The 72089-nt window shown below is 37.5% G+C and overlaps 1 protein-coding gene and 2 long non-coding RNA genes across 4 annotated transcripts; 1 reads left to right on the forward strand and 2 right to left on the reverse strand.

Annotated features, from left to right (window-relative positions):
* The first annotated feature begins 26130 nt into the window (after positions 1-26130).
* On the forward strand, positions 26131-26902 carry LOC145794649 (uncharacterized). The gene is made up of 3 exons (XR_014334581.1): positions 26131-26268; positions 26602-26664; positions 26828-26902. It is a non-coding gene; the product is annotated as an uncharacterized LOC145794649 (long non-coding RNA).
* Positions 26903-31581: 4679 nt separating this feature from the next.
* Positions 31582-35793, reverse strand: LOC114274499 (uncharacterized). The gene is made up of 4 exons (XM_082880707.1): positions 33420-35793; positions 32656-33215; positions 32470-32556; positions 31582-32349 (listed from the first exon to the last, which is right to left on the reverse strand). Exons 1-4 carry the CDS (start codon positions 35791-35793, stop codon positions 31582-31584), a joined length of 3789 nt encoding a protein of 1262 aa, XP_082736833.1.
* Positions 35794-52637: 16844 nt separating this feature from the next.
* On the reverse strand, positions 52638-59888 carry LOC145794650 (uncharacterized). 2 transcript variants are annotated; one of them, XR_014334582.1, is made up of 7 exons: positions 59682-59888; positions 58127-58197; positions 55924-55943; positions 54342-54376; positions 52956-53024; positions 52799-52822; positions 52638-52716 (listed from the first exon to the last, which is right to left on the reverse strand). It is a non-coding gene; the product is annotated as an uncharacterized LOC145794650 (long non-coding RNA). The 2 variants fall into 2 exon arrangements; XR_014334583.1 differs by lacking the exon at positions 52638-52716 and having other exon boundaries at positions 52729-52822.
* Positions 59889-72089: the final 12201 nt, after the last annotated feature.

The raw sequence follows: 72089 nt of genomic DNA on the forward strand, positions 1-72089 counted from the left end.
CCGGTGGTCTGGTGTAGCCACCTGCCTGTGTTTGCAGTGAGTTCCTAGGAGATCAACTGAAATGGTGGAAACTAGAGTTCGAATGGCCGATGCCTAGAACACAAAGGTTCGGGATTTTCGAGACGAAAGTCTGGTTTAAATACCCAGCGGTGTATCCTCGGCTTGAAATCTGTCTGGCAACCCCATAGGTTGAGGCAACGGGTATGCGCCTCAATTTTGGATACTGAACCAACCTAGTCTGTTACCTTGTTGAAGAATAGGAAAAGCTGCGGCCATAGCCAGGGAGAAAAATAGTACCTATGCGTCGCAAATGCCAGATGCAGAAGAGGAAGATCCCTTGCAGCATGAGGTAAGGCATTGCCAATTGCCCCTGTAAGGTACTTTCACTTCCCAGCTACATCGTATTTCATCATCTATTACGTCTATTGCATTGCATGTAGCATTTATTGCATGCATTTACTGCATTGTTTTATCACCTGCATCCTTTCCATGTTAAGCTTAGTCTGGCATGTGCCCATACTTTCCTTCGTTGAAACATGGTTATGTGATAATGTGTACGCGCCTATTCCACTAAGAGAATTGTGGTCTGAGGGTGTCGGCACCATTTCTGTATTAGATGTAGTCTGTTTTGTGTCTATGCCTTTTCTAGGCAAGATGTGATTTGGCCGCGCGCCTTGTTCACTGCATCTATTGCATCCTACTTTGTTTTGTTGCATTCAGCATTTAGGATCACGATCTTTCCCGAGCAGATCACTCCTCACTTATATCATCCCACCCAATTACTTGTATCTTGTATTTTTTTTTTGCGAAACACATAGTTTTGCATGTTCTCGCACCCTTTCCGCGTTGAAACACACTTCTGTTATGTGTAAGCATCCATGCTGGACTGAGGCCAGTACTGAGGATGTAGGCACTTAGCCTGTGTTAGGCGTCGTTCGGCTCGTGCCCACGTCTTTTCTGTGGTAAACGTAGTTTGATTTTGCATCTCCATCTCTTTATGATATTTGTGTAGTTTTGCACTGCTTGTGGTTCGATTATATTATTGTATTGAACTGCATATCCTTTACATTGTGTTGTTGCATCGTGCATGTCATTTGCATTTTGTCCCTGAACTACGCTGGTTTGATTCCTTGCAAAAGGATATGTAGGCAACCCTCGGGTTCAACCAACTGCATTTGTATTTTGTTTATTTGTTCAAGTCTTTGGCCTTGTCAAAAATGGGTCGTCTCTAGGCTTTGACATTCACTCACGTCATTTCATGACTCTGAGCTCTGTCAAAGAAAGGCAACTGTAGATACCCCATTTTTGACCGCCCTTAAGACTTGGGCGCTACTGATGGTTTACTTGGTGATGAAAGATGTGCAGGGCAAAGGTTCGATTTCTTCGGCAAGGAGAGAGAAAAATCCCAACCTCACACCCCTTTTTGGACCAAAACTATTTTAACTAAATGATTTTGAGACCTTAAAACCCTCTCTTTCAAAATAGCTTTTGAAAAAGTTCCTACGATGTTCTGACGCTCACATTTTGTTAAATGTTGCGCTTTTCGGTAAACTGAGCAAGGACAAAGTTAAAATGAATGAAAGAGAGATGAACTCTTTGAAAAATATTTCAAAACACCTTGTTTAGGGGTTTGGATTTGAAGAAAAGAGGAGAGGGGAGAAGAAAACAAGTTGGAGAAGAAGTTCGGCATGAATCCGGGTAGGATCGAAACTGAGTAGTCTTTACTAAAAGAGGCATAACTTTTTGCACACTTGGAATTTTGAAGTGAGGTTGCACCATTGGAAATAAGACTTCTAGGGATTCAATTTAGGCTCAAGAATGACCTGCAAATGAGTCCAGATGAAGGAGTATGTCCAGTTCAAGTTGGGCCCAAAAAGCAGATTTTTTTGTCTAACCAGAGGTGGAAGTTTCTAACCATGAATTGGATTTTTTGGCCATGTGCCAGCCATGAATGGCCAATGCCGGCCCCCTTCCATCCAAGAGTGTCCCATGCGGGCCAACAATGATCAAGTACCGACCATCAGTGAAGAAGTGCCGGCCATTGATGCAAAAAAGCAGATTTTTGTAGATATTTTTGTTCCAGCTGTTCCAACTGTCTCTCTTGAGATATTTTTGACCTGGAGCCTCATTCTTCTATATATAGAGAGCCTACTTATTGTTTTAAAGGTTAGAATAATTTAGGAAGAAGTTTGGGAGCCTCTCTCTCTACAATCCTCTCTTTAGATTTCTCTCTCTCTAAAGCTTTTGTGCTTAGAAGCTTGCATACATTAATCTTTAACTTATCAACCCTTAACAAGAGTGGTTCATCTTTGGGCTGAGGTTGCTTGAAGCTCTTTTGGAGCCTTCTTGGAGCTCCTTAAGGTGGTTTTGCATGGCTTTGTTTCCTAAAAGTGTCCTCGGCCTCAAGAGGTATAACTCTCTCCTTTTAAGCTTGTTTTTCATACTTGCTTTGCCATCTTTTTCCACCATTTCAAGGCTAGTTTTGGCATGTAAAAAACTCTGTTTTTTAGTCCTAAAAATGGTGGTTTGAGCCTTTGTGAGTTAGGGGGTTATCTCCCATTTTAGCTCTTTGGCTTGTGAAGCTTTTTGTGCCATCTTTCATCACCTTTCAAACCAACTCTTTTGGCCTTTTAACCACTGAAACTCAGAGATTTTTTAGTGGAAAAAACCATTTTTTGAGGTCCAAAATAGGAGAGAGTGGCCTCCCCTCCTTGTGCTTTGTTTGCATGTGTTGATGGCCTAACATGTGAGCATGTTTTTCTACCATCTCATGGCTTGATCTCAACATGTTTTCGTGACTTTTTTGACCTGCTTTAGCTCTGTTTTTGGCTGGTTAAGTCACTTGTTGCTTGCTTCTTACACTTGTAATGTAATCATGATTACTAGCTTAACATGCTTAATGAGTTAGGCTATCATTCTAGCTTGTGTTAGCTCCATCTCAACATTTTTTTGCTCATATTTTAGCATGCTTTAAATCTATGTTGAGTGGTCTTGGTCATATATGCTTTACTTTATATAGCTATAGTGTAGTTAGCTTCACTAGCTTTGTGTTTCAAGGCCTCTAGCATGCTTTACTTGATATGCTTGCATGCCATGACATCATTTTATATGTAATTTCAATGCATAAACCACTATCACACTCTCTCATATTCCACTCTTTCATTGTTTTTGAGAGTTATGCTTTATGTCTTGTTTGTGAGCCAACATGCGAGCATGTTTTTCTTGCCTTTTGTGCCTAAGTTTCAGCATGATTAGGTCACTATTTTGGCATGATGTAGCTCTGTTTTGAGCTGGTTTGGTCATTTGAGCATTGTATTGCATACCTCTAGTGTTGTGTCCTTCACTAGCTCTAATGCTTTTGTCTCTTAACATGTTGTACATGAGTTGTTTGCATGTTAGAGTCTTGTGTGTCATGCCATTTCAACACTGTCCTTTCAGGTTTTCAACCTTGCGAGCTATGTTTTTCTTTTCTTTTCATTTCTCATTTGTTCTTCTTTTTTTCTTTTCTTCTTCTTTTTTTCTTTTTTCATTTTTCTTCATTTTTTCATTTTTGTTCTTTTCTTTTCTTTTTTTGCTCTAACTTTTGCCTGGGTCGCCCTTCTGGATTTTTGGGCAAACAAGCCTCTCAAGGATAGAAAATTTTAACTTGTCCATGTTGATCATTTTTGAGATCTCGAAGCCATCTGAATCTAGGAGAATGGCTGCTGTTTGCTGATAATGTAGGAGCCCATCCAATCGGGTTTGAATTTGCCCCTAGTGTTGTGGATAGGAACTCAATTGTCCTTCAGCAAAAACTTTCTTCTTTCCAATTCTAGAATTTGGCTTTTGTTGCCAGTCTTCATTGGTTTGCGAAATGACTCATCTTTTGAATCTTTGAGCACATCTGACATTTTTTGTTGCCCTTGGTTCAAGGGATGCCTCTCATCCAGCTTTGCAAGCTTCCTTTGATGACATCTAACCTTCTTGCCTCCAGTTCAAGAGTTGCTTCAAATCTGGCTATGCAAGCCTCCTTTGATGACATAAAATCTTATTGCCCCTAGTTCAAGGATTGCTTCAAATCTGGCTATGCAAGCCCCATATTGTGGTTGATTGTTGAACATTCTGAGTCAAAGTTCAAGGTTTGAAAGCAAGGGGGGTTGAGTCTCGAGACCGAGAGTGATCCTATATTGCACAATCTCAAAATCAATTCCATGCATGTCTTCGCAGGACCACGCAAAACATTTTTTTGAAATCTTTTAATAAAGTGACTTGTTGCGCGCATTGAAGACAATGCAGAACCAATCTGGATCAAGCTAGGATCTTTCCTAGTATAACAAACATGATCTCATTCATTAAGGGCTCAGCATGCCTATCTTTCTCTCAGTTGATCAAATTTTTGCAATCCTGAGGAATTCCTTCCTCTTTGTTTTCATCATAATGTTAGAAAAGTTTTTGAAAAACTTAGGTCAACGCAATGATTTCAAGGCACAAAAAAGTAGGTGAAAATCTCTGCCATTTCATTCAGATCTTCTGGCGTAACTGGCTCAATGGCAAAAACAAACGCAAAAAGAAAGAGTGTAAAAGACAAACACAGAAGAAGATAGTGACGTCTGAGGTAACATTCCTAAAATCATCCTACTCTAACACAATACGATTGACTTGATACAACAAGACATACTCAAAACAACACGATAAGACTGACTCAATACCCAAGTCAGAAAGTAAAGTAACCAACATTCACAAATTGCTCAAAATAGTGCGTGTTATCCACTACATCTGGAGTAAAATGAGCGCCATCAGCAGGTGGTTCATCCCCCGATCACATAATCACATTATCCCCCAAGTTTATTGATCCAGTGCTGATAGACTTTGTAGGACCTGGTGCGGCGATGACTTGTTTATTAATCAGATCTTGTATTTCATGGTGAAGACGAAAACAACTGTCAGTGTCATGGCCGATTTGTTAATGGAAGGCACAGTACTTGGTAGCATTATGCATAATTAGAAGGGGATTTGGAAGAGATCGAAGCTCAAAGGGTTTGAGATGGCCTTGCTCTATAAGGATTCGAAGAGCTTTGGACAAGGTCATGTAAAGCGGGGCGAAGACCCTTTGGCCTCGGGGCTGGTGCTTCGAGGTTTGTGAGGTTGTGTTGGATGTACCGATAAAGGGGCTGGCAGGTGCTGCCAGCTGAAAGGGTTTGATGATCTCTTCCAAGTGTAGGATTGGAGCTGAAAGGGGCGTTTCTAGTATGACATCCCTTTGCCCGGCTTTCCCCTTGATTCAGAATGCTCTCATCCTGAGTGGTAAAAGTGTCATCCACAATCTTTGCAACAACTGCGAGCACTTGTTGTTTGTTCAGTCCTTCAACCTTTAAGGCCTCAACAGCCCACTGAAGATGTTCATAGGAACCAATGCATGCCCCTACCTTGTTCTTATCACTTGCCTCCACTTTGCCAAGGGATTGGATCGCTATATCAAAGCGGAGCCTAGTTGTTGTCGACATGTCATTGTCCAGACCTGAGATAGCTTTAGGTTGGCCACTTTCAACCACAACTCACCCCAAGATTGGGGAGCCTTTTGGCGTGAAATTCTGGCATGTGATATGGGCAATGACGGAGCCAATATCCCAAAGGCCAGATCTTTCACAGTTCTCTAAAGATCTTCAATCATTCTCATCAGCTCAGAAGTAGTGGGTTCAGGGGTTTAATATGATTAGGGTTCGAGTGCATCCATCATGCACAAGTCCTCGCTTTCTAGAATGAACACCTCAGGCTTGGGTAAATGGGCTGGGGTGATGTATATGCTGGGGTTGTAGGTGGATGGCAGTATATAGATGAGGTTGAGATGTGAATGAGGTACTTGGTCATTAGGGTCTTGAGGTGGAGCTATCGTCTGGTTGTCGATGAGATTCTGAACCTCATGACAAAAGCGATAGAAACGATCGGTGCCATGACCGCACTGCTGATGATACACATAGTATTTGGTGGGGTTATGTCTGGTAGGGAGTGGGTCAGGCAGAGGTTGAGGATCAAGGGGTTTAAGATACCCTCTTTCCATCAGGATTTTTAGTACACTAGTTAGGCTCATATATAGGGGGTGAAAGTTCTGCCTTGAACTTGGGTTAGGCTGGCTGTTTGTAGGCTTGATTTGGCAAAAAGGTCGGCTATGGCAACTATGTTGATTTCAGTGGGTTTGGGAATAGTGCTACCGCCAGCATTGGTACTCCCGGAAATCACCCTCTTTATCGATTCACTTGTTCTGGGAATAATTCCTCTATTAAACGCACTCTAGATCTGAACCCCAATTCATGCAAACTTTTGAAAACTATCAACTTCCGCACTTGGTCCCTCTCAAAAGGCCGATCTGTCATCTGTGCTGCCTTTGCTCTCCACCTTGCAACAAATTCCACAACAGGTTTTGTAGGGTTCTGGTGGGTTGCTTCAAGCTCTTGCATGGTCATTTCAATTTGGGTATTGTAAGAGTACTGATTGACAAAGGCCTCAGCCAACTCTTCCCAGTTCTGCTTCACTTTATCCTCCAACTTAGTATACAAAATGGCTACTATGCCCGACAGGATTCTTCCATACAAAGAGAGTTTCTGCGGCTTAGTCAGACCTATCAATTTCAGAATATCCAAGAAGAGCCGGATATGTACCATAAGATCTCCAGACCCGTCGAAACGGTTAATAAGTGGCATTTTGAATCTGTCTGGGAGTCGTACAACAGCCTTGGTATACCCATCCTCAATGTTGGGAATGGAGCTAAGGCCCTGTGCCTTTTTGAATTGCTTCTCAAGGTTAGTAATTTTTAATGAGGTCGGGTCGAGCTCATTAATATCAAGGGAATAAAGCCTCTCATTAGGCTGCACCAGAGGTGTGAAAACTCGAGCTTGAGCCCACCCTTCTCGGGGATCTGGACCATGTGAATCTTCAGCTGGCGGAAGTGGGTCAAAGTTTGGCTGGGGTCCTGAGATTGGATGTGTGGTAGGTGCCCCAGATGGGCGTTGCATTTCAACACTGGTCTCATCCTGCATGGCGATTCCCTAGTTTAATGCCGCTATCATGGCCACAACTTTTTTCGGACTCTGTGCCATCACAAGCTACTGGGTTTGAACAAAGGTGATCTAACTAGTGACTATCGGAACAGTGGAACCGGTGAGCCCTGACTGGCCTTTCTTTGCCTTGCCTCTAGCGAAGAAAACACTGGTTTCCCTTGAACTAAATCTCTAACCTGACAAAGTCTATCAACACAAGTCCAGCGTACCCGGGGGATATTAGAGCCTTCTGAACCTATAGTTCCAGGACTACCTAGCAAAAGAGAAAACAGACAGCATCTCAGCCTGATTTCACTAGAACAGATATGAGCATAGCTGAATGATTGTATTCTTTACTGAATTCTAGCCCAAAATTGATACCAACTTGGCAACTGATATGCACATCCCTGTACAGTTTCACTATAAAGCACATACCAAGCAAGTGAGAACCAAAACACCCCTATGATGGGATAGGGTTACCCCGTTCTAGTTTCGTCAGGAGCTAGGGTTTTCACAATGCACAACAAGTGGTTTCACACAATCCTGCATTCGAGTAAGCAACCTGTCCTAATTTGGAACAGTCTCTATGGCTTCCAATATGCAGCTAGGTCGATTGGTCAAAAAAGGGTACCTCAGCAAGACTACCTAATATACCTCTCACACCTAACACCGAGAAGTGAAAGGAGGATCAAACAGTACAGCGATAGTCCAGATCTAAGGGTTATGTTCCCATCGTGGCAGAGCCCGCAACCGGTCAGCCTTTTGGCAAGCTTTTCCAAGCAAGCCTTCGGTAAACCGCTCAGGAATAACAGATGGCAAACACTGTGACTTAGGCGTACCGATACAAATGCAAATGCAAAGAAACACATAAAAATAACATATCATGAGTTCGAGTTAAGTTCTCTAAATCCCCAGCAGAGTTGTCAGAAACTGTGGGCTCGCCTTTTTCTGCTCCCCCGCCTTTCGGAAAGGGTTTGAAAAGAAGGCCTCGCAGTTCGAACTCTACCTGTGGTTCTGAATCTAGTCTCACAAGTACAATGTGAAACTGATAAACACCAAAGAGTCCAATCCAGCAAATCTTTTTGAAAAATCAATTTTAAATCAAACAATGCCAAAATTGGATTGCTTTGCCAGATTACAAAGTCGCCACCTATATATTTTATTTTTGGGAAATTTAGAAAACCTTGACTCGTGCCAAAAGGCCACATGTCCGTTGTAGAGGTCCCCAAACGTCCCGAGAGGGAATCCCGTTCTGTTCATTGGGGCTCACTACAGTTCGGACTCAAATTGTCACAGTTCTTAATCTGATCTCACAATGTGCAATGTGAGCTTGATAAATCACCAAAGAGTCCAAATTCGACAAATCGTTTTTTGGAAAACAGATTTTTAGAAAGAAGTACCAAGCATGGACTGCTTTGCCAGATACAGAGTCACCACCTAAATATTTTGTTTTTGGAGAATTTAGGAAACCCTGACTCGTTGCCTAAGGCCACGTGTCCGTCATCACCAAAGTTGCCTCGGCTTGGGAACTTGGGTACGATTGGGGAAGGTCAGCTATGAGCACCCCCGCTCGCCCGATCAAAGATCGGCCTCTATTAACTATGATATCGAGTTTTGAAAATATTATGTGCTCTTATTCCGATTATTAGCCTAGAATTACTATGTGATGCACACAGCATACAAATATAGACTAGATTGCCTAAGTTGGAACAAAGCATCGTACATCCGTTTGTTTTGAAAATGGATTGAATTTTGCTACTCGCAAGTAGGCTAAAACACGGGTTTCGATGAATTATTCTAACTCAAGTAACCCAACCTTCACCCACAGGCATTCAGGCAGTTATATCACATAAGCAGTTAGCCTCATAGTAAGCATGCTATCATGGCAGTCACTCACACACATGCAAGGATGCTAAAGCATAAACACTCACCGAGTACTCCGAGCCAAAACAGAAACTAGTTAGTAATAAATACATGATCCTAGTTCATGTTAAGATGGCTAATGCAACACATGCAAGATGCAACTAAGATAGGCTCGGCTCTTCTAAGATGGCATGTGAGATGCACAGATAACATGTATTCAACTCGGAATTGAAATACAATGCAGTTAGTATGATGCGCCGAGCCCGGTGCATGCAAGACAAATGAGTGAATGCAAACATGCGAGCATAAGTATACTAATTGAAACGTGCCCTAATCTAACCATCATAAGCTGGTAAATAAAAGGGAGAAAGATGTGGGGTTGGAAGACATACATCACACACACACACACTTATTACAACATTGCCCTCACTCGGAGGGTCCGAAATAATAATACAGGCCGAATAATGAATTAACTATCCTAGCTAATTAATTATTACAAAACTTCTAATTAATTAACAAATTAATTACAAAAAAAAAAGCCTAAATATGAAACTAAAGAGACCGCCGCAGCTCTCCCTCGGAATACGTGGATGATGCATGCTTGACTCGCCTTGCTCAGAAACCCGGTACCATGCCACTGTTGCCTCTGTTTACACTGCCTTACTCCTCTGAAAATTATGAAAGTTTCTAGGACCCTTCTGAATAACTCCCTGAGTGTTGTGGGATGCTACCGGCCATTATAGAGCATTACCGGCCATGAGAATGTGGCCATCGGCCAAAAATTGAACCACCGGCTGGACTTTGGTAGCCGGTCGGCACTGTAAGTGGCCGGCCGGCCATTCCTTCCTACAGAACCCTGTTTTGACAGCAGCAGAGGACAGACAGTCCATGGCAAGGAAATTTCAAAGCAATGTATGCATGGCCACACTCCCTATCATGTTATGGACTCAAGGGAGTATGGCCCTTGGTCCTCGGGCCACCAATCACGCATCTCGATGCATGATGGCCAAAGGCATCAAGTTTGCCAATCAATGTAAATGAATGCAACAAAACGAATGAATGCTTCATGCCCTATCATGTTGAGATCAAGGGCATCGGCGACCGAGGACTGAGACGTGTTTCGTCACTTTGAGTACGAACACACCTCACTCCTCGTGTTTGGTTTGACACCCCAAACCAAACACAATGCTATGTATGTATGCTATATGCAATGTGAAGTAATGCAACTAATGCAATGCAATATAAGCATGCTAAGCTAATGCAACATGACACAACCTAACCATGCAAGCCAAACTAATGCAATATGAACATGTCAAGCATACAACGAGACTATGTAATGCAACTAGCTAAACAACATGCAAACATGCAAACATGATACAATGTAGCATGCAACCAATGTAATGTAACATGTCAATCATGCAATTTATATACAAGGATGGACTTAAACTGAAATGGGAGGCCTCAGCCATGCCCCAAAACAATGGCCAAACATACTAAAAATGATGGACAAATGCTCATGCAAACACGCACACCAATGGGCCTAAAACTAAGGCATAAAAGGGAGCATTCCATTACAACTATCATGACCACACATGGCATGGATTATGTAACCAAAAACAGAGTTTTAGTGCGTCAAAATACACCCCAAAATCCACATGAATGGCATCCCAAATGACTTAAACAAAAGGCATGCACTATGACCTATTTCAAGGCACAAAAGGACGACTCTTCAAAGCATGAAAGGGATGATGAATGCAAGCATGCAAGCATGGATTATGGACTAAAATAGCATGGGAAATGACTCCAAATCACTGAAATAGCCTAAATAAAGCATGATAATGACTCACACACCCGAAGCTAACAAGCTAGAATGCAAATAAGCTATACAAATCATGGCAAGCATGGCCAAATCAGTACCCAACAGACCTTAAGCATGGCAAAATAATGCTAAAACCTTCTTGGAACCAAACCAAAATCATGCTAGAATGTCATCTCATAACATAATACATATTAGACCAAAACATGAGATTACAAGGAAAGCATATAATGCATGAAATGGACCATTAATCCGACCAAAAACAGTGATATAATATGACCAAATAATATCCAAAAACCTCTGAAATGGAGCAAAAAACAACTAAGCATGCATGCTACCCTTGTGAGCCAAAAAAATGAACAAATGAGAGACCAAGGGAGAGGGGTGTCCCTCCCCTATGCAAGACTTCAAGACCCCTTCACCACCACTGAAAATCCACTGGATTTCAGTGGTGAGAAGGCCAATACGCAAAAGGTTCCAAAGCTCAACAAAAGAAGGCACAAAAGGGGGCCAAACAAGGCCTAAGAGGGGGAGGTCGACCCCAAACACAAAAGAGACCTTAATGAAAGATCTTAAGCATGCAAATACAAGACTTTTTTTAGTTATACACAAAGCTTAAATCAGTATGCAAGATGATTTAAAAACTAGTGCAAGAATGGGGAATATAAAGCAACTATACTCACCCTTAAAGAACACCTGAAGAACAGCAAGTCCAGCCCCTTTTTCTGATCAAAACCAACCCAAAACCTCCAAGAACAATCTCTCAACACCTCAAGAACTGAAGTATGGTGTAATACTATGTGTCCTAGTGCAAAACTAAGAACAAAACACACTTTTGAACTCTCAAACACACACAAATGAAGAGAGAGAGTGGTTTATACATCAGATATATATGTATTATCTCTGGTTTTGCTGAACCTCTTCAAAGGAAGAGGAAGATCCTCTTATATAGAGCAAGATAAAGGCTTGAAGCTTCTAAGGGAAGCTAAACAAAAGGGTCAAGGGGGTCAAGCTTCTCAAGGAAGCTAACCCAAAGGTCCAACCTTCTTGAGGAAGCTAAGACAAAGGGTCAAGCTTCCTCAAGAAGCTTGAGCAAAGGGTCCAAGCTTCTTGAGGAAGCTAGGACCAAAAGGGTGCAAAGGGTGCAAAGGGTGCAATTCCTCCATACAAATGGAGGACAAATCCGTGCACTTCAGCTGGCACAGCTGGCATGCATAATACCTGAAAAAGGCAAAAAGGTGGTACCAGCCAGAAAAGGAGTCCATCGGCCAAATAAATGGTCGGCCGACCACACAAAGTGCCGACCGGCCATCACCAATGGCCGGTGGCAAGAAGACACGGCCGGTGGCCTCAAGCCATGGCCGGTGAGGCGTAGGGATGGCCAACAAGCCATTCTCTACCTTCCAAAGCAAAAACCAACAAGTGTTTGGTCCAACCAAGCACAAGACAACCGAGTTGAAAGATCCTGAGGCAAGGCGCGTAGCCGAGACCTCCGAGAACTCAAAACGAACACGAACATGGATGATCACCGAGTATTCAAACGGTGACGTCCAAGTCTTGAGGACGGTCAAAAATGGGGTGTCTACATCCGTCATCACCAAAGTTGCCTCGGCTCGGGAACTTAGGTACGAGAGGGGAAGGTCTTGAAATGAGCACCCCCGCTCGCCCGATCAAAGATCGACCTCTACTAATCATGATATGATGTTTTATAAACCTCATGTGTTCTTATTCCGGTTATTAGCTAACTTTACTATGTGACGCACACAAGCAAGTATAGACTAGTCGCAAGACTTTGAACAATTCAACTCATGTTTGTTTTTGAAAATGGTTTGAATTTGCCACCCCCAAGTGGGCTTAAAAATGCAGATTTGCCACCAAATATAGTGGGCTTAAAACATGATTTGCCACTTCGCAAAGTGGACTTAAAACTCACACTCATTAAATTGTTCTATTTCAAACAAAAAAGCTTTCATCCATAGGCATTCATGCAGTTAAGAATTTAAGCACATAGCCTCATGACAATCATGCAAACACATGGCAACATGACAATCACACTCATGCAAATATGCTAAAGCGTAAAAGCTTACCGAGTATTCCAAGCCAAAACAAAAAACTAGTTAAAAAAATGCATGATCCTAACTATACAAGATGCCTAATGCAACACATGCAATAATGCAATAAAATAGGCTTGGCTACCTAATCATGGTATTTGCAACACTTTGATAGCATGCCTTGAAATACGTATTCAAAGAAGTATTGAAATTACAATGCAGTTTGAATGACACGCCAAGCCTCGATGCATGCAAGACAAATGAATGGATGCAAACATGCAAGCATAAGGTATGCTAATCGAAATATGTCCCTAATCTAACCATCGAAAGCGGTTAAATAAAAGGAAGAAAGACGCAGGGTTGGAAGATATGCACACACCCACACACACTCATTACAACATTACGCCCTCGCGGAGGAGGGTCCGAATAAATAAGAGCTAAGCCACTCTAAGCTAAGCTAGGCTAACTAATCTAATTAAACTAATTAGACTAATTATTACAAATCAAATGAATAACTAGCAAACTAATTACTAATTATTACAGCACTTTAACTAATTAGCAACTAATTAATTAAATTACAACACAAATGTATATAAACTAATCATGCAAAATATTTCAATTACACTGCCTTAGCTCTGCCTCGGGAAATGGAGGATGCATGCACTCGATTTTCGCCTCGAAAAGCCACCGTTTTGCTCTTGAGAGGCTTTGTTTGCAGGGTTGACCACACTCTAGAATCTTTCTACTCCACCTTACCAAAAACTTGCTGAGGATTGCACCAACGGCCTGCCGGCCATGAATGGTTGTTGCTGGCCCTCTGCCGGCCAAAAGAATGCCTTGCCGACCAGAAATGGGGCATTACCGGCCATGGAAGACGCACGGTCGGCCACTGATGCTCCGGGTCACCACACTGTAACAAAGCACAAAAAGAGCAAAAGAAAGGTTTTTCCAAGGGTATGTTTATACTGTACCCCTCCTTATCATCTCAAAACCTCAAAGGAGTGGCACTCTTGAATCCAAAACCACCAATCAAGCAATTTCATTGCATGATGGCCAAAGATCCAAGTTGTACAATTTCAATAAATGCACAAATATGACTCAAAGGACCACCACCCTATCATGCATGATCAAGGGCAATGGAGACCAAGGAGATTGACTTATTTCATCACTTTGAGTATGAAATGCTCCAATCTTCCTTGTATTCAATATAACATCCGATTGAACACATGCAATGCAACACAGGATGCTTATCTTGCTCAAGTTTGACTTATCACTTTTGTTTACTCATTTTACATTACCAATTAATTCTTTAATCGATTAAGTCCAAGGTGAGTGTCCTCTAATGAGAGAGGTGTCAACCACAAGATGACTTAAGGCAAGAGAGAGGTCATGTTGTTGGTTAGTAGAAACCCTCAAAAGAGGATTGAAACTATTAAGCACGAACCTCAATCTTAAGCTTAAACACAACCCTAAGGCTAACCAACCCTCAAAGCAAATGAAAAAGTGAAGACATGGGGGAGGTTGCAGGCTATTAACTCAAAAGAAAGATGATCAAAGCATTGAAACAACTAACTAGTGAAGGAAATCGTACTACAGTTGTGCAATACAAGCCTCAACTGAATTAACCAGCCCAAAATAGAGCCTAAATAGGTCAAAATAGTGGCAAAAACATGCTGAGATTAAGCTACAAAATACTAGAAAAATAGGCTAACACATGAAGCTAACTAGGCATGAAAGTTAGACACAAGGAGGGGAGGGTAACTTCTCCAATTTTGGAACTCAAAACAAAGTTTTTACCACTGAAAAACCTCTGAATTTCAGTGGTTAAAATGCCAAAAGAGTTGGTTTGAAAGTGAGGAAAAGATGGCACAAAAGCTTAACAAGCAAAGAGACAAGAAGGTGGACCACCCCCAAACTCGAAATAGCCTCAAACCACCATTTTTAAGCCTCAAAAATAGAGGTTTTTGTAGTTGAAAACCAGGCCAAAAACAATACAAAAAGACAGCAAAAACAAGTATGAAAAACAAACTTAAAGGGTAAACGTTATACCTCTCGAAGCCAAGCACGTTTTAGGCACAAATGAGGCACCAAATCAAGCTAAAATCACCTTCTCAAGCTCAAAGAAGGTCCCAAGGAATCTCAGCCCAAAGATTAGCAACTTTGGTTAAGGGTTGATAGGCAAACTTGAAGTGTATCTCTACTTGTATGCACAAAAGGGCAAGAGAGAAAGAATTCTAGAGAGAGAGAGGATTGTAGAGAGAGACGCTCCCAAATCTTTTCAACCTTAAAATGTTCTAACCTTTAAAACAATAGATAATGGCCTCTATATATAGACAAACAAGAGCTCGGGTCGAAAATATCCCAAAATGGACAGCTGGAAGAGCTGGAAGACAAATATCTGCAGAAATCTGACTTTTTGCACCAAAGGCCGGCAAGCCATCATTGATGGCCGGCAAAGGTCCATTTCTGGCCGAAAAGGCACACTCTTGGACGGCACATGGCTGGAAAAGGCCATTCATGGCCAGCACATGGCCAGAAAAGCCCATCCATGGCCAGCAACCTCCACATCTGGTTGGCCAGAAAAATCTGCTTTTTGGGCTCAACTTCAAATGGGCATATCTCCTTCATATGGACTCATTTTTAGGTCATTATTGAGCCTAAATTGTAGCCCCAAAAGTCTTATTTCCAATGGTGGAAGCCTCACATCAACATTACAAGGGAAAAAAAAGATATGCCTCTTTTAGTGAAGACTGCTCAGTTTCGGTCCTACCTGAATTCATGCCGAACTTCTCCTCAACTAGTTTTCTTCTCTCCTCTCCCATTTTCTTCAACTCCAAACCCATAAATAAGGTGTTTTGAAGATTTTTTCAAAGAGTTCACCTCTCTTCCATTTATTTTCACGTTGTCCTTGCTCAGTTTACTGAAAAGCACAACATTTAACGAAATGTGAGCCTCGGAACGTAGAATCATTTTTCAAAAATATTTTGAAAAAGAGGGTTCTAAGGTCTAAAACAAATTTGAGTCAAAAGGCTTTGGTCCAAAAAGGGGTGTGAGGTTGGGATTTGAAGCTCTTCTTGCTAAAGAAATCGAACCTTTGCACTGTACAACTTTCATCACCAAGTAAACAATCAGTAGTGCCCAAGTCTTAAGGGCGGTCATAAATGGGGTGTCTACAGCAGTTCATTATAAAACCAAGCAAAACAATCCTTGTATTGTTTCAGGACAATTAGCAACTGGTTCCTGTCATTAGGATTTAACCAAGCACTAATATAGATAGGTTGTTATGCTGAAAATTCACCTAGGTTGACTTCTTCCAAGTGGTCTTGCACTTGGGCACTCACTGATGCTTCCCCCTTGACTTCTTTTATCTTCGAAGCACTCCTCTCATCTAGTTCTATCTTTATCCTTGCTAGTTCAACATCCTTACTTTCTTCTTCGTAGACAAAATCTGTCCACAAAGCCTCTTCTTCCTATATTTCCTGGACTTTTATTTCAATGTCCAATGCACAGTACTTTCCAAGAGTCAAAAGTTTGGCCTTTTGTTGCTCCAGATTACAACCAATCATCATGGCCTTTCTTTCTTTTTCCTACACTTTCTAGACTATTGACTCTACGTAAAATGCCAAAGTTGATTAAAGCCAATGGTCTGGCTTCTTAGTCTTGATCTTTTTGCCTACAACCAAGCATCATTGTCATTTTTGGTGATGAACTCTTCATCAGTACTCTCTTGTACTAGATTCTTCAGGTGTGCTACTTTCTCATCAGCTGTTACTTTGGCTGTTCCATCAGACTTCCTCAGCACACTAAGTGAGACCACCCTTTTAATATATAGCTTGGCTTCTGTAAAATCAGTATAAGCAATAAAGGGTTGTTGATCTGCATTGATCTCCTCTGTCTCCCCATTGTATAGTGCTATCATCATTTTCTGATGTAAAGAGGAAGGCACACATTTGTTGGTGTGGATCCAATCTCTGCCAAGCAAAACATTATACTTGGCATTGTTTTCTATAACAAAGAATGTCGTCATGCAATTTCTGGTTCCCACACTTAGGTGGATGGGGAGAATGCCCTGAGCCATTTGCTTATCCCTAGCAAAACCAGTAATGGTTGTTCTTGTTACGATCAACCTAGGGTTTCTTTTCCCCAAGTTCTTCAAAGAGGACCTCGGAAGCATGTTCACTGCTGCCCCATTGTCCACTAACACCCTATTCATTTGTATCCCATCGAAGTAAGTCTTGATATAAGGGGCTTAACGTGCTGGGTCATAGATATTGTATGGTACTCGAAGGGGTATGAAAAGTTAATGCTCACCTCCTCACTTTCTTCATCAGTTTCCATTGGCCTCGCCACTTCTGACTCATCTTGAACCATGTTTGCCTGTGAATCTTCACTAGAAACTGGAATGGGGTCATCTTTCTGACCTTCTTGGTTTCCCTCCTCTGCTTGGAATTCTTGCGGTAGGACATAAACCATATTTATTGGCACTCGAGGGAATGAGCCAAACTGTACCACTGGCTGCGATTGCTCTCCTTCCATATATGTCTGCTTTAAAGCTTGGGAAGCATCCTTCATACTGCACTCTGGTACCTCAGTGCTGGTGGGTTCCTTCGAAGCAATTCGTTTGTGATCTGCTCCTGTTGGCTTTTCAATAGGAAGGTTTGTTCAGCCATAAAGGCTTCGAACATTTCATCTTTAGTCAATTCCTTCTCTTGGCCTGGTTCAACTTCTCCTTCTATCTCATTATCACTTTCCATTAATGCCTTTTCAAGACTTGCTGGGCTAGAGCTTTCTTTGGCCTTCAATTCAACATGAACTTTGGCCAACTATTCTCTATTGGCACCCTCTTTGATTTTAGGAGCAGGCCTTGAACCTTCTCCTTCTTGTCTTTCACCTTTTGACTGTGTCGAAGAGGTACTTTCTCCACTTTCTTTTAGGTCCCTCTGATACTGGGTGTACCTTCGCTGGATCTTCTTCCTTTAGGACTTGGAAATTACGGGAACCATTCTGGTTCTCTTGCTTTTCGGTTTTTGAGCAGAACCCAATTACTTAGAGCCACCAAAAGAGGTTTATTATCCTTCATTTGTCTCCGAAAGTCTTGCTTTGTGTAGGTATTACTTTAGGTTTTCTCTCCATGACAAACCAATCTAGAACCTGAGGAACCCATGAACCCACTGCTCTAGCTACTGGGCCTACTACCCTGTCTTTGAAACTGGCTTCAAAGCAATTCTTGGAGGCCAATCACCAACCCTGGTTCTTTGTCTTGAGCCAAATTCAGGTTTTCCTTCATGCTAATTGCCTACCCTGTAATAATTAGGTGGCCTGGTTTCATATAAGGGTCTCTTTCCCTTTGATTGCATCCTGGTGTCTGGTGGGCCAACCACAGATGAATGCTGTGTAGGACCAGTTGGATATGGCCTTCTGCTGTAGGTGCTAGCTGGTTTTCAATCTTTTTGCATATCCTTGTAATACTGCTTCCCATCAATTGGGAGCCCTTTCAATCATTTGCAACTCATCCTGCACCTAGGGCACATCCTCTGCACTACAGCTGTTTTAAGGAAGTCATCATCTAATGTTTCCTCCCTAGAGCCACCCCTTTGGCTTGCAGAGCTTTGCCCACTAGCTAGTGAGCTTCTTATGTCCTTCTTGAAGGTAGCCTGGCTAGCCGCATGCATCTACACAGTGATTTCCTCTAATTCCTTCAATGAGAGATTTTGGAAATCTAGGATGCCAACATTGGCTGCAGCCTCCCTAATCTCTGGAAACAGGTTGGCGTTAATTCCCATGGCTTTCTCGGTGGTCTTGGTTGGAAACTTTAGCCTTCCCTTCCGAATTTGTTCTTGGATCCTGTCTCGAAAAATAATGCAGTTTTTAGTTGAGTGGGACTAAGAATTGTGCCACTTGCAGTACATTTTCCCTTTAAGTTCTTCAAGATTGGGGGATCTTTACTCCCTTTGGTAATTTTAGGAAATGGGCTGCAAGCAAATAATCAAAAATGTCGTCTGGTTTTATTATGACAAAAAAGTACTTTCTATGAAGGTCTTTCTTTTTAAACTACTGGTCTATTGTAGTGTCTTGCTGAATCAATGCTTCACATGTCATAAGTTCTTTTCCTATGATCTTTGTTGTATCGATTTCATAGTTAGGATCCCTATAATAGGTTTTATAGAATGCATTGTTTCAATCTTGTTCTTTTCTAGCAAGGTTTCATAACTGGAAACTTTACAGGTTAATTCTACTAAGTCTCAAAATTCAGTTGTATCAAACTTCTTTCAAAGTCTAAATTCCAACCCATTTTGAGCCAATCTTACAAATTCAGGCTCAGGTAGCATGACCCTACATTTGTTTCGTGCCTTTCTAAATCTGGTAATAAATTGAGCAGCCTTCTCATCAGACCTTTGGCTCAATCTTGCCAAGTCTGCCATAGAAACCTCAGGCTCTGTTTGAAAAAATTGGGCATAAAATACTTCCTCCATTTGTTGCTAGGTTTAGATAGAGCCAGGTGTAAAGTTTATATACCATACAAAAGCTGCCCCAATTAGAGAGTTTGGAAAAAGTCTCAGTTTTATATAATCATTATTAGTGAACTCACTACACTAGCCTGTAAACCTAGCAATGTGTTCCACTATTGACTGGTTTCCATTTTCATAAAAAGGACAAAGTCTGGTATTCTAAACCCCCTTGGATATTCATGTACCCTATCTGCCCATTCTGGGTAAGATTTTCTGTACACTGGAGTCTGAACCCCCGCAGCCACAGGTCCATACATTTCTTTAACAATATCAGCAATTTGGTCCCTAGGAACCGTATTTTGTGCTAGTTGGACCACTACTGGACGAACAAACACAAGGTTTAGAGGAATTCCATGTGCCTGAGGGCCTCTTGGTGCATATATAGGTACATTCAAGACTGGCTATCCTTGTTGTATTGGTTGCTGTTGAAGGTATGGCTGACCTCTCGAAATCTGTAATAAGAAAGGCCCTACGAAAGGTGCTATAGGAAGAGGAACATATGTTGCTTCTCTTCCAACTGCAGGAAATCCTTCCAACCCCCGGGTGCAAATTCGAACACAAGATTAGTGAAACCCTATGTGCTAGATATGGCTTCAAACATAGGATTTGAAAACATACTCATGTCATTCCTTTGTGCTAGCCTAGATCCACCAATTTGTATGGTTTTGCTGGTGGGCAATGGTATATTTTGATTTGCTAGTGGTCTCGAAGGAGCTTCATACCATGACTGAGTCACATGTGATGACCTCTCATGATTTTGATTACTAGTTTATCCATTATTTTGCATAAGTTGTTTATCTCAAGCCAATCTATGCTGAAGGGAATTCACGTTTTCTTCAACCTGTTTTACAACAGTTGGTTGATGAGAGTTCATTCGATCCAAAAAGGATGTTGCCCATCTTTCTATTGTATACATTAGTTGATATCCTATAGCATCTACTAAACCTCCCCATGGATTCATTGGTTGGGTAGAAGGGACAATTGAAGGTCCAATTTCATGGCCCTGTCCAGGATGTTGGACATGTGTTGGGAAGTGCTAGTTTGTTCGACCATTTGTGGAGGATCTGATGAGATAGTTCCATCCATAAGATGTGACATTACAGTATCCTCTGGGTTAGGTACTTCTACCTCTCCTTCCACACCCTCTTCCAGGTGTTTATTTTCTTCTCTTGCTCTACGTCTAGCCATTTTTAATAGTCCTACTAGGCTTGCCAAAAATATATGTTGACTTTTTTTGGCTTTCAAAGGTTAATTGTGTAAATTAGAGGGTGCCAACAAGGATCAATAAGTCCTTACAGAATTTTAATTTCCAACCAATTATTAAACGATTGTATTGAAGTTCTTTCAACATCAATGAAGAGGACTTGTACTGGTGGCTTTTTAGGAGAAAATTATAAATGATCACAGATGCAATATAGTTCAGAAACTGAATTTCATTGAGTAAATAGGAACTTACAATGAAATGACCCAGCCTTGAAAAGGTTTACAGCAGCGACTATTTGAAACTACTCCTAGAAAATGAAGTGCAGTACAGGAATTGAAAAACTGGAAATGTAAAACTAGAAAGAAAATATAAAGTAAACAACTGGTTTCTAGATCTGAGTCAGGGTTCTCTTCTGTTGGCATTCTTTTCTATTTATAATCTCCAATGGTAACCGTCGAAGTGGACTTTTAACCATTGAAATGTCCTTCCATGATCATTGGTTATGTCCCTAAACAATCTGCTTCCACGATGCCTTCTTTGCAGTTGGGCTTCCCTCTTGAATTTGAATTTGAATTTGAATTGTGAATAACCGTTAGGCCACATCACCTCGCGCCTTCTAACTACTTCTATGCGACACAGACCCACCATTACCAATATGAACTGCCACGTGTCTGTCGCTGATTGGAGACTTGCATTAACTCCCTAAATTACCCTTTACGAGCCACGTGTTAAGCTGCGATTGGCCTGTACAAAATATATAGCCAACAAATATATTACCTGTAATAAATTTATGAATAGTGAAAGTAAAAATATGTATAAAGATAAATAAAGTGGTGAAAATGAATATTAAGTATAACCGCAATTAAATTATAAATGTATTTTATAATTATAATTAGAATAAATAGGGATAGAATGGCACAGGAGAACAAAATCCGTCTCGCCTCATTTGCTCATTCAGAACGGGAAAAAAAATTATATGAAGCTGGATGATAGGCACAAAAGCAGAGTGTAACGTGAAAAATAATCATCAAAATTTTTCCCGCCTCACTTGGAACGGAAAAAGTTTGTAGGAAGCAAGATCATAAATATAAAGGCAGAGAACAAAGGAAAAAATTATCAATTCACCTGACAATATTATTGTCAAGGAAAATGTTACAAATCTTAAAAATTCATCAAAATTTCTACAATAAGCCTAAGAACACAAACATCAAATACAGAATGGAACACATATATCTTATTGGGATGCGTCTCACATGTAGGTCCCACATCATATAGGACCCACCTCATATGAAACATATATGTCTTATTCTGTTTAGTGTCTATGTTTTTAGTATTACTCAAATTTCTATTAAATATCTCACATTGAATATTAAGTGTTCAGTATTATTATATTAAAATAATTAAATTATAAATATATTTATAATTATAATGAGAACAAATACGGGATAGAATGCGACAAGAGAACAAAATCCGTCTTGCCTCACTTGATCATTGAAAACGGAAAAAATTCGTATCAAGTGCGATGATAAATACAAAGGCAGAGTGGAACAAGAAAAATTGTCATCAAAATTCGTCCCACCTCACTTGCTCATCAGGAATAGGAAAAATTCGTACAAAGAGGGATGATAAATACAAAGCGATGTGGAAAGAAAAAAATTGTCAATCCACCTACACTACAAGAAAAGTGGCCTTATGAGACGGAACTTTTTGCGACGGCACATTTGCCGTCGCAAAAAATGACTTTTTGCGACGGCACAACTTGCCGTCTCAAAAAATGTGACTTTTTGAGACGGCACAACTTGCCGTTGCAAAAAATGTGACTTTTGGAGACGGCACAACTTCTCGTCTCAAAAAATGTGACTTTTTGAGACGGCACAACTTGCCGTTGCAAAAAATGTGACTTTTGGAGACGGCACAACTTCTCGTCTCAAAAAATGTGACTTTTTGAGACGGCACAACTTCCCGTCGCAAAAAATAGAGTATTTGCAACGGTAGAAATTGCTATCGCAAAAAAAAAAAAAGAAAGAGTATTTGCGATTGTACCAGCTGCAGTCGCAAAAAAAAAAAAAAAAAAAGAGTTTTTTGCGATTGGAATACATACTGTTGCAAAATATATATATATATATATATTGTGGCTTTAAGACGGCTTCATATATATATATATAGTCATAAAATGGTTTAAATAAATGCAACGGTATTTTTCTGTTACAAAAAAAAATAAAAAAATAAAAATGACATCGTCGTACTCTTTTGAACATTTCTCTTTTTACCCATTTTTTCATCTTTCTATCTCTCTGTCTCTGTCTCTCTCTCGCTCATAACTCTTCTTTGTCTGTCTGTCTGTCTCTTTCTCTATGTGTCTCTGTCTCTGTCTCTCTTGTCTCTCTCTCTCTCACTCATCACTCTTCTTTGTCTGTCTGTCTCTTTCTTTCTCTCTATGTCTCTGTCTCTCTTCTCTTTCTCTCTCTTACTTATCACTCATCACTCTTTTTTGTCTGTTTGTCTGTCTGTCTGTCTGTCTCTTTCTCTCTGTGTCTCTCGTCCATCTTTCTTCTCTTTATCTCTCTCATCTCTCTTCTCTCTCTGTCTCTCTTCTCTTTATCTCTCTCGCTCTCTCGCTCATCTCTCTCTGTCTCTCTCTCGTTTATCTCTTTTCGCTCTTTCTCTCTCTCTCTCTCTCTCTCTCTCTCTCTCTTCATCCTTTTTTTCATCTTCCCTTCTCTCTCTCACTCATCACTCTTATCTGTCTGTCTGTCTATCTATCTCTCTCTCTCTCTCTGTCTCTCACTCATCTACTTCTTCTCTCATCTCTTTTCTCTCTCTGTCTCTTTCGCTCGTCTCTCTTCTCTTTATCTCTCTCGCTCATCTCTCATCTCTCATCTCTCATCTCTCTATCTCTCTCGCACTTTTAGCGACCACTTTGTCTCTTTCTAGCTTATCACTTTGTCTCTCTCTCTCTCTCTCTCTCTCTCCTCTATCTGTCTCTTACTTATTTCTCTCTCTCACTACCCATCTCCTCTACCACCTTCACCATTACTACAAACGCCATTCCACCACCACCACCACTACTTCCACTGTCGCCACTTCACCTCTACGACTACTATTACTACTACCATCACCACCACTCCACTACCACCACTACCACTACTGCCACTACTACTATCATTACCTCTCTTTCACCCCTGCCACGCCATTTACACTATCACTATCACAACTTCACCACTAATCTCTTTCGCCATCACCATCACCATCACCACCACCACCACCATCATCTCTTATCCACAACCTTCACCACTACTACCGCTCCATTTCCTCTACCACAAAAAATTAGTTCATGATTTTTAATAACAAAAAAAAATAGGCCGCAGAAAAATGTTTTTCATTAACTATAGAAAATTAACTTTTATTTTAGTAGAAAATATTTTTCATTAAAATATTACCCCTACTTCTACCAAATAAAAAATAATAATATTTTTTTAATTAAAATAAAAATGAAACAAATAAATTTTCAATCTTAGTAACTAAAAAAAAAGATAAATTTTTTTTTAAAAATTCATTAACTACAAAAAAATAAATATTTTAACAAAAAATAAAATTTTTTGATGACGGCAACCCCCGTCGCAAAAAAAAAAAAAAAAAAAAAAGAATTAAAAGACATTATTTTGTTATTTAAATTTCATTTGTGACTAAAAAAAATATTTTTTATTCCCACCCTTTTTTTTTCCCATTCCCGCTCCCTTCTCCCCCTTTTTTTCCCATTCCCCCCCCCTGAACAAAAAATCCCCAATCTCTTCTTACCCTCTCTCTCTCTCTCTCTCTCTCTCTCTCTTGCGCGCGCGCGCGCGCAATCGTCGGCGAGCGGCGTCAGAGCAGCCCTGTTATGAGGCCGACTCGTCACTCGATTGTTTGCGAGGCTGCTCCGAATAAGAAGGTCAATTCGGCTGCTAAGAGAGCTCGTCAACCAGAGAAAAGGCGTGTCTACAACAAAGCTCGGAAATCCGAGGTCAAGACTCGGATGAAGAAGGTATTTTATTTGTGGGTTTGCTTGTTTCTTAATTGTAGACTAAAGTGGTATTTGATTATGTTGAGTTTTACAGGGTTATTTCAGCTTTGAATTCATGTTTAGGCTTCTTGATGATAATGTATTGAATTTGCTTTTGTGTGTGTGTGTGCGTGTGTGTTTTTTTGGGGGGGGCGCTTGGGGAAGTAGATTATTGGGGGTTTTGGCTCATTTGCTTTATGCAATTAGAGTGATTGAATAATTGTGCATTTGTTATAATGATGAATTGTAGTTTTGGTGGCTTTCCTTTTGCTAAAAACTTGGATCTTGAATTTGTTATAAGGGGAAGGAAAAGTAAAGGGAAAAGAAAGGAAAAGGAAATGAAATGAGAGAAGCTAATTTCTTACTTTTGTTTGGTTGGTTGAGAAAATTACAAGAAATTGAATAAGCATTTGTTTGAAAATCCTTTTTTTATTTTTTATTTTTTTTTTAATTTTTAAATTTTATTGCTCGATTAGCTCAGATCCCCTTCTTACATTGCTCGATTAACTCAGATCTAGCTCTGTTTTTCACTTTCCATACCTTTTTTTTTCTGCTAAATATGTATATGCTCTCTCTCAGTGTACGTTTCAATGTTGCTTTATGTTGTTATATGGTTTTGGACAAGGGTGTTTCGTTGCCCTTTTGCTTCAATGTCTTGCTTTATCTTCTAAACTCTGATGATATTTTGGTGTTGCCAGGATTTAGTTTAATTAGCTTTGAAGAGCATATTTCTTTATCCATTAGTGTTGTTGTTCCTATGTTAGCATTTTAGCCAAATCTGCTAATGCATGAACATCTTTATTGTATTTAGAAGTGTGTAGTTAATTGATTAGACAGTGGCATTTTATAACTTATGGGATTGAACCCTATATCTAACAGAATGGATAATTCAATATTTAGTTGGAAAAATGAAAGTCGAACTAATAATCTTTCATATTTATCAAATGGATTTAATTGATTTTTACTTAATGCATTTAATTTTTAGTATTGAATTAGGTTATAAAATATTAGCTCAGTTGACATTTGACTCTGGTACTGCTCTCTCTCTCTCTATATATATATATATATCTATAGTGTTGATTCATTCAATATCTTATATATCCTGTTCATATCTTGATTCATTCAATTTATAGTGTTGAAAACACAATAAATAGGGGACATTAATTTTGTTAGTGTTTTTTTTTTTTTTTCTTTTAATTTGAATTGTTAAATTTACATTTAGTGTTTTGTGAAGGCTGGAGATTGAAAACTTTTGTTATCTTTCTTCTTGTTAGAGTTTAAAACATCAAAAGAAATGGAAGTAAGATCCAAATTATACCAAATCATGGTATGACACAGGTGCAAAAATTTGTCAGGCTGAAAAGTTTAGGAAGGGTGCTTGTGAAAAGTAAGTGAAAGTTGCTTTCTTTCTCTTTCTTTCTATGTATGGTACATGCATGTGTTCTCTATTCTTTTCATTAATTTTCGCAATGGCTAGTCATTGACACGAAGATGTAATCAATATAGATTTTAGTTGTAGAAGAGTTTCATGTAATTTGCTTGTTTCAGTACCAAGGTTTAAACTATGTAATCTGCTTGTTTCTTGTGTCCATTTTGTCTTTGTAGTTCATTATATCTATTTTGCTTGTCAATTTATTCAAAGTGATACACTGAAAGTGCAGTATTTGAGCTAATTAATAGCTGAAATATGGTTTATGTGTTTTGAATTTTCAGTCCAGACCTCTGCTAAATTGTGGGGGAGGAGGAACTTGTGGGACATGCATTGTAGAGGTGAGTTATTGATTTCGAATTTATTATTACTAACCAAGCAGAGTCCTAATCATAATTCTTAAAAAAAAATAGCACAAAAAAGTAAATGTGTTGCCAAGTAAGATGAATTTGAAACACATTGATTTTTCTGCGCATGTTTCTATAAAGTTGTGCATGTAGCATTATTACTTATAAAAATGATGTTATTATCACTGACATCATTTGGGTATAGCTTCATAATTGTTGGTGCAATCTCACGTGGAAGGTTAAGAAATGTGACAATGCATCACCTGTGTTGTGATGGTTTTTTATTTTTTATATTCTAAAGATTTTTTCTTTTTTTGTCTTTGTTAGGTCGTTGAAGGGAAGGAGCTACTAAACCCTCGAACAGACAAAGAGAAGGAAAAACTTAAAAGGGTATTTAACAGATCATTTGCAGTCATCTAAATATACCACTAAAAATATATAAAATAAAAAAAAAAATCTTTAATTCTACGAGTCTGTGATGCTTGTGTTAGTTTACTTGGTTCAACAAAAAACGTGTCTAATGTTTGTGCTAATTGTACACAACTAATTGCAGAATCCAAAAAATTGGAGGCTTGCTTGTCAGTCTACGGTTGGAAAACCAGATTCGAGAGGCTTGGTTTGTAGTTCATCGTCTTCCATTTTTAATGAATTATTTGATTTTAAAACTTTAGTTTAAAGTGTATCTTATTTATTTTCTAAGCAAAAAAGATTTTCAAAATTTCACTGGATATTATTATAATTATTTTTATTTTATTTTAAATATAATTGTTGTTTTTGTTCTGCAGGTTGTAATCCAACAACTACCTAAATGGAAAGGGCATGAATGGAATTATAATAAAGAACCTCCTTCAGAATCAGAACCCTGAGATTCATTCATTCATTCTTTTAATTAATGTACTTTCTTTTGTTTTACTAACTATATACTTAAATTTATGTAAATCTTCCTTTTAAAGAAAATGCACACTAACTAAATCGTTGTTTTCTTTTGCATCGGTTATTCTGTCATCGCAAATGGTATTTGCAGTAGCTTAAAAGTGGACAAACAAAAATGTTAAACACAAAAATCACTTTTTTTGGGCAGTTCTCTTGTCGCCAAAGTTCTTCAATATTCCATTATTTCTCATCAATTTTAAGGTATTTTGGTAATGTATATATAGGGACGGAATCCGAATTTCATCATCGGAAAGGCAAAAAAAAATAAAAAATTATTATACCATATACACAAGCATATATATCTATCTAATATGATATATAAATTATTTTTTATTTTATTTTATTATTATTTTTTTGAGACGGCAGCCTACTCACCATCTCAAATAGGGGTTTTTTGCGACGGCAGTAATGCTGTCGCAAAAGATAGGGCATTTGGTTGAAAATGATGACTTTTAGCGACGGTGTAATTTGCCGTCGCCAATAGTACTTTAGTGACGGCAACAAGTGTTGTCTCAAATAATCCTTTAGCGACGGTACTTGTGCCGTCGCAAATACCCCTTTTAGCGATGGCAAAACAATGCCGTCTCAAAAAAAAGTCAGATTTTCACGCGTTAATGGCGACGGCATTTTTCCGTCGCAAAAAGGCTTCTTTGCCGTCGCAAACCAAAGGCGACGGCGTCATACCGTCGCTAAAGCCCTTTTGCAACCCCCTCTGTTGCGACCCCCCACGTGTCGTCGCAAAAGGCCACTTATCGTCGCAAAAAACCTTTTGAGACGGCGTTTTAGGTATTTGCGACGGCATTTTACCGTCGCAAAAAATCAATTTTTTTTGTAGTGCTAACAATACCATCAATGAAAATGTTATAGATCCTAAAAGATTGACTAAAATTTCTACAATAAGTCCAAGAATATAAATAATACAAAATTAGACATATATATCTAACATGGGTTGGGTTTTATATGTAGATCCCACGTCATATGAGATCCATCTTATGTGAGACATATATGTTTTATTATGTGTTTAGTGCCTATATGCTCAACATTACTAAAATTTTTATTAGATATATTATATAAGTGTAGAACCCATTGCCATGTATAACCTACTCTATTCGAGATTTTTAGTAAAAATTTTGATCAAATCTTTTAAGTTTTATAGCATTATTCACTATCAAGGGTATTCAAATAATTGCTCCATTATTTACAATGAGTAATGCTAGAGACTCTAAATATTCTACCAAAAGTTTTACCAAATGTCTCACATGGGTGTGGGACCCACACAATGTAAGTCCCATGTGGGTCACAGACCCATATGAGACATTTGGTAAAACTTTTGGTAAAATTTTTGAGACCTCTAGCATTTTTAATTTACAATACAACCCATTAAAACAACGTTTCATGCCATCATTAAAACAACATTTCATGTCATAATTCAAAATATAAAAGAGAAAAGTATAAAAGCCAAAAGAAAAGAAAAGAAAGTACTCCCCCCACCCTTGACTCTCTCTCTCTCTCTCTCTCTACCAACTCTCACGTTACTACTACTACCCAACAGCAGCACAAACCATATAACTCTCTTCCTTGGCATCACTGGTGGCTACAACATTCCTTGTCATCACACTCTCTCTCTCTTCATCACCCAAAACGGTGTCGTAAAAGTAGCCGAAGCAACATGGTGCGTGGCGAGGAGTGACGCCAGCCACCAGGCTCTACAGACGGCTCTGGACTACGCTTGCGGCTTCGGAGCAGACTGCGGGCCGATTCAGTCACCTGGGCTTTGTTTCCTTCCTAACACCGTTCAAGCTCACGCTTCCTATGCCTTCAATAGCTATTACCAGCGCCAAGCCAATGCCCCTGGCAGCTGCGACTTCGCCGGCTCCGCCACCATTGCCAAAACGGACCCCAGTCTGTCCTCCTCCTCCTCCTCTCCTCTCTCTCTCTCTCTCTCTCTCTACATACACTTTCTCTCTATATATATTTATTTTTAATATGAGTATGCTTATTATTTGATTTCTTTTTTTTCTTTTTTTTTAAGGTTATGGATCTTGTGTTTATCCATCGTCTCCAAGGTATGATACATTTATTATTCTTCTTTGACTCATTTTCTTTCTTTTACCTTGCTTTTATTTTATTTTTTTTATTTTGACTATAAAAATTGTGTTTAGTTGAAAATTTTGAAAAAAAAAAAAATGAAGAAGAAAAAAGTATTTGAAATTATATAATATGTAAATATATCTTATTTACATTTTATTTTATTTTATTTTTTTTCATTTCAAATTTCAACCACGCAGAAGTCTAAAACATTTATGAAATGTATAAATGCTCTGCGTTATTCTTGCTTTTCATTTATTATCTTTCCTTTTTATTGCAATTGCATCTAAAGAGTACAATGGTTTACTAAGACTTTGGTTTTGGAATGTCTTAAATAAGTGTAATTTTTAATTTTTTATAAAAAGAGAAAAATAGAGAGGAGATATTGATTGATATGACCTAAAAAAAAATAAAAAAATAAAAAGATGGACTAAAATATGTTATGCCAAATCACCCCTAAATGTATGTATCTCTATATATAATTATACGTTTGGTTTTCAAAATATGAAATTGACCATCATAATCCGTTAAAGTTATCACCAGTTTCATATTCAAATTGACCAATTATTTTTTAAATAATTCTATATTAATAATGTTAAATGTACAAAAATTAAATACAGAAAGAAATATAGATTTTTCACAAATAGTAAGTCTTACATGTGGATCCTGAACTCCCCTCCTTTTATAAGATACTAGGGTATGCCCGTGCCTGAAGGCATGGTGACCATTAATTGAATATAAAATTATTGGGTTAAAATGTAATTTATTTAATTTGTTGTGAAAAAAAATTTGAAGTGAAAATATAAATAGATGATCCGTACGGTTTTGAATTTTCAAATGAATTTTATAATTAGATTTTTGAAAAGAGTTTGGTGTATTGTAGTATGATGACACAAATGCAAACAAAGATCATATCACCAAATATTTACTATTGTAGTATTTTTGTTTATGTAACCCACTTGCAATTTGTAATAGAAAATAAGCATTTTATTATCTTAGCCAATAACAGTACCCAAATAAATTTCTATATCCACATTTTTTTAAATAGTGAGTTTTGGTTGAAGTAAAGAAGAGAGATCTCAAAGCTATAGTTTTGCATCAATTTTAATGTAATGATTAAAATCTACCAATTTTTATGGTTTGGTGGTCAGTTTATTGTGTAGAAAATTAAATAAATGAAAAATAAATAAATTGTATGCTGCTTGGTGAATAAATCAATTTGAACATAAATTTTCCAAATTTATAGGTAAACGAAATAGTGAAAAGTAAACACATAATTGCTACGTAAAATTTAAGCACAATAAAAGCATAAGATTTTAAACAAAAATCCCACAACACAAAAACATCTATATAAAAATCAGACGAAGTACGCCAGCCAATGCTATGCAATAGAAAAAAATAAACAACAAATTAAGCACACCAGTCAATGCTCTGCAATACCAAAAAAATGCCAAATAACAAATTAAGCACACCAACCAGTGCTCTGCAATACAAATAAAAATGTCAAATAACAAATTAAGCACACCAGCCAATGTTCTGTAATACAAAGAAAATGCAACACCCTTCCTAATAAAAAGATAACCAAATAAAAATATGATTAGCTTTGTTTAACCTAATTCAAGAGCATATTAGGAAGAAAAAACAAAAAAACAAAAAAATATATATCACATAGTGTGTTACATTTACAAAAACAAACTCATAGCATAAATTAATAATTCAAATGAAAATTATCTAACATACATCTAAACTTAGTTATAAATTTCACATAGATAAAAGGCTTTACAAAACTATTGTAAGTAATAAATTTCACATCGATCGGAAACTTTACAAAATATGGATCGTAGCTAGCATATGTACGCTTTTCACAAAAATAAATATGAGATTCAAACTTGTTCTTTCTTAGAAATCCTAGGAGCGCCTCATCACTTTCCAAAAAGTCCTCGTATCAACTTGTATGTACTCCCAGTGAGGAGCATGCACGACAATCTATTAATTTATGAAAATAAAAAAAGTTAGTATATTAGCAAAAGAAAATTTATATATATATATATATATATATATATATATCAAAACACTTTCAAATTGAAATTACCTTATTACATCCCTGTCAAAGCAATCTAGTTATATTTATATTTTTGAGCTCCATATATTTTTTAACCCAATCCTACAAAAGTCGACACATATAGTTATTCCACTTTTAAAATAACAATTTGTATTCAATAGAAACAAATTTATCAATAAATAAATTGTACCTTTTGACAAAAGTGGTTTGATCTATAAGTAACACTATAACAAAATTTCAGAATAAACAATGTTTGTAGTAGAATCTAGCTCATCATTGGGAAGAAGGACACTTATACGATCAAAGGATGTGCATCTAGATAGGGCCACATACAATTGCCCATGACTAAACACTGGTGTGCGCAAATCAACTCCAACAAATTTCACAGATTGCTCTTGAGATTTATTAATGGTCAGGGCATATGCCAATCGAACTGGAAATTGACGTCTTGTCATTCGGAAAGGCATTTCTGAAGAAGACGGTGTCAAGGATTTCCCTGGTATGAATACCAAATTGCCACATTTTTCTCCAGTTAAAATTTGAGCTTCAATTATGCGAGTATTGCATCTAGAAACCATCAATCTTATGTCATTGCACAGTCCATCTTTTGGTGCAATATTTCTTAACAACATTATAGGACAACCCACTTTCAACTCTACCTTAAAAGCTGGTAGCCCAGGAGGATCTAATAAATTTAAATATTCATTAGGATATCTATTTATTATAGTACGATCAATTTCATCATCTTCAGACATCTTGTCTGCTGCCAAATAAGTATGTGTGTTGCCGGGAAAAATATTCAATGTTGCAGTATTGATAGCACTGACATCATCATTCCATGCAGAAAGAATTGTACGTTCAGTTAAAAATGTTGCAGTCGATGTCATTGCCACATCCAGTTGCAGATAAACTACTGAGATTATGTCTTTTAGATCTTGGCATTTGTGTATTGTTGATGGAAGTTTAACAATTTCCTGAGGATTGGTCCCAATCTATTTATAAAAATAAATAAATAAAATAGTAAGTAAAATCAATTAAAGTACATAAACGTAAATATATTTCGTCAATTTAAAAGAATCATATAATAGAGAAAAAGTTTGAAGAAATATTACCTCCATCAAGAATTTTGCAAAATTAGCATTTTCAAGATTTGCATGGTTTAAGCGCACGTTCAAATTTAAAGACAGAACATGTATATCCTTCCATAGAAAAGAGTGTCTTAATGATGCATTCACAATTTGCTTACGGACTCCTTTGGTTATAACTGGTAAGATTTGTCAAAAATCTCCACCACCAACAACAGTGATACCCCCAAATGGCTTTTCACTATCACAAGTGTCCCGAAGTGTGCGATCAACTGCCTCAACACAATATTTATGCTGCATAGGAACTTCATCCCAGATTATAAGTTTTGTTTCTCTAAACAATTCTACTTGTAATGATTGCTTGCTAAATCCACAAATTGAATTTTCCAATACATCCAACGGAATGGAAAAAGTTGAATGAGCAATACGACCTCCTACCAATAACAATGATGCAATTCCAGATGAAGCCACAGTAATAACAATATGGCCAAGGCTGCGACACTTTAATGCAATCGCATTGTACAAAAACGTTTTCCCTGTTCCGACACCTCCATTCAAAAAGAAAATAGTTCCTTTATTTTCAAAGATTGAGGAAGTGATTGCATCATAAGCTGTTCGTTGATCATTGTTGAGGCGATCAATAATAATTTTTGCATCTGCCTGTTGTACCTCATTATGCAGTTGTTGATGTTCGAATATTAACCTGTTACCAACTACTGCACTCCAATTTGTAGAAGGTTGTGGCATTGGCAGGAAGTCAATTAAACTTTTTCCTAATTCTTGGAGCATTTGATTCAAAAGATATAGACCACAGTCTTCAATTTGAGCCTCAGTTGGTTCAGAGATGGCAAACAATGTTCGAATCTTATGTGCAAGATCATCACATATATGCATTGAAAATTGATTCCATAATGCATATGGTTGCAGTGGAGAGCACTGAGTAAGAATAATAGTAAACAATCTCCTTAATTGATAACCAGTTTTCATAACTGCAGCCTCTTTAAGGCATTGTATCCATTCTTCATCATCTTCTAAAAGTCCTCTTACAACACATGCTGATTTAAATGTATCATGCAAGACATTGTTGACCGTGCGTAAACATTGAAACGATTTTGGTCCTTTGACAACAGTTAATAGCAAACGCAAATAAAATCTCTCCCCACAATTAGGGCTAGCAAAGTACATTCTACCGATTGCATAGCCCTGCTGCCTTGGTTTCCATCTCTTTTCTGAATTAAGCCAAACAAAATGTTGTGAAAATTCTTGGTAAGTGAATGGACATTCATCTTCCATAGAAGCACAACATGCAAAAAAACCAGTAAGAGTTGACATTTGTTGGCCAGCTCTAGAAACAATTGCTTCTAATGATTCATCAGGATTAAAAAGAACGCGGTGCATTCCAGGTAAATGAAGTGCTAAGCGTACAACTGTTGGTATCTGTGCATGCAATGGATAACCAAATATTCGCCAAGCAGCTTCTGGAGGTCCAATATACCTCGCATCGAGATATTGTTGGATCTCATTTATCAATCCCAACACCATCGTTGTACGATCATAACCCTTATAAATGTACTTGTGTATATACTTGACGCATCTCATTCCGGCACAAACTTCCACATTTATGTGACAATTGAAACGTTTAGAAAGATATGCATTGTATGGTACGATGTCTCTGTTATCAACTTCTTTCCCCCTCACAATATGAGCTTGACCATTATTGCGACGACGATAGATAGGATATCCATCTTGATCCATAGTAGTTGTTTCTGCGAACGCTCGAGGGTATCTCTTAGTGCATTTACCATTTTCCATACATGGTGCTTGTAGATTTCGAGCACCACATGGTCCATGTACCATACAACACTTGATAGTTTCAAAAAGCATAGGTTCATCTTTTGGATCTGGAAATTCTGCACAAACCAATTTGTCTACTTGAGCACATGTCCAAATTTTGTCTGAACCCTTAAGAAATAGAAGTGCATGCATATGAGGAAGGCCTCGCTTTTGGAATTCAATTGTAAAAACATGCGCAACTTTATTACCAAACACTCGGTTCGTTTCTATCTCCTTCATCAAGCACTTTCTCTTTAACTCAAAAACACGGGCAATTAAATCGGGACGATCAATAGTCTTTTGGTGCGGTAATAATGCCGAAGTAATTTCTGGCCAATTAGGATTTGCAGTCATGGTGAGAAAAATGTCTGGATGTTGGTTGTATCGTGTGATAGCCATTGAGTCTTGAAAGATTTCAAACATGTGTCTAGGACCTCCAGCAAATGAAGATGGCAAAACAAATCTTTGACCAATTTGATTGGATTGAAGGTCATTTGGATCAATATCTGTCAAATCTTGGTAAAGTTCAGCACGGATCTTCCCTTGATTAAGCTTGTAGTAAGTCAACCTATTTTGTTCAGTTGCGGCCCAAGCATCAACCAAAAACTCTTGGAACAATTTTCCAGCTCTCAGAATTGTTGAATACTCTGTGGGTCGTTCAAACAAACGATAACTATAAAAATCCATTTGAGTAAGCCGATCAGTTGAAGGCCGATCACGTTCAACATCCCGCAGTTTCATCTCAGGTTCCCATCCAAGCTCACCATGTGGAAATAATAAAACATAATGTAATGGCAAATATGCTGGGTGACATTCATTGATTTGCATTAGCTCATTATTTCCATGTAGATGTAAGATAACATCTCTCATTCCACTAACCTTGGTTCCATCACCTGGTATTACAACTGCAATCTCATCTATAGTTGGTAGGTTATACCGTCGTCGATCTGTCGATGAACTATAGTGGAGATGAGCAGGCAAATTTCGTCCTGTCAAGGTTAATTGATTCAAAATTGCATGAGCCTGGCGAAATTTAGCAACGAATGCATTAACCTGTAATAAACTATCTTGAATAGTTTTTAGAACATCTCTTCTTAATTGAGGATTTCTACAATTGCGGACTTCTAAAGCTGAATCAGGGTCATAAATGTACAATTGTGCATAAGCTGCATCTTGCCCTGATTGTGGTAGTAGTGATCCTGTTCGATGTCGCAATTCCCCATGGATAGTGAATGATGTAGGGCCTCTTCCAGTAAGTACTCTTGGATCTAATGTAGCACCAAGACTTGTAAAAGCATTGGTTGCATTGTACATTCGAGTATAACGTCGAAACGATTTTGATTTTTCGTCATTCCCATCATATAATGCTTGAAGAAGTGATGGGGGTGTAATAAGCAGAGGAAGCTTAACCTTCCCTTTTGAACAACATGTTCCGAATAGAGGACGGTTTGGAGATGATTTTACTAATTTTTCATCCATCCAATGTAATGCTGAACAGAAAGGACATAATACATCCATCTTGCCAAGAGAATGACGACATGAATTTATATGTGCTCGAGTACCAACCATTGGACTCATAGGCATATCCTCTAATTCCTCATTAGTACATAGATCCTCTTGAAGGGAAGGAGTTGTAAGAGTAGGCCTACAAATATTGGTTCTGTGTAAATTAAAATAGAATGGTAATAGTAGGAGTATGTATTTAAAGCATTAAACACAGTCTTTAACCAATTCCTTTGTGGAGCTAAAGATGTGCTTGGCATTGAGAACGAACATGTGGAAGGATGTGCAACCATTGTTCATTTTTGCGCCGACTGAGTGTCCTCAGTTGCCTTTGTTCCTAGTTCTAAGCAAGCACCACTACAACGACACGGTATTAAAGAAGTTTGTCCCGGTTGAATACATTCTCTTGATTTCTCCCATTCTCGTCATGCACGTTGGGCCAATGTAGCTTTTGATATAACATTGTTATTGTGTGCCTAAAATGTGAATATTATATCATTGATACCTAAAATACAAATATTATCGTATACTATTTTATTTCTTTTTCTTCCTGCCTTGTGATAATTTTAAGAATATTTTTACATTTTCTTTGTCTTACTTCCTTTTCCATTTTGCTTCATTTTCCCTCTTCATGCCTTGTGATATAACAATTTATTTTTTAATTATTGTTTTCTCTTTCTTCTTGCCTCATGATGATTTTAAGAAAATTAAAAATATTGTCTATGCCTATGTTCCTCTGTTCCTTTGCTTAGATGTTATAAAGTTTTTCTTGGAGTTGATAAAGGTTACAATTATTTTTTAGGAAATGTTAAAGAGAGTTAAAAATACTTTGTTTGAGTGTACAGAAAACAAAGAGCACACAAAAAAAAATTGACAACATAGTTTACATTTTTAAAAATATACATGATCAATGTTCACTTAAACAATATGATCGGCTTTGTTTTACTCGATAAACATTTTTTTAAAGATGTTGAATATATACCATTGGACATGCGTTTCCTTTCCTTTGTCAAAAGAAGTTGCCTTTTCTTTTCCTTTAGACATTGCCTTGGCCTTTTCCTTTTCCTTTTCCTTTGCCTACCAAAAATAAATAAAATTTATTCAGAATACAAAAAAGAACATGTATTTATAGAATTTATTAAGATTACAAAAAAAGAACATTTTGAACTTGATATTTATACTTACCTTAGAATTGCGGATAATATTAAGATGGCACTCATCACGAATAACAACACCGATATTCCTAGTCTCATGGAGCAATGGGTTTGCCTGAGTAGGCCTACAAATATTTCTTGTGTACAAAATAAAAATTTTTAAATAAAATCTTAACAATAAGAATATGTATTTGTAGAATTAAATACAATGTTTTACCAATTCCTTTGTGAAGCTAAAGATGTGCTTGGCGAAGGTAGATGTGTAAACATTACTCCTTTCTGAGCCGGTGGAGTATTAGTTGTGCTTGGTGGAATCAATTCTCTCGATCTTTCTCGTTCACGTCACGAACGTTGTCCCAATTGATATGAAGAGCTTGCCTTATCATTTCTTTCGCGTTCTCGCCGTGCACGTTGAGCCAATGCAGCTTTCGATATAACATTATTGTTATGTGCCTACAACATGAAGATTAATTTCATAAGATGCCTAAATTTTATCATCTACTATTTTATACTTTTCTCTTCATTTTTCATTTCTATTAATTTACTTTATCTTAATTCCCTTTCCTTCTGATATTTTGCAAAAAAATTGAAAACTTTTTCATTCTGTATCCCTCCTCCCCTCATTCATTTTTTGTTCTATTCCTTTTTTATTCTCTTATAGATGTTCATGTCAATAGCAAAAAGCCAAAAAAGAATAATAATAATTTAAAACAAATATAATGTTTTTTGTATAAATGCTATTTTAGCATGCTTCAAAAAAAACATTTCACAAATTTATATGAAACTGTTTACTATAAGAACAGTATATGTCACTATGCAAGTAGTATGTCAATTTTACATTTAAAAATAAATAAATAATCAAGGTTCATGGTCCAAAATAAATATTTCAAAAAAAGAACTTTAAATGGAAATGTTGAAGAGCCATACTACTGAACATGCATTTTCCTTTCCCTTGCCCGAAATGGTGGTCTTTTTATTTTTCTTGAACAATGCCTTGGCAATTTCTTTTTCTTTTGCCTACAAAAAATAAAAAATAAAAATTTAAACAATAAATGTAACGCCCTCAAAAATAATACATAAAACCCATCACTTTAGACATGCATTGATATAAAAGAAACCAACTATTTCTATTCATCAGAGTAGTTCTTACAACAGTATTACATGTTAACAACAAAAGCAAATACCCTATGGGCTTACAGCTTTCCAAGTCAACACCTGGTTACACAAAAGAAGAGTACTAACTCTACACAAAATAAGCCCTTGGCTTGATATGCATGTAATACAAACAAAATAAACAAAAAGAGTCTCCAACTCTCATCATCATCCAAGCTACGCCCTTGGAGGTGGCATACTACCTGTACCTGAAAATAATGTCCCATAAAGGGCGAGCCAACGCCCAGTAGAGATATGCTAAACACAGTATGAGCAATAACTAAGACATTAGCAGTTGATAAATGTTCAATTTCCATAAATCAATTCATAACCCATTTCCATTTCATGACCACTATGTTCATGTTTCATTTCAGTTTCCATTTCTTATCAGTTTCACAATTTACATCAACGGCTCAGAACCTGGCCAACCACTTATATGAGACAGTGACTCATATTAAATGTTTCCCATTTTACAATAGATAAACATACTAGTTGTATCAACATCTCAATAGATAAGCATACAAGCTATATCCACATTTCAACAGATATGCATATTAGCTATATCAACACTTCCAAAGATAAGCATATAAGCTGTATCAACACTTCCATAGATAAGCATATGAGCTATATCAACACGTTAACTGACAAGCATATGAGCTGTATCAGTGGAGTCCATCCCCTATCTCCTCCCAAACAACATTCGGTTTAGAGGTCCATCCCCTATCTTCCCCTAAACCGTGGAGTACATCTCCTATCTCCTCCCACACACACAACGTATATACACATAGGTCATATACACAATCAATCAATACATAACGTTAATGTATTCTATCAACCGTCATACTCTATGACATATCCAATTGATTAGTTTTAATTTGCCTAATCATCATGCATTGTCTACAACAATCAAAACTACCCTCCACCGGTAGTCCAAGCAATTATTTCTAAACAGATAATAAAAGCTCCAACAAATAAAATATCAATGTTTTCAAAAGTGAGCGATTAATAAATTCAACTCCACTATTCTACTATATAATGAGCCAATTTCATTATTTCCAACTCAATTGTCACGCCCTCAAAATAACCCATTATATATATATCATTGACATGCATTCTTTAAAGAAAACAATTTATTAATACATTCATCCGAGTATTACTAAATAAACGCATTACATGTAACATCGAATAAAATGCCCTACAGGCTTACATCCTTCCAAGCCAACACTTGGATACAAAAATATGAGTTCTAACTCAATACAAGAAAAGCCCTAGGCTTGAATGTTTACATGTACTAATAAATAAAGACAATTAACTAAAGATAGTCTTCTTCAAATCCAGAAGCCAAACCCTCCCAAGCTAAGTCCTTGGAGGTAGTTTATCACCTGAACCTGAAAATGATGTTCCCATAAAGGGTGAGCCACAACCCAGTAGAAATATACTAAACCACATATAAGCAATGAATAAAGCAATAGCATTCAACAGATGGTTAACCAAGATAATCAATTACTTCATTTTACAGTCTCGTGACACTATTGTCTAAGACACGTTTTACTTTCCAACTTTATCAACATGGCTCAGAACCTAGCCAAACTTACAACAGTGAATTATATATATCATATTCACATTCTTCCAATATCAACAAACAAATGAGACTCAAGCTCAAATCAAAACACTTCATACTTCCAGATTGATACACATTTTAGTGCTGTATCAATAAAAACACTTCTATATAAATAAGCACACATAAAAGTGATGCTAATGGAGTCCATCCTCTATCTCCTCCCAAACAAAATCCGGTTTAGAGGTCCATCCCCTATCTTCCCCTAAATCGTGGAGTACATCCCCTATCTCCTCCCACACAAAACAATGTATGCAAATGCAATGCTCAATCAATACACGTATTTTCTGTATCAATGCAATAGTCAAAATTAATGACTTAACCAATGTGATTAGTTTCAGTTATTCCTAATCCACATGCAATGTCTACAACAATCACGAATATCCTCCGCCGATAGCCCAAAACAGTTATTTCTAGACTGGAAATAAATATATCAACAATTCAATAGGCAAGTGATTTACATTATCCAACTACACCATTTAAGCAATAAATTTCCCAATTTCATGAATTTAACCAAATTCCCCAATCCCCTTAAATTAATTATACAAATTAATTAATTTAAACAACTAGGGTTTTCCCAAAATTATCAAAGTAACCCCAACTTATCAAAATACCAAAACTTAGAACAAAACTTATAAAATGGAGTAGGAAATCCCTACCTCGAAGAAGACAACCCAAATGGAGAAGACAGAGATGAATACCCAAATACCAATGTGCTCCAAATCGACAATTGTTCAGATTAAATGAAAGCCCTCGACTCCCTCTATCTTTTTAATAAAGCAACTAGGGTAGAAACACACTCTAAACAGATCAAACCTAAGAGAGAAGGTGAGTAGGGAGAGAGAGAAGTCGGACCTTAGGGTTTGGAATCTAAAAAGATGATAAAAACTGATTAAAAACCCGTTGCTGCGTATATAAACTGGACAGGCTCGCTCGAGCGAATACTTGGTCGCTCGAGCGACCAGACACAGAGAAGCTACGCTTGAGCCAAAGAAGCCTTGCTCGAGCCAACAACCCAAAAGCTCGCTCGAGCGAAAGAAAACTCGATCGAGCGAAGAACTCAAACCCTCAGGTCTGTAACCAGACTCACGCTCGAGCGAAGGAACTATCGCTCGAGCGAAGAACGAACTAACTCGCTCGAGCGAAGAAAAGCTTGCTCGAGCCAAGAATGCAAAGCTACAGGTCCAAACCAGACGTAAACTCTCGCTCGAGCTACCAACCCCGGCTCGAGTGAAGAACCAAAAACAACATCTCGCTCGAGCGACAAACTCCTCGCTCGAGCGAAGATCCAAAATTCTGGACAGCAACACTTGGTTTCTAAACCCAACCAACCTGAAACAAACCTGCCCAACACATCCTATAATTCCAAATGAGAAAATAAGGGACAACAACAACAACAATTATACAATGACAGAATCTACGGAACCTAAGTCCGGATACAATAATCAAATGGGAAAAGACCGGGGTCGCTATAACCTCCCCCCCTTCAAAGAATTTCGTCCCCGAAATTAAGCATAAGTTTTTGAAAACAGATTCCCTTTTTTTTTTTACAATTCATTAGTAAACATCTTGACCCAAAACTGGTCATTTCATCTCTTTATCAAGAGGCATCTCACATTATATATATAAAACAACATATACTCAACCTGTATCATTATTATGCATTATTCCTTTCAATGTTAACAATTCCCATATCATATTCAATCGCATGATATATACAACCCATTCAACAATGTACTCAACAGATGCAATGTTACACTAAACTTCTATAATGAAGCAAGTTTCAAGATACATCCATTTACCAGTACAAACTCAATGTTTTACAACTTAAGATATATGTTAAGCTCTTAAGTTCAACAATAATACAAAATCTAAATACAAGATTACAAATCGATAAACATGTCCGGGTATTTTTCGCGGACTACCAACTCACGTTCCCAAGTGGCTTCCTCTACTCCGTGGTGTTTCCACAAAACTTTGACCAAAGGGATGGTTTTGCCTCGCAAAACTTGATACCGCCTATCCAAGACTCGAATCGGTCTCTCCTCATATGAGACATCCTCATCAACCACTAAGTCGGTCCAATCCAACACATATGATGGATCCGGCTCATACTTCTGAAGCATACTCACATGAAAAACGTCATGTACTCCGGACAGCTGCAGCGGTAAAGCTAAACGATAAGCAGCCTCGCCAATCCGCTCAAGGATCTCAAACGGACCAATGAACCGAGGGGACAACTTCCCACTCTTCCCAAACCTCATCAAACCCCGTCTAGGTGATATCTTCAGAAAGACATGATCACCCACCTCAAACACCAAAGGTCTCCTCCTACGGGCAGCATAAGATTTCTGACGACTCTGTGCTGTAACAAGCCTCTTACGGATAAGCTCAACTTTCTCCGTCGTTTCCCTCACCAACTCCGGACCCAACAGAGGTGCATCACCCACCTCGGCCCAACACACAGGAGATCTACACAGTCGGCCATACAAGGCCTCAAATGGTGCCATACCGATACTAGACTGGAAACTATTGTTGTAGGCAAACTCCACCAACGGCAAGTGCCTCTCCCACGACCCACTAAAGTCTAGAACACAACCCCGAAGCATATCCTCAAGGATCTGAATAGTACTCTCGGACTGTCCGTCAGTCTGAGGATGATAAGCCGTGCTAAAGGTCAACTTAGTGCCTAAGGCACTCTGCAAACTCTGCCACAACCTGGCAGTAAAACGAGGATCTCTATCTGAGACGATTGTCACTGGAACCCCGTGTAACCTCACTATGTCCCGAATGTACAAGTCGGCAAGATGATCTACCGAATCTCTCACGCGCATAGGAATGAAGTGCGCCGACTTAGTCAACCGGTCTACAACCACCCAAATAGCATCACTACCCCGCTGAGTCCTCAGAAGACCCACAACGAAGTCCATAGTGACGTGTTCCCACTTCCACTCGGCAATAGGCAAGGGTTGCAACAAACCCGCTGGCCTCTGATGTTCAGCCTTCACTTGTTGACAAGTAAGGCACTTAGATACGAAAGCTGCCACATCTCTCATCATACCCCGCCACCAGAACTGACGACCCAAATCCCGGTACATCTTAGTGCCTCCCGGATGCACCGCAAGGCGTGAATGATGAAAATCTCGGAGTACCTCCTCTCGACAAGACTCTGGCACAAACAGACGGTCTCGGTATCTCACACTCAGGTCGGGATACACCGTCAAACCCTTCTCAACCTTCCCACCGGAAATCTTCTCACGAAGCGATTCTACCTCAAGATCACCCCTCTGAGCCTCTAACACTCGAGTCACAAGTGTAGGCTGTGCAACAACAGAAAACAAGGCCGCAGCCTCAACGGATTCGCCCAAAAGTAAATCAAACTCCCCGAGTGCACCCAACATCTCCCATTCTCGGATGGCTATACTAGCTATGACACCAACAGGTTTTCTGCTAAGGGCATCGGCCACCACATTGGCCTTTCCCGGATGATACTGCAATTCAAAGTCATAATCCTCTATGAACTCCATCCACCTCCTCTGCCTCAAGTTCAAGTCTTTCTATGTAAACAAATATTTCAGACTCTTATGATCCGAGAATACCTCAAATCTCTCACCATAAAGATAATGCCTTCAAATCTTCAAGGCAAATATCACAGCTGCTAACTCTAGATCATGCGTAGGGTAATTCTGCTCGTGAATTTTCAACTGACGTGAGCCATAGGCAACTACTTTCCCTTCTTGCATTAATACACAACCCAGACCCTCTCGTGAGGCGTCACAATAGACTGCATAACCCAACCCTCTCTCTGGAATAATCAAGACTGGAGCGGTGGTCAGTCTAACTTTCAACTCCTGGAACGACTTTTCACAAGTCTCACTCCATACAAATTTGACTCCCTTCCGAGTCAACCTAGTCAAAGGCGACGCTAATCTGGAGAAATCTTTCACAAACCGACGGTAATACCCAGCTAACCCTAGAAAACTGCGGATCTCAAACACACTCTTAGGCTGTGCCCAATCTTGCCCTGCCTCAGTCTTGGATGTATCAACAGACACTCCTTCCCCAGACACTACATGGCCTAAGAACTTGACCTCTTCTAGCCAGAACTCACACTTCCCAAACTTAGCATAAAGCTTATGGACTCTAAGTAACTCAAGCACCACTCTCAAGTGTTCCTTGTGCTTCTCCTCAGAAGGTGAATAGATAAGGATGTCGTCTACAAAGACGACTACAAAACGATCTAAAAATTCCCGGAATATTCGGTTCATTAAATCCATAAAAACTGCCGGTGCATTGGTGAGCCCAAATGGCATCACCAGAAACTCATAGTGGCCATACCGCGTACGGAATGCCGTCTTCGGAATATCCTCCTCCCTGACTCTTAACTGATGATAACCCGATCTCAAGTCTATCTTCGAGAAACAACGGGAACCCTTCAACTGATCGAACAGATCATCTATACGAGGCATAGGGTACTTATTCTTAATCGTAGCCCGATTCAATTTCCGGTAATCTATGCAAAGTCTCAAAGCACCACCTTTCTTTTTAACAAAGAGAGCCGGTGCTCCCCACGGTGAAACACTAGGACGTATATAATCCTTGTCTAGTAACTCCTGGAGCTGAATCTTCAACTCAACTAACTCGGCTGGGGCAAAACGATAAGGTGACATAGAAATCGGCGCCGTGCCGGGCACTAGATCAATAGAGAATTCAATCTCTCGATGCGGTGGTAAACCAACAAGATCCTCGGGAAAAACGTCCGAATACTCACAAACCACCCTTGGCAACACAATCTGAGTCTCATCATCCTCACTAATTGAAAGGTTAGCAAGCAGACCACTAAGCTCACTTCGTCCTCGCGGAACATACCCCGGTGGCAACACATTACCAACCCGGTCCCCCAGAAAATGAAAATACTCTCCGCTCACAGTACAACAAGTGACCCTCTGGCGGTAGCAATCAATAACTGCCCGGTATGACGATAACCAGTCCATACCCAAAATAGCATCGAAGCCCCTCATAGGCATAACGACAAAGGAAAATGGAATTCTATGGTAATCAACCTCTATATCACAACCTCTAACACCTTGTTTCAAAATCAATTCACCCCCAAGGGGTGACACTACACAAATAGGAGATGCTAACTGTGCTAACTCCAACTCCAAAACAGATGCAAATGCAGCAGACACAAAGGAATGAGATGCACCCGTATCAATCAAAACATTAGCAACCGAGTTGCAAAACAAGAAGGTACCTCTCACAACTGATGGTGCTGGCACAAGATCCTACGCGGTAACAGCGTACACGCGCCCAGACGACCTCTGATCAACCTGCTCACCCCTAGGAGCATAAGATTGCTGCACCGACTGGGACGATGAAGCCCCCTGATTGGCCCTCGAGGCCTGACCCGACTGAGCTGGCTGCTGACCCTGAATCTGCCTCAAACCAGATGCACCAGGTGTGCCACCCAACTGCGGGCAATACCTCTTCATATGCCCTGGCTGACCACACTGATAACACGAGAGTGGCTGACCTCTACCCTGACTCTGGCTCTGAGATCGAGCCGACGATGATGCTGCTCTCTGCACTCCTCCCCTCTGAGGACAAACTGGAGACTTGTGGCCCAGCTGGCCACGCTTGAAACAGGTAATGTCTCCCTGACTGCCTTTCCCTGAACTAGCACTCGGCACAGGAAAAGTCGATCTAGAAAAGCTACTCTAAGACTGCTGAGGATTAAAACCCTTCTGTCTCCTACCATCACTCTGACCATCCTGACTCCTCTTGAAGCCCTTCTGCCCTTCCTCCTCCTCTTGCATCATGATCTCCATATGGGCTGCAGCATCAACCATACGCCCATAATCCCGAATCATAGTTCCCCCAACCCGCAGCTTGAGGCCACGCCTCAACTTCTTCTCAAACTCAATACAACGGCGTTCCTCAGACACTACCAACTCAGGTGCAAACCTAGACAAGCTAGTAAATGCAGCCTCAAACTCGGCCACTGAAGAACTCGACTGCTTAAGCTGACAAAACTGGTCTCTCAGCTTCTCCCTGACTGCTGGAGATAAGAACTTCTCCTGGAAAGCATTCACAAAAGCCTCCCATGTAGCTCCTATACGACCCTTAGTGAACTTCCACCACTGACCCGCATCCCCCTTCAACTGAAAAGATGCCAAGGTCACTTTCAACCCCTCGTCTTCGATGCCAAGCATCTCAAACGTCTTCGTTGTCTGTTCGAGCCATTCATCTGCCTTAAGCGGCTCTTTAGGATCACCCACAAATTCCTCCGGATTAGACCGGAAGAACTCCCTCTTCAGAAAGGAAGGTCCTGCATCCGCAACAACAACCTGAGCTTGATTCTCAGCTCTGAGAATGCCTACTGACTCCCTGAATGCCCCTGCTATCTCTCGGGCTAGAGCGCCCATAGCCTGCTGGCCTACTGGCTCGGCCACATTGGCCTGGCCAACTCCCTCCTGAACTGCTGGAATCTCCTCTGGCACAGGCACCTCCTGCCTACCCGGCCTACCACGCCTACCGCGTCCTCGTCCTCGTCCTGACATCCTAATAAAGGAAACAAAGACGTTAGCACATTAATAAATGTGCCGAAACTAAACACTCGCGTCCTAATGCATGGGACAACAATAATTCATTCCACGTAAGCACATAATCACATAAGCACCTACGAATTTCATTCCTGGATAATGATAGTCCCAATGCGTTGCTATAGTTCCGGTTGGAAGCAGCAGTGATCAAGTGCCTTTCTAACAAGACTACTAGAAACACAAGGGTCCAATCACCATCCTAGAAACTACATTCCATACCCTCATAATCACATAAACATGTTATCACATAAGCATATAACATTTCACTAAGTCTCTATCAAACGAGACGAACCCATTGTGATACTAATCACTTCCCACGTACCCAAAGTATTCAAACCCGGTACGCTCTGATACCAAGTTGTCACGCCCTCAAAATAACCCGTTATATATATATCATTGGCATGCATTCTTTAAAGAAAACAATTTATTAATACATTCATCAGAGTATTACTAAATAAACGCATTACATGTAACATCGAATAAAATGCCCTACAGGCTTACATCCTTCCAAGCCAACACTTGGATACAAAAATATGAGTTCTAACTCAATACAAGAAAAGCCCTAGGCTTGAATGTTTACATGTACTAATAAATAAAGACAATTAACTAAAGATAGTCTTCTTCAAATCCAGAAGCCAAACCCTCCCAAGCTAAGTCCTTGGAGGTAGTTTATCACCTGAACCTGAAAATGATGTTCCCATAAAGGGTGAGCCACAGCCCAGTAGAAATATACTAAACCACATATAAGCAATGAATAAAGCAATAACATTCAACAGAAGGTTAACCAAGATAATCAATTACTTCATTTTACAGTCTCGTGACACTATTGTCTAAGACACGTTTTACTTTCCAACTTTATCAACATGGCTCAGAACCTAGCCAAACTTACAACAGTGAATTATATATATCATATTCACATTCTTCCAATATCAACAAACAAATGAGACTCAAGCTCAAATCAAAACACTTCATACTTCTAGATTGATACACATTTTAGTGCTGTATCAATAAAAACACTTCTATATAAATAAGCACACATAAAAGTGATGCTAATGGAGTCCATCCCCTATCTCCTCCCAAACAAAATCCGGTTTAGAGGTCCATCCCCTATCTTCCCCTAAACCGTGGAGTACATCCCCTATCTCCTCCCACACAAAACAATGTATGCAAATGCAATGCTCAATCAATACACGTATTTTCTGTATCAATGCAATAGTCAAAATTAATGACTTAACCAATGTGATTAGTTTCAGTTATTCCTAATCCACATGCAATGTCTACAACAATCACGACTATCCTCCACCGATAGTCCAAAACAGTTATTTCTAGACTGGAAATAAATATATCAACAATTCAATGGACGAGTGATTTACATTATCCAACTACACCATTTAAGCAATAAATTTCCCAATTTCATGACTTTAACCAAATTCCCCAATCCCCTTAAATTAATTATACAAATTAATTAATTTAAACAACTAGGGTTTTCCCAAAATTATCAAAGTAACCCCAACTTATCAAAATACCAAAACTTAGAACAAAACTTATAAAATGGAGTAGGAAATCCCTACCTCGAAGAAGACAACCCAAATGGAGAAGACAGAGATGAATACCCAAATACCAATGTGCTCCAAATCGACAATTGTTCAGATTAAATGAAAGCCCTCGACTCTCTCTATCTTTTTAATAAAGCAACTAGGGCAGAAACACACTCTAAACAGATCAAACCTAAGAGAGAAGGTGAGTAGGGAGAGAGAGAAGTCGGACCTTAGGGTTTGGAATCTAAAAAGATGATAAAAACTGATTAAAAACCCGCTGCTGCGTATATAAACTGGACAGGCTCGCTCGAGCGAATACTTGGTCGCTCGAGCGACCAGACACAGAGAAGCTACGCTCGAGCCAAGGAAGCCTTGCTCGAGCCAACAACCCAAAAGCTCGCTCTAGTGAAAGAAAACTCGATTGAGCGAAGAACTCAAACCCTCAGGTCTGTAACCAGACTCACGCTCGAGCGAAGGAACTATCGCTCAAGCGAAGAACGAACTAACTCGCTCGAGCGAAGAAAAGCTCGCTCGAGCCAAGAATGCAAAGCTACAAGTCCAAACCAGACGCAAACTCTCGCTCGAGCTACCAACCCCGGCTCGAGCGAAGAACCAAAAACAACATCTCGCTCGAGCGACAAACTCCTCGCTCGAGCGAAGATCCAAAATTCTGGATAGCAACACTTGGTTTCTAAACCCAACCAACCTGAAACAAACCTGCCCAACACATCCTATAATTCCAAATGAGAAAATAAGGGACAACAACAACAACAATTATACAATGACAGAATCTACGGAACCTAAGTCCGGATACAATAATCAAATGGGAAAAGACCGGGGTCGCTATACAATTCCATATAACCACAATTTTTCCAAATTAATCATACCAATTAATTTATACAACCAATTACGGTTTTCTACCCCATTTCCCAATATTGACCCAATGGTCTATATATCAACAACCAACAACAATACCTGTCACGACCCCATTCCGCCCCTAGTAGAATGGTACCGTGATGGCCAGTAATCCGAGATTACTGAAAGCCAACTTTCAAGTTTCACACACAATCAAAGTATTACATATGGGGCTAACATGTGCGGAAGTGGTATATACAAATCTAATTAGTCCATAGGAGCTGTGCATAAGTCAAATGAAATGGCATACATCTATACATAGCTTTACAACTTGGATACAATAAAATGAAATACAAAATACATCTTGACCAAAAGGCTTCTCGAGCCATCATATACAAAATACAAAGAAATGCAAGCTAAGAAGCATGATCTTCAAGATGCTATAAAATGCGAATCCAAAACAAGTTGCAAGGCACATCTAGGCGTCACCACTGTCCTGCTCATCACCTACATATATATAGAGAGGGTGAGCTTGGATACTCAGTGAATGGTACAAGTAATAAAGGGTTTGCATGCATGATATCCGAGATCTTTAACAAAACGATACATAATCATAGCTTGTAACTAACAAGGGAGGAATCAAGTTCATCTAACAAATCTTTCAAGCTTCATCAATCAAAGTCTTTCAAGGCTTTCAAGTTTCAAGGGGTGGCGTTGACAAAGGTTGTGCTACAAATGCTTACAGTCCCCTAGCACGTACGGACTTTCAAGGTTTGTGCTACAAATGCTTATAGTCCCCTAGCACGTACGGACTTTCAAGGGTTGTGCTACAAATGCTTATAGTCCCCTAGCACGTACGAACTTTCAAAGGGTTATGCTACGAATGCTTATAGTCCCCTAGCACGTACGAACTTTCAAAGGTTTGTGCTACAAATGCTTATAGTCCCCTAGCACGTACGGACTTTCAAAGGGTTGTGCTACAAATGCTTATAGTCCCCTAGCACGTACGGACTTTCAAAGGTTTGTGCTACAAATGCTTATAGTCCCCTAGCACGTACGGACTTTCAAAGGGTTTGTGCTACAAATGCTTATAGTCCCCTAGCACGTACGGACTTTCAAAGGTTTATGCTACAAATGCTTATAGTCCCCTAGCACGTACGGACTTTCAAAGGGTTATGCTACAAATGCTTATAGTCCCCTAGCACGTACAGACTTTCAAAGGGTTGTGCTACAAATGCTTATAGTCCCCTAGCACGTACGGACTTTCAAGGGTTGTGCTACAAATGCTTATAGTCCCCTAGCACGTACGGACTTTCAAGGGTTGTGCTACAAATGCTTATAGTCCCCTAGCACATACGGACTTTCAAAGGTTTGTGCTACAAATGCTTATAGTCCCCTAGCACGTACGGACTTTCAAAGGGTTGTTATCCAAAACAAGACTAACAGTTGACACACAAAATAGGGATAATTATTCATGCTTAACAAATACTTTTCAAAACAAAGCAAAGCTTTATCAAAACTTTATAACATAGCTTTATTAAAAATACCACTCACATAGTTCTTCAAACGTCGGGGTCAAGCGAGAGTCCAAGTCCTACAAACACATGGCAAAGTCTATTGAATGCATTTTCAAACAAGCTTTACATGAATGCAGATGATCTCGGCATTACTTCAAAACTAAGTCGAACCAAAACAAAACACTGTTCCTCATCTTGGGAAAACATAATGGGCACCAACCAGGTCTTGGCCGAGCTCCCACACCTCCCTGCCGAGGTGTGGTCCCGAGGGCCGCATTCAAGGGAATGAAGTCGGGAAAATCTGGGTTTCCCTTTCTTGAAGAACATGAAGAACATGAGTGCAAAAACCATAACTTGTTATTACAAAATCTGAGATTTCATGCTATGAATTCAAAAACATGAACCTGGTTATCCATACTCGAAGGTTTTATGAAAACAAACACAAAAACATGAATCTCGATGCAATCTTTCGAATCAAACAAGGCTTTTATTCAAGAACACATGAATACCACTTTCTCTTTCTAAATCCAACTTTAAATCGATGCAAGACTTGCAAATCAGGTTCGATCATGCAATGCAGCTAGATGATCAATAAGAACAACAAGAGTAGATTAAGATTCTAACCTCAAAACACGAATCTAACGGCTCAAGGTGTGAAGATCAAGCTTGGAAAATCTATTCCTCCTCTAAGAACCCCTTCTCCCTCTTCTAGAGCTTCTCTCTCCTCAAGAACAAAGACATATAGCAAATGATACATTTCTAGGTCTACTAGCTGACTTAACACTCAGCTGGGACACGTGGCACTACCGGGTTGGTTCTCTTCAAAAAGGTGGCTGAGTGAAAAGACAAGACTATGACAAAGTGTGTTCAACAAGCAAGATGGCATAGGCACTCCGGCAGGTAATGATCTCGGCTAAGAACAAGGCATCGGCAAGTAGGGGAACAATGATCTCGGCTAAGAAGGACAACACTTGACCTAGCTGTGCCACACCTTGGCCTAGATGCGCCACACCTCGGCCTAGGTCATACCACTCCGGGACAAGATCACTTAGGTGCAAAGGTAACATCTCAGCCTAGATGATACACATCTCGGCCTTGGTGATGAACACCTCGGCTTGGATAATGACATCTCGGCCAATATGTCAGGGCGAAGGTAGAGGTCAAACAAAGTGGTTCCAAGATAATTCTAGACTGAAGATGACCTCGGCTAAACTCACACCAAGCAAGGTACAAAATATGCAAGAAACACTTAAGCAAAGCAAATCAAGGTTTTGCAAAAATGCAACATATCAAGACAAGATCATGTAATATATGCAAACATGACTAGAGTAGAGTGAGGGTTGTTACAATACCGTTATCTTGAAACCCACAATACACGTTTTAGAATCAAAATAATAAAACCCCCTTTCGACATTTTGAAACCCTAAGTCCCAAAATTACCTAACTTTAGCACTTTATCAAAACAACCAAAAATCTATCTCAAAGACCATAAGAGTGAGTAAGAATCCCTACCTCAAATTCGGAACCCAAGAGAAGAGGATGAAGAAAACCAAAATGCTCAAAACTCCAAGATCCACGGATCAAAACGAAGCCCTCGACGATCAACACAACTTTTATAAAGGCCAAAGGGGAGGGAAGCACTCTAACTAGATCAAACCCTAGTGAGAAGGGAGTTTCTAGAGAGAGAGGCTCTCAAAAACGTTTTTGGGAAAGTAAGAGAGAGAGTGAGAGTGTAGAAAATGGTTCAAAAATGCCCAGCTGCCCTCTGTTATACGACATTTTCGCTCGAGCGGAAAACACAACGCTCGAGCGTCAAGAACAAGAAACTAGGTCTGCTCGAGCGCAAGAAGGCCCGCTCGAGCGCCAAGACACAAGAATAAAGTACATCCGCTCGAGCGCGAAAACCAGTCTGCTCGAGCGTAGATTTCCCCCTCCCAGAACTTACACCAAAAATGTACTACCCGCTCGAGCTCCAGAGTACCGGCTCGAGCGCGACCGCTCGAGCGTAAAGAAACCCGCTCGAGTGTGAAAAACATGCTTGCAGAAGTTTTGCAGAGCACCAAAATACTGGGAGTGTGCAACCTCCGTTTGAGCGCAAAAAGACCTGCTCGAGCGGACCTCCTAAAAACTAGGCAACAAGGAATTGAAACCCAAGCCTAACCAACCTGTAACAACTCTGCCCAATACATCCTAAAACTCAATCAAGCGGAATTAAAGGATGACAACAAGGTATACAACCACCAATATCACGGAACCCAAGTCCGGAAAACAATAAATACAGAAAGGTAAAACCAGAATCGCTATAATAAAAAAAATATATATATATATATATGTAGAAAGTTTTTAAAAAATATATAAATAAGAATATACGGTGTATACGGTGTTTTGAATGAAAAAAAATCTCTATAATTAAATTGGGCCTACCTCTCGAACACGGATAACATTAAGGTCACGCTCATCACGTATAACAACATTAACATTTCTTTCTTGAAGAAATTGGACCTAAAAATACAAAAGAATTAGAGGTAAAAAAAAATAAAAAAATTATACATGTAAGAAAATGAGTAAAAGGAATCAGTATTACAGTTCGACGTAGGTCTCCATCCATCTGTAAATTATAAGAAAAGGGAATTTTGTTATAAGGAATTAGATTAAAAAATTATGAAAAGAAAGGAAAATTGACTTTTTCTTATAAGAAAAATGTTTTTTTTTTCAAATAAATAAAAAAGAAAACAACTTACATGACCAAAAATAGTAATGTTGTCCATAATTAGCGGTTGAAGGTCAATGGTGTCTCAGCCTGAAAGTGCCTGGTTATGTAAATTTGACAAAGATAATTGTATGAAGGCAAAATGAGGTTTAATAATTGCCATAAAGAAAAATTAATCGCTACAAAATTAACAACCTCCTAACATATTTTAGTCAACAACCTAGGTTAAGAAGTTCGTTTGTGCATGAATATCACAGATGGAGAAATTGACCTACTACAAGATAGAAGGAAAATTATAATTTTTTTATATCTTCAATATACATTAAAAAGGATAGAAGAAAAATTAAATACTCTCATAGAAATCTTCATAATTTTTCTCTATTGACCAAAATGTAGAACTATGGCAATACATGATTTTGTGGGCTCACCACACTGTAACTGAAAAATTACAAATACCTTTTGTATGATCTGTATAATTGCAAATGTCTTTTTCAAAAAAGTATACTACACAGTAGCTTATTCACTCCAAGGAGTAATACTCTCATAAAAATCATTAAAAAGTTAGTAAAACAAATTTTTAAAATAAGTTTAAGTTTTTTCAAAAGTCCTGATAAACATCTAAAAAGTCTCCTTTTGTTGATACAAAATTCCATAAATAAAATTTAAACAGCAAAATAAACTGGACTCTTTTTAAAAAGAGAGAAGCCTAAACATTTTAAAATAGCAATTTAATAAAAAACCAAATTAAAAACAATTCACTAAAAACAAAAAAAATAAGGGTCATCAAATAAAAACGATTAACTTTTTAATATTCCCTTTTCCTTTCAATCAACAAATTCCCTTCAAATCCTAAATCCAAATACAGCCTAAGAGAGATGGAAAAAAAAAAAAAAAAAAAAAAAAGAAGACCTATCATATTACAAAATTAAACTGTAACAAAATCTTTGTAAAAATTAAAAAAAAAAGAAAAAAAGAATAGTTATTCAGGCCCAAAAGAGGACTGGTTGATAATTAAATATTATCTAATTATCAACCAATCATCTTCTTAACACATCACTGGGTCTATAAAATTGGGTATAAAAAATGAACTTGTATATCATTATTAAAAAAAAAAGACATAAGTATTCACATAATTCATCATACATTCCAAAAAAAAAAAGTATTCTCTAGAAATTGAACAGCTATATACCAAGATACATAACTATACACACTATATTAGACTTCTTTCCAAACCAAACATTAAAAGCTTAATGTGTAATCTAATTATTGAAAAATCGAAGACCAAACATGAAAATTCAAGGGCATTAAAGAAATCTAGGAGAGTTCATTCATTAATCTAGAACATTCATTAACCCACTGCAATTAGAAAAAGAAAGCAAAGAACTAATAAAGAATTGCAATGGAGAGACTTCCTAACCTGAGTATCTGCTTGAGAAGCAAAATTAAAGGAATCTGAGACAGAAGGATAAAAAGAAAAACACAATTAGTAAGAGCACTCCTCAACACTAAAACTGTACACGAATATATTTTAATATTTGACGAATAAGAATATGACCATTAATGATTAATGAAAACCTCAACTCATTTGATTAAGATGAAATAAAAATGATTGTTGACACGAAATATAACTGTAAGGAGTCAGAATGAGATTTAATAATTGCCATAAAAAACAATTACTTGACACAGAATTACCTACTTCAAAAAGTCTGTTTTTTAAAAAAAAAATTCCAAAATTAATATTTAAAAAGCTAAATCTTTAGAGAGAGAGAAGCGTAAGAGCACTCCTCAAATGTATACGAATCTATTTTTATGTTTGATGAGTAAGAATATGACCATTGATAATTAATGAGAACCTCAACCTATTTGATTAAGATGAAATAAAAATGATTGTTGACATGAAATATAACTGTAAGAAAGCAGAATGAGATTTAGTAATTGCCATAAAGAAAAATTAATTGACACAAAATGAACAACCTTATAACATATTTTAGTTAACAACATACTTTAAGAAGTTCGTATGTGCATGAATATCACAGATGGAGAAATTGAACTGCTACAGGATTGAAGGCAAATTATAATTTTTTTATGTCTTCAATATACATTAAAAAGGATAGAAGAAAATTAGAATACTATCATAGAAATCTTCAACATTTTTCTCTATTGGCCAAAATGTAGAACTATTGCAATACATGATTTTGCGGATGATTCTATATAGTAATTTTGCATTGACAACAGTTAAATTCTTATGGATTGTATTGCCCACTTTTTGTACTAAGAACTAATGTATACCACACCAAAAACAAAAAAACAAAAAAAAGTAAATTATAAAAAAATATAAATTATACTACTTACGAATAAAATTTTAGCAAAACTTCAATATAGAAATTTAATTACTAATTTTGCATTTTAAAATGTGAAAAAAAATAAGTAAAAAACTACAATAAAAATTGATAAAAAGTTTCACCACACTATAACTGGATAATTACAAATATCTTTGGTCTTATCTATATAATTACAAATGCTTTTTTCAATACTCATAAAAATTATGCTACACAGTAGCTTATTTACTCCCATGAGTACTACACAGTAGCTTATTTGCTCCCATGAATACTACACAGTAGCTTATTTAATCAAAAATATCTTTCATTAACCAATTTTTCCATACTTTCCATTCAAAAGTTCTATTTATTATTTATTTTTAATTATATGTTTTAGGATAGTTTCAAAAGTTTCAAAAGTTTCTCTGTTATCTCTTAAGTTTCAAAAGTTCTATTTATTTATTAAAAAGTTCTCAAATATATAATTTTTCCATACTTTCCATTAAAACGGTGAAGAAAGTTAAAACTTTCAATTTCATTTTCCTTCCTTTTTCTCACATACCAAACAATAATATATAAGATTCAAACTTCATTTTCTTCTTTCTCTCAACAATCAACTGCAAAACTTAAGAGAGAGAGAAAGAGAGAGAGAATCTAAAAAAATAGAGATCGAAGTACTACCCAGAGCGTCGAGAAACAATCTGCAAGTAAGAACAAAACACAATCAGAAATCAAACAAAAAATTGAAAAAGAACAAAAAAAAAATCACAAAAATAAAAAATTCTGACAAACCATCATTTTGTCAACCCACATTTGGTGAGTACAAATATGACTATTGATAATTATGACTATTGATAATTAAAGAGAGTCTCAACTCATTTAACTAAGATGAAATAAAAATGATTCTTAACATAAAATCCATTTTTCCTTAACCCCCATTTGAGAGAGAGAGAGAGAGAGAGAGAAGTGGGTGTTGAAGCCCAATTGATTATTAAAGAAAAAAACACAATACAGAATTTCATTTTGTATTTTGAGACATTTGAGACAATTGATAAAAATTTTAAAATTCTGACAAACTGTCATTTTGTCAACCTATATTTGGTGAGTAAAAATATGACTATTAATAATTAAATAAAGTCTCAACCCATTTAACTAAGATAAAATAAAAATGATTCTTAATTTGAAATCCATTTTTCCTTAACCCCCATTTGATAGAGAGAGAGAAGTGGGTGTTGAAACCCAATTGATTATTAAACAAAAAAACACAATACAGAATTTCATAACAAAGCTTGACCTTGATAAAAATTAATCATATTGAAATGGGTTGAAATAAACTCCAAACAATCTCCTTCCCTCAATCACAAACAAAGCTTGACCTTGATAAAATCCAACACCTTTACCCACTCTACACATGCTCCGTTAAAAATACATTCATTCCGAAACTTCCAAAGAGACTAAAAAATAACAATCAGAATTGAAAACCCATATCCAACCCACCTGATAATGATATTGTCTGTTTTTGTGATATTGTTTGATCAAATTTAGGTTTATTTTTGTGATATTGTTTTTCTATAGAATTGTTTTTGTGATCAATTTAATCAAAACTTGATCAAACTTATACAAAACACAAATCATAATCTAAATTGTTAAACTTATAGAATTGTTAAAATACTTTTGTGGCCAACACGCTATTGATCAAACTTATAGAATTGTTAAATTTTTTTGTCTCATAATCTTAGTACAAAACACAAATCAAAGAGATTAAACAATCTTAAAAAAACCATATGACATGCATGGAATTAGGTAGATGATTGAATCAAATTATCAACTAAGCAATGAAATGCACTGTTATCAACTAAGCAATGAATTAGTAATGGAATTCACCAAATTATAGAAAGGAAATACGAATCATAATCAGAAAATTTTAACTAATTTAGAAAAGACAAAAATCGAGGAAATCTCGATATCATAACAATAGAGAGTTGAGTGAGTATACACATATTGACATGAATATTATTTAAAATAAAAGCTTAAAATGGGTCTATAGCTTAAAATACGATTTCAAGATTCTTATTCTAAACCGCAGAATCACAGTTATAGAGCGGAATCATCACCTCAATAAAAGATTCATGCAACTAAGATTTGCAGAGCAGATCAAACCTAAGAGCTAATATTAGGTGCTATCTTTGGGATGTCTACACAGAAGACTTTCATGTGTATGGTCACTTTGGTTTTAGTGGGCTTGGGTTTCAATTCTTGGATGAATGTTCAAAAGAAAATTGTAGATTCAAATTTCAAGCCAAATTCTGCAAATATCATTCACCAGTTTTAATTGTCCCATCCACATTCTCCTGAATAATAAAACAGTGAACTCTTTAAATGAATTGACCCTGACAATATTTCGAACTTTAGTTCAATAAGTTGAATAAATCCCTCGTAATCTTTCTGGAGATAATTAATTTTTTACAGTTGAGGTAAGATTTTTTTTATTTGTTTTTTTTTTAAAAGTATATCTTTACTTATGTCTAAACTAAGAAACAATCAATAATTCACATACTCTCAGATGAGTCTCTGATATTTGCTGAAACATGGATATGTTTGTTTTGATAGACAATGAATTAAGAAAAGGAAAATTAACAGGGTGCAAACAGCCCCATGTCAATACTTTTCTGAAATCCTCATAGAAATCGTTTTCTGCAAACAGCCCCATTTCAATTACTCATAGAAATCTTATTCAATACTTTTCTGAAATCCTCATAGGTTTAGTTGATGAAACCCACAAATATGAACCTAAAATCGAAACTTCTGCAATATCTGAATTTTAGGTTTTGTATAGATATTTTCCTTGATAGAAATTGCCAAATGTAACAGTGAAAAGAGTAACCTGGAACTGGGGAACTCGAAACACAAGGTTGCTGCAAGCTAGACCCACAAGAAAGAAGAGTTCCTGTATAACTGAAGCATCTGATGTATGAGATAGAGTAACACAATGAAACTACATAAATAAATAAATAAATAATGTAATAATTTTGAGTTTCCTAATAAATATATGCATTTGCTCATAAAATTCACGAAAACATCACATTAAAAATAATATAAAAAAACAATATGCTAAGCAACATCTTACATCTAAAAGTAATGAAATTTGAATTTCGATTTGATAAGCGAAAATTAATGGCAATTTTAGATCAATATAATAGTTCCTTTGCTTTTCCTTATGACTCAGTTCTTACTATAATGGCAATGACAAAATGAAAGTTGGCATTAACTGTAGCAAATTTCCTGCTCTACTTTTTCATGAACATCTCTGATTTATAAATACTTTGTAGTATCATGTAGTTCAAGCCCATACTATCACCAATTACCAAGTTCAATAAGATAGAGTTTACAAATCAGTGAACTGCCTAACTACCCTTCCTTCAATTAAGGGATCCTTATTTTTGAAAAAAGTTGGACAGATTGCCTCACTACAATAAGTCATCAATTGTAATTGCCAAACTTCACAAGCAGTAGATTGCCAAACTTCACATGGGCTCGGTAGGAGAAAACTAAGCTTCAAAATAAAACCAGGAACAATGAAGGCCTGTTTATGGCAAATTCAACCAATAGATTGTAATGACAGCAAAGCAGGTAAGCACTTCAAAAGAGAAAACAACAAGTGTTACAACTTTGACTTGTTGATGAAACCCACAAATATGAACCTAAAATCGAAATATAAACCCAATATAATCATTACAAAACCCATTAAAATCGAAATATAAACCCAATATAATCGAAATATAAACCCATTACAAAACCAAAATACAATTTTATAGAAATCAAAACCAAAATCGAACCCATCAATGAAATAGAAATATATAAACCTATCATATTTGCAACTAATTTCATAAACCTATCATAAACCTATCATAAACTTATGAAAGAGCAGAGAAGAAACACATATGAAGAGTTGCTATCATAAACCTATCATAAACCCACTTCAATGAAATCAAAATCCATCAATGAAACCGAAATCAAAATGGAACCGAAATAGAAAATCCATCAATGAAATCAAAATCCATCATATAAAATCCATCAATATTTACAGAAATAGAAACCCATTCATTGGCTAGAAGAGTGAAATAGCAGAGAAGAAACACATATGAAGAGTTGCTGGAGATTGATAAAACCAGTGTGGAAAATGGAGAGTTGGTGGAGTATGTGAAGAGACACACTTTGGAGGGAAAAAGCTAAAACAAACAAATCAGAACTTTTTGCTTCAGAATTTTGATAAGTAAATTTTTGCAGAGACAAAGTAAGTAAATTTTTTGCTTCAGAATTTTTTTTTTTTTTTTTTTTTTTTTTTTTTTTTTTTTGCTTCAGAAAAAAACAAACTGAAGGTGGGGATGACGGGATGATGAAAAAAAAAAAAAAAAACAGAGGAGAGAAGAGTGCCTTACCTGGTGATGGTGGAGAAGAGAGCTTTCGATTGAGCTGCGTTCTTCCTTCTCCAGAGCTTTCTTCCTTCTATTAAGCTCTCTTTCTTCAGATACATATCGATACATATGATACAAATGATGCCTTACCTGGTAAAATGCAGTGGGTTGGTGAGAGTTGATAGGAATACAAATCTGGACCATTGGATTTTAGCCATGAACAAATCTAAACCATTGAAACTCTTTTCAATCTCAGTCATTATTTTTAAATTAGACAAATCTCTATGAGAGAGACATTTTCAAAAATAAATCTGAGTTATTGCTTTTAAATCTAAACAGTTCTGAACCATTGATTTGAAAGACATTTTCAAATTAATCCTTCCATTGTTATATAGATATGTGTCAAACAGATTATGTATGTGATTTCAGTACAAATAAAACTTATTGATTATATATAGATATATGAAATAAACAATTTTAATCATAAAAACTCTTAAGTCTCGTTTGGCAAGTGTCTCTTTTAGTTAAAAGTTAAAAAGTCAAAAAGTTATTAAAAAAATCAAAAAGTCAACAATCCATACCAAAAAGTCAAAGATTTTATTTTCTCTCTACTTTTTACATATTTTTTCGTAAAAATTCAAAAAATCATCATAAACATACTAATTTTTTTTTACATCACATTTTAATCAAAAAAATTAAAAAATTACTAAAAAAAACATGTTTCCCAACGAGACTTTAGTACTCTTAATCATGCTCAGATTTTAATTTTAATTTTTGGGAAGCATAAATAGTAAATAAATGGGTATTTTGATACCATTACACGTGTCACTGTGCCTGGGTGAGATGGACTGTTCTAATTTGTATCTTCAAGGTTCAATCTCCCGTTCATTGGGTACCGTGTAACGGCAATTTTCATTTTCATTCAAAATTCAGATTAAAGTGCCTTTTTGGAGAGTTGCTGTTTAGTTTTTGACCGTGGATGGCTGTTTGTATCTACTCCCTTCCTTTTAAAATATTAGTCTTTTATTTTATTTTTTATTATTTTAAAATATTAATCTCTTTTCAAAAATTAAATATAAAAATAATATAAATTTTTTATTTTATCTTTCTTTTAAATTAATAAATAATATAAAAAGTACAATTATGACTTTAATATTTCTAAAAAATATACTATTAAAAGAATAATTTTAGAAAATTAACTTTTTTCAAATGCAATAATTACATTATCAAAAAAAATTAAATTCTTTAAAAAAGACCATTATTTTAGAACGGAGGGAGTATATGTAATCCAGTGGCTACGAAAGTACCTACTCAAAGACATTCTGATTTCATGATACCAGATCATAGGTTTGAACTACGAATCTACAACTACTTTGTGGACCCATGCTCGACACAGGTAGGTCTTATTTGTTAATTATATATTTTAATTAAAAAAATTAAAAAATTATTATAAGAAAATTATTATAAATTATCATATCACTCTATTTATTTTTGTACATATCTTTTCGTAAAAAGTGAAAAAATTATTAAAATAATTTGTTCTCAAACGAGACCTTAATTTTTTAAGAGAACATTGAAAAGGAAAAAAAGAAAAAAATTATCATTGCATTATGGTGTAAGTGTGCTTATGGTGAAATGTAAATGAAAGATTGTGAAAGTGGTAACACTTGCATCCTCTCATATGTTGATAATTTTTTTCTCTTCTGTCACCTTCATGTAGTTTTTTCTTATTAAAAAAGTGAAAAGTGAAAAAGTAATTGTAAAATGATAAAGCTATAAATAATTTATGTATTCAAGTCTCATTTGGGAACATATTATTTTAGTAACTTTTTGATTTTTTTACTAAAATATGAGATAAAAAAATGAAAAAATTAGTCTAGGGTCCCTCTCCCACTTTTCGTAATGGAAGAGATCCACAAAATTATTTTTTGATGTCTAAGGTCCCTCAACTCCCACACCCATATATCACAGAGAAATTTATCTGAAATCAAACCTCAGCTTCCCACTTCTCTCTCTCTCTCTCTAGAATACATACACAAATATATATATATATATATATAGCTTCAATGGCGGTGAGTTTTGAACCGGACTGGCCACGCTAAGTTCCGCCGCGGATCGCCTTGTGCTCCGTCGTCTTCCTCCTCGTCTCTTCACAATCAGACTCCGACGCCAGCCACTGCCTTGCTACAGCTACAGGTATACCACACGCACATATATATATATATACTCCCACACTCCATTACTTTTTCCTGTGTTTTGAATCACAAATTTTGGACAGATTTTAAATATGAAAACAAACATTTTTCTCATATTTTCTTTTCTCTTTTTCAATCTTTATACAAATCCATAATCCAAACACAATTTATAACGAGTCAGAAGCAAGTTTCTCTAACAAATTATATACTGTTTTTGGCAAACTTTTTTACTTGTCATTCATATATATTCCACTTTCTTAGTCATGAGATTCTCGGATTCAAATTTCATATCTATCCTAACTGTAGTATTAATTGATGAATTGCAGGTTCAGCCAATTCGAAGAACTCAGTTACAAATTCTGCAAGTTCATCATCATTGGTCTCATCTCAAAGCATCACGTCCATGTCCATGGCAGCTTTATCCATTATTTTTCTTTCTTATTTATTTGGAGGAGTATGTGATAATGACTGAAATAAACAATTTTTTTGGAAATGTTTGTTTGGGAATTTCTCTGGGTTGTGGAGTCCAGAGAAATTCTTTGGGTTAAGAGAATTTCTCTGGAAATATTTGTCTGGGAATTTTCTCTGGGTTGTGGAGTCTAGAGAAATTCTCTAGGTGAGAGAATATTTGGAAATGTTTGTCTGGGAATTTTTCTGGGTTTGGGAAGTCCAGAGAAATTTGAATGTTCAAAGTCTTAAACTCAGAGATGTTCATGAACTTTGAAATGGCTCTAATATTTCTTGGTTTCTACAGGAAACTGGAACCTAAATCAAGAAGCTTGCTTTGCTGGAAAGCATCTAAAGTGACTCGTCTGAAGGTAATGTTTGATAAATTTGTTATGATCTTACAGCAAATTCCAGAAAGTCCACTATCTCTGAGTTTATATATATTATGTATATTTTCATAGATTTCACACTCACATATACTTGTATTCATGTGTGTATGTTTAATTTCATTCCTTCAATGGTTGTGCTTCTTAGTCTGCAAATCCCACTGATGTTATTGCTTCTTTTTTTTTTTTTTTTGGTAATCAGTTCGATATTGTATGCACTTTCTGTCCTCCATCAACCACTCCTGACGGTCAGAGAAATTTTCAAAAAATTTCTGGAAAGTCCAGAGAAATTCTTCCCAAAATTTCTCTGGACCAATTTTCTCTGTGACGTGAATTTTCTCTAGACCAATTTTCTCTGGATCAACTTGAGGAACCTTAAATATTATGAAAATATTAGATGTCCTTTATGCTATAAAATCTTAATACGACGAATCTTAAAAAAAAAACCCCTAAAAAAATTAGTATGCTTGAAATAATTTTTTGATTTTTTACGAAAAGATGTACAAAAAGTAAAGAGAAAAAAAATCTTTAACTTTTTGGTATAAATTATAGACTTTCTGATTTTTTTAATAACTTTTAAACTTTTTGATTACAACACTCGCATTCCAAACAAGTTATGCAAAATAATCTTATATTTTCATTAGTTGGGATAAAAAGTTTCGACTCTCCACCTTTTTTTTAACTTTCAGTTAGTTTTTTTTTTTTTTAAATAAAAAATATTTTATAAATTAAAATCTTATTAATATCACACTACTGCGTCGGTCACCAACACCATCATAGTCCTCCGCCATCCCACGACCTCCACGTCTACGCTGTTGTCACCACCATTATTAGTTTCAATAATATAACCAAACATAAGAAAAATATATTATACAGAAAATATTTTTTATCAAAATAACGGGACATAAATATATTATACTTTGATTTTTATTAATTAAAATAGTTAACCTAATACTTTTTTTTGTATTGATTTTTGAGAGACATTATTATTATATTGAATGATGTAATATATTATTTTAAGTCCACCAAATAGCTTCCGTCTCTTAAATGGAGTGGTTGCAATTACATATGAAGCTGATCTTTGTTTAGCTAATATTTTAATGGGCTAATTATATTGATATTCTCATAATTAGTTGACCCAGTAGCATAACAAAATTACGCATGTTTTTTCTTGGCATTCATGTTGCATTTCAGTATTCCCTTGATAAAAGAAGAGTAAACTATTCATAAGATTGTTTGGGATGTGTTATATAAATGTACTTTTTAATTTTTTGACTATAAAAGTAGATTAAAAAAAATGTATGTTTGGAGAAACTCTTGATTTTTTACGAAAAAATGTATAATAAAGAAGATTGATATTTACTCCCACCTAATTACTTTGGCCCACCCACTTCTTTAAATCCTCACTCAGCAAAATGAAACCCTCTACATTTTTTCTTTAAACCCCCACCTTAATACCAATTATACCCCTAATTCCAAAACCAAACCCAAACCCTAACCCCTTCAATTTCTCTCTCTAATCTGGATTCTCTCTTCTTTTTTTTCTTTTTTTTGCATTTAAATCAAGCATGAGTGAGAAATAGAGCAAGAGAAAAGAACCATTGTAACGCCTCAAATTTCTAACCCAAATGATAAGACAATAATCATGGCTCTTTCAAGGAAAATTAAATATAAATCTCCAAACTTACATTACATGTTAAAATAGTTCTTCATGCAATAATACATTAATCGAACAACAAGTAAATAAACAAATAAATACCCCCAAGGGTTTACAAGTTTCCAAGGCTTGAGTCTGATTACACAAAACGGTTATTCAAACCCACACACATACAACCATTAGCTTATACACAGAGTCACAGCAAAAGAAGAGCATTGTACTCCCAACACACATACTTCCACGCCCCTAGTTGGATGGGATCACCACATCTTTTCCTGCACAAAAATCCCGTAGGGTGAGCATAAAGCCCAGTAAGAAATTCTTAACAAAGTATATACATGTTATACAAGTCTCAAGAGATGAAATGCACATGCCATGCTATGCTCTTTTTGAAGATAAATCATATTTTCATCTTTTGAAAACCATCATGCTCAATAATATCATGCAATTTCAATTGTTCAAAACTTAACAATTTATTTCAAGGGCGGCAAATACGACTCTGGTAATCCCTAGGTTGATGTCTGCAAGTAGACTATACAAGTACTACCAAATTGTCATTTTTACCGGTATTAACCGGAAGGCTCGACACCTATCCGCGCGGGTTTTCAGTCTTTCAACCCGGACTCTCAGGCCAACTTATTCAATATCATCTACACCACCTATCTAGACTTACCAACATATTTACCCCAAAACCATTTCATGAAAACTTGTTTCTCAACATTCTTTTCTCAATGCAAGTTTTCAAATCAACTTTCAAAATTTAATGTAATCAAATGAATTGTTATGCCAATAACACAAGATGAATATAAATACTTTTATTCCAATTCATCATCCAAGGAATAACACAATTCTCTCTTCTCAAGTATCCTCAACAATTAGTCATTTTAAGACTATTTCAACATTTTGAACCATAATTTCTAAAATGAACAACAATTCTCATATTCCCTGAAATTCATCATTTATATAAATATAAATAACAAATTTTCCAAATATCCATTTATTTTTACACATAAAATAAATATAACAATATCATTCATGGATTTTCAGTCTCTTTTAAAAAAATTCTCAAATTCTAGATTTTCTCACCAAAACTATACAACTCAAATCCTTTGAAAGAAAACTTTTTAAAATCATCATTTTTTCAATCAATGAAAATCAAAACCCATAAGATCATTTTAAAAGAACAAGAGACAAACCCACTTTCAAACTCGCTCAACTTGTTGAGTCAACAATCAATTTTCAAAACTATCAAAAAATGATTTCGAAAATCATATAGATCTTGCAAAAATATATATAACTCTAAGAAAATCCCTACCTTAAGTTTTGAAGAAGAAATGAGATGAAACATCCAAAATCAACGGTGTCGAAACTCGATCTTCACTGCATACAACGAAGCCCTCAAGAAGCTAACCAACTTTGATGAAGAACTTATGGCAGAACTCTAATGAATCTTGAGAAATCAAGGTTTTGGTCCAATTTGGCGTAGGGAAATATAGAGAGAAGGGAGAAGAAAGGGTTTTTAGAGAGAGAGAGAGAGAGATATACAAAATTGATATGAAATATCAGATTCACAAACTAATATAACATGGTCCGCTCGAGCGTGGAAAGGCCCGCTCAAGCGTGGAAAGGCCCGCTCAAGCGTCAAATACACTTTCCCAGTACTTTTGCAGACAGATCAAACTTTTGAAACCAAACATTCTTCGCTCGAGTGCATAAACGGCCACTCGAGCGGACAAGCAACTTCTAATGCATTTTACATTTTTGCTTTAGGGGCGCTACTCCTCAACCCTGCCAGGGTGCTGAGCACTGCTCCTTAGACCCCCGCGAACTGATCGGGCAGCTCGATCCCCGACATACTCAGCAAAGTGGCAAAACTGGAATCGCTACATATATGCTTAATGGCTTTTGAATCTTCAAAATTTTAGCGCTGCAGGAGGGAGGGAAGGGATAGGTAGGCCAACTACAACCCCTTCTTTAACTGCACCTCCTCCACCTGGAACCTCCACTCTGATCTACAATAATGGTGGACTGACACCAGGGTTGACGCCTGGTTTGGAACTTGTGGGACCAACCACGAACAATTCTGGACTAACACCAGGGTTTACGCCTGGTTTGGAACCAGTGGGACCAACCACGAACAATTTTGAACTAACATCAAGGTTGATGCTCGGTTTGGAACTTGTGGGACCAACCACGAACAATTCTATAGCTCGTTTGGAGCTCTCAATTACAACAATCTTGATTTCTCAGTCTTGCTTTCTTGTTCTCTCATTCATGTAATCAACCCATGCTTGTAAGTCTTTGAAGTGGAGGCTATTGTCTTTGTAAAGAAGACTAGGTTAGTATAGTTGGATGGTGAAAGGGTTGTTAGCAGACGTAGGATTGAAATGTTTGGACAAGTTCTTTTAGATTGGCCAGCTATGTTTGGACAAGTTCTTTTGGTAGATTTTACAAATTTAATTCAATTAATGGTCCAGTTTAGTTGTTATGGATGTCTATGAACATCATAATTTGGTAACTTGGCAAGGCAGGGAACACAAATTTGCTTCTAAGCATTAATTTGGCTTTATACTATGTTTGGATCATGGATTTTGGGTAAGGATTTAGAATGGAAAAAGAAAAAGAAAAAAAAAATAGTTTATATTTCATTCATATTGCCCTCACCTTCTCTCTCTCTCTCTCTCCCTCCCTCCAAATTTCTACCTAAAATTATAATCTGAACATAACCTTAATGAGTATATAAAGGACTTCAAAGATACAAATTTCATTCATAGCAACTTGTATGTGAAACGAAGTTGTGTATTAATCAGGGTTAATTATACTTAACTCGTTTCAACTATCATCTTATTTCTTTCATTTTAAAATTGTGCTTTTAGATTCTTCAATTATCCAAATTGTTTTAGTGTTTTGTTAGTTTGAAATGTGAATTAACTTTATGATTAGCATTATAATCATTTTTAAGAACCATCTAGAAGTGACTAGGCTCGTCAAGAAGGCATGCACGAAAATCAAAATTTGGTTTGGTTTGGTTCTGTGGTAAATTAAGAACTCATTTGGCATTGGCTAATATAGTTAATTTTTTTGTGTTGAGACTTTTTTAGTTTGATTTTTTTAGCCTCGTTTGGTTTTTGTTTTGGGGCTTTTTTGACTTTTGTGAGAGAAAAAGTGTAATGATTATGATAAAAAAAAAGTAGTATTTTGTCTTATTGGTTTTTGTAGTCAATTTTGTCTTTTTGTGATTATTTACTCCTAACATAAATGCCAAACCGGGGTTAAGAACTAAATAAGTCTTTACTGTTCTAAGTTAGAAAATTCATTCTAAAAATTTAAGAATCAAATCATGAAAACTTTAAGGGTCTGTTTGGTAACGTTTACGTTTTCAGTTTATATTTATAAAAATTTTATAAATTGGTTTTTGTTTATTTTTAGAAAAACATAAACTACAAACGCGTCCGGTAATTGACAAAATGTTAAAAAAATTAAAAAATATAAAAAAGAGTGAGAAATGGTAAGTGGTGGCAAGTGGCGGTGAAAGATGGTGGTGGAAAGTAGTGACAGTGGGTGGTGGGTAGCGGGTGGTGGTGGGTGGGTGGTGATGGTGGGTGGGTGGGTGGGTGACGGTGGTCGGTGGTAGATGGTGGGTGGTAGGGTGGTAGGGAGTGAGTGGTGATGGTAGTGGTGGTGGCGGGTGGCGGGTAGTGGTGGCAGGTGGCGGTGGGTGGTGGCAGGTGGGTGGTGGTGGCGGGTACATGACGGGTGGTGGTAGTAGGTGGGTGGGTGACAGTGACGGGTGGTGGGTGGTAGCGAGTGGATGGTGATGGTGGTAGTGGTGGTGGTGGGTGGTGGTAGTGGTGGTGGTAGGTGGGTGGGTGACAGTGACGGGTGGTGGGTGGTAGCGAGTGGGTGGTGATGGTGGTAGTGGTGGTGGTGGGTAGTGGTGGTGGTGGTGACAGGTGGGTGGCGAATGACAGGTGGTGGTGGGTCGTGGCAGTGGGTAGGTGGTGATGGTGGGTGGGTGGGTGACGGTGGCAGGTGGTGGGTGGTGGGTGGTAGCAAGTGGGTGGTGGTGGTAGTGGTGACGAGTGGTAGGTGGTGGTGGCAGGTGGGTGATGGATGACAGGTGACGGGTGGGTGGTGGTGGCGGGTAGGTGGCGGGTGGTGGTGGTGGTGAGTGGATGGGTGACGGTGGTAGGTGGTGGGTGGTAGCGAGTGGGTGGTGGTAATGGTGGTGGCGGGTGATGGGTGGTGGTGGTGGTGGCAGGTGGGTAGCGGATGGCAAGTGGTAATAGGTGGTGGTGGCGGGTAGGTGGTGATGGTGGGTGGATGGGTGACGGTGGCGGGTGGTGGGTGGTAGCGAGTTGGTGTTGGTGTTGGTGTTGGTGGGGGTGGTGGCAGGTGGTGGTGGCAGGTGGGTGGCGGTGGATGGTGGCGGGTGGGTGGTAGTGGCAGGTGATGGTGGTAGGTGGGTGGGTGACGGTGGCGGGTGGTGGTGGCGGGTGGTGATGGCAGGTGGCGGTGGGTGGTGGTAAGTGGCCGGTGGCGGTAGGTGGTGGTGGCGGGAAGGTGGTAGGTGGTGATAGTGGGTGGGTGAGTGACTGTGGCTGGTGGTAGGTGATAGCGAGTGAGTAGTGGTGGTGATAGTGATAGTGGCGGGTGGTGGTGGTAGATGGGTGGTGGATAGCGGGTGGTGGCAAATAGGTGACCGGTGACGGTGACGGGTGGTGGGTGGTAGGGAGTAAGTGGTGGTGGTGGGTGGTGGGTGATGGTGGTGGTGGTGGGTGGTGGTGGTGGTAACGGGTGGGTGGCAGGTGGGTGGTGGTGGTGGGTGGCAGGTGGTGGATGGTGGTGGTAGGTAGGTGGTGAGTGGTGATGGCAAGTAGGTGGCGGATGGTGGTAGCGGGCGGTGGATGGTGATGGCGGGTGGTGGGTGGTAGTGGTAGTGGTAGTGGTGGTGGTGGTGGCGAGTGGGTGGTGGCTGGTGGCTGGTGGTTGCGGGTGGTGGGTGGTGAGTGGTGGTGGCGGAAGACGGTGGTGGAAAATGGTGGCAGGTGGTGGCTAGTGTTGGGTGGTAAAAAAAAAAAAAAAAAAACTCAAAACTCAAAACGGAAACACATTTTTTGAGTTTACATTTTTTGGCCAAATTTATAAACTGAGACCACTGATTTATAAATCAAAAATTTTACCAAACAAGTTTTTATTTGAGCTTTTAAAATTTTTGTAAATATAAACAGAAAATTGAAAACGTAAGTATTATCAAACGGCACCTAAGAATTTGATTCTGGTTTAATTTTAAGTTAGAAAATTCATTCTAAAAATTTAAGAATCAAATCAATAAGACTTTAAGAATTTGGTTTTGGTTTTGGCTCGGTTTTAAGTTAGAAAATGAGTAATGTATCATTTATTAAATATCATAATTTTTTTTATAAAACTAATTCAAGGGTAATTTCATAATATACAATAAAACATGAACAATGTTAAACATCATAAACGAAATATCATAAAATGCTTCATGAAGATTCTCTACGTTTAGATTATACGCATAATAAAACACCACACACAAATCAAATGATGAAAATTTTTTATGAAACTTTTCATGATATTTCTTTCATGATGCTTAACATTACTCATAAAACACTACAAACTAATCCAAAGGTGAAAATTTTTCATAAAAGCTTTTCATAATATTTATTTAATGATGCCTTGATATTATGTAGTTGAGAAAATTAGTCTAGGGTCCCTACCCCATTTTTAGTAATGGATAAAGTCCACGATATTATTTTATGATGTCTAAGGTCTCTCAATCCTGACCCCATATATCACAGAGAAATTTGACAAAAATGTCGAACAAATCAAGCATGAAAGCTTCAGCTTCATCATCATCATCTCCACCCCAACCTCTATCGCCACCACCACCATCACTATCACCATCGTGGTCTTCATCCTTGTCTTTGATAGCTTCGTACATAGGAAGCTTCATCAGTTTAACCTCCCAGTACGAGATTAGATATGAGGGCGCTTTTTACAGGGAACCCTTTAGCCTCTCCATCATCTCTAGAGAGACCAAACCATTGCTTGATTCTTCTATCGCTTCTCTCTCCTCGCTTATTTCTCTCTTTATAATCTCAACCAAGGAAAATCACAACTCTAGTGATGAAGATAAAGATAGAGATAGAGATAGAGATAGAGATAGATACGAAGTGGTTTCTTTCTATTGCCGGTGTCAATGGCGTCAGCCGCAATCTCGGAGAGAGTCCAACTCGCGAAGCTCTGCTGCTCAACTTTCAGTAATCGAGCCTCTTGCAATAGTCAATCAGAGTTCCACAAGCACCTCATCAAGGACTATGATAAGACGCTACTACTCTACCCCAAGCATCTTCAAGCTTACATTCTTAAAGATTTTTTAGTCATATATTTAACTTTTGTGTTATATGTAGCTATTCAATTTTTTATTTTTTATTTTATTCAATTGAATTATTAGTGGTGCCCATGGTGAGCAGGGTAAATTTTAACTCATGGGTTTGTTTTTATGAGGCAACAAACAATTTTTTGGCGTCTTGTATGGAGACATCCTATCCTACTAGTGCCATTTACGAATTCATTTATGTGAGCATGGCATTATAAACTAGCAAAACTTCAGTTGGGTTGTGTCTAGATATAGGTTGTTCTTGGCATTATAAACTGGCAAAATTGAGGCAAATTAAGCACTGAAATGGAAGAATCACATCCTAATTGCCCAACATAAAGTTCAGAGAAAATGTCTTACAGTCCACAGAAAATTTGTCAAAATGAAAATAGTGGTTGTTCAATTTTTTTTGATTTATTGTTGTCTAAATGTCTTACATTCTAGAGAAAATTCGTCAAAATGAAAATGGTGGTTGTTCAGTTTTCTCTGGTTTGTTGTTGTTTGAATATCTAGAGAAAATTGGTCAAAATAAAAATGGTGGTTGTTCAATTTTCTCTGGTTTGTTGTTGCCTTACAATCTAGAGAAAATTGGTCAAAATGAAAATGGTGGTTGTTCAATTTTCTCTGGTTTGTTGTTGTCTTACAACCTAGAGAAAATTGGTCAAAATGAAAATAGTGATTGTTCAATTTTCTTTGATTTGTTGTTGTCTAAATATCTTACAGTCCAGAGAAAATTGATCAAAATGAAAATGGTGATTGTTCAATTTTCTCTGGTTTTTTGTTGTCTGAATGTCTAGAGAAAATTAACAAACACAATTTTCTCTGGTTTGATTAAAACACAGAGAAAATTATGAACAAATTAAAAAAAAAATTGTCAAATACATGGAGAAAATTGTGAAAAAATCACAAAGAAATAGGCATCCACAGATCTTCAAGTCAATTGGTGTAAAGCCTCCGAAAGGTATCTTGCTTTATGTCCTACTTGGGTCTAGAAAAACACTAATTGCAAGAGCTGTAGCGAATGAGACAGGTGCATTTTTCTTCTTCATAAATGGCCCTGAAATAATGTCAAAGCTGGCTGGTGAGAGTGAAAACAACTTGAGAAAGGCATTTGAGGAAGCTGAAAAAAATGCTCCGTCTATCATCTTCATTGATGAAATAGATTTGATTGCTCCGAAGAGGGAAAAGACACATGGTGAAGTGGAGAGACGTACACTATCCCAACTTTTGACTTTAATGGAAGGCCTCAAGTCCAGAGCTCATGTGATCGTCATGGGGGCTACCAATAGGCCAAACAGCATTGACCCTGCTCTAAGGAGATTTGGGAGATTTGATCTAAAGATT

Source organism: Camellia sinensis, chromosome 7, assembly GCF_055761805.1.
Source record: "Camellia sinensis isolate YWXY chromosome 7, ASM5576180v1, whole genome shotgun sequence".
NCBI classification, from domain to species: Eukaryota; Viridiplantae; Streptophyta; class Magnoliopsida; order Ericales; family Theaceae; genus Camellia; species Camellia sinensis.

Bases quoted from the DNA above. Each gene is read 5' to 3' on its own strand.
- LOC114274499 (XM_082880707.1), bottom strand. From the start codon at position 35,793: ATGGATGTATTATGTCCTTTCTGTTCAGCATTACATTGGATGGATGAA. The intron at 32,557-32,655 runs GTTGGTGGTGGA...TTTCTATGGAAG, and splicing joins CATTTGGGGGTATCACTGTT to GATATACATGTTCTGTCTTT. The intron at 32,350-32,469 runs GTAATATTTCTT...TTTTATAAATAG, and splicing joins TTGCAAAATTCTTGATGGAG to ATTGGGACCAATCCTCAGGA.